The sequence below is a fragment of the Acomys russatus genome, chromosome 26, assembly GCF_903995435.1.
Source record: "Acomys russatus chromosome 26, mAcoRus1.1, whole genome shotgun sequence".
Classification (NCBI taxonomy): domain Eukaryota; kingdom Metazoa; phylum Chordata; class Mammalia; order Rodentia; family Muridae; genus Acomys; species Acomys russatus.
In genome coordinates this window covers 7693938-7766026 of record NC_067162.1, presented here as the reverse complement: position 1 = coordinate 7766026, position 72089 = coordinate 7693938, and the positions used below count along the sequence as shown (strand labels likewise).

The following is a 72089-nucleotide window of genomic DNA, read 5'->3' as shown; positions in this document are numbered from 1 at the left end:
AAAACTAGCCTGTAACAGCTACTCGGGGTCCTTCGCCTCCCGAGTGCTGAGGGACCCTGACACATCAACAATTGGGACCTTTTACGTGTCAGTAATAAATTTTACCTATACCTCTCAGCTGGTGTGACTTGAGTGGTCTCTTGCGGCGACCCCCTTCCCGAATTGGACCCCCAAGGTCTAACATTTTGGGCCAGGGTCCAACAGGGAGAGATGCTCCCTTTTCACTAAATGAACAATCTCACATAGAGAAGGGATTGGGGTGCTGTGCTGCTATTCCTCCACCTTTATTAAGGAATTCCAGGACATCGCTCGATCTTCTACTCTTCATTTTCCATGATGTCCTTATGAGCCTTACAAACAATCTTCTCCCCGAGGAGGAGCGCAGGCGAGTCTGGGATCAGACTGTGGCACATGCAGATGAAATCCATCCAACTGACTCTGCCCACCCCATAGTGACTGAGGCAGTCCCCAGCAGGGACCCTGGGTGGAATTACAACACCCCAGGGGATATTCAAGCAAGGGATCAAGTTATAACTTGTCTCCTGGTCGGACTTCATAAGGCTGCCATTAAAGTGCTAAGTTATGACAAAATCAGAGAGGTCATGCAGGACGAGGATGAGAACCCACCACAGTTCCTAGAGCGCCTTACAAAGGCCCTCTCACAATACACCAATCCGGATTCTGAGATGCCAGACAGAAACCAACTATTTGTGACTTACTTCTCTCAGAGATTCCCTGATATTAGAGCCAAACTTAAGATGACTGAAGAAAGGACCCCTGACTCCACAGGCAGAAGCCTTAACTGTGGCCTCTAAACTATACCACGATAGAGATGAAAATGCCCCAAAGCAAAAATACCTGATGCTATCTAACCCTTCTCAGGCTCAGGAACTGCCCAGGCTCCCAGGTCTTTCAAAACCTGAGAACCTCTAGGCCTCTGTTTTAAGTGTGGTCAGGAAGGACACTGGACCAGAGCCTGTCCAAGGCCTCACAAGCCATTCTGACCATGTCCAAGGTGCTATTAAGAGAGGCACCGGAGCCAGACATGGTGATGCATGCCTTTAATCCCAGCACTTGGGAAGCAGAGACAGGCACTGTGAGTTCAAGGCCAGCTTGGTCTACAAAGCAAGTCCAGGACAGCCAGGGCTACGCAGAGAAACCCTATCTCAAAAAAGGGGGGAGGGGGACATTGGGCTAATGACTGTCCTCATGGCCCTTGAGGTGTGAGGGCATCAGCACCAATGGCCCACCCAGCTGATCTCCTAGATCTGGCCATGAACAACTGGCAGGGCCCTGGCTCCCTTGGCCCAACCAACACTATCTCTGACGTTACTGGACCAGGACAGCCCATCTCCTTCCTTTTCGACACCAAGGCCACTTTTTCTGTCCTAATGGAGTTTTGGGGGTCTGTTTCTCCTTCTTGTTCTCCTATTGTCAGAGTAGGGAGACAGCATTATCAACCTCTTGTCACCCCATCACTTAGTTGCATTTCCAGAAGTGTTCCTGTCACTCACCCCTTCCTAGTGCTGCCAACCTGTCCCATCCCGTTATTGGGAAAGGAGCTTTTAGCCAAAATGGAGGCCTCTATTTCCTTTGCTCCCCACATCTGCTTGATTCCAGCGTTGCCAACCATTCCTCTCCTCCAAACCACACAACCTGATTTCAAGTATGCTTTTCACAGTCTCTTGTCACATGCAGGAGTATGGGCTACTACCAGCTAAAGGGGGATCCGTAACCCATTCAGAACAGATTATGGCCCTGATAGAAGCCTCTTATCTTCCCACAGCCATAGGAACTGGACACTGCCGATCACACCAAGCAACAATTCCATTATCGCTAAAGGAAATAACGGAGCTGACGATGCAGCTAGAGCTGCGGTTCTCAGAAGCTTAGGTGCCTGTCAAACACCACAAGACACTCTCATTGTACGTCACATATCCACATGCCCAGACACTGAACAAATTTTCTCTTATTTGCATTATATCTTTCAACTAGCCAGGATTTGTCTCACTTTATTAAAATGTATCTACAGCCCACCTCTAACAATATATCCTTCTTAAAAAACTGTGACTGTTTCTTGTAGAATTTGCCAAACTTCTAATCTTACGTCTTGTATAGGAGTCTTCTTTTTCCCACTCATCAAGCCAGGGGATCCTTCCTGGGGTCAGATTGGCAACTCATCTTCACCCAAGTGCCCACAGTTAGACATTTCAAATACCTCTTGGTCCAGGTAGACACATTCTCAGGATGGGCAGAGGCACTGCCCACCACTAATAAAAGATCACAGACAGTCTCTGATCTCCTCCTGAGAGAAATCATGCCGTCTTGTAGTTCCAGCTTCCCTTCAATCAAATAATGGCCCTGAATTAACCTCTCAAATTTCTCAGACTTGAGCCACAGCCCTTAAGAGCCCATGGCATTACCATATCCCTTATCATCTCCAGTCCTCAGGCAAGGTCAAATGAACCAACCACACTCTGATTAAGCTTTCCCAAGAATGTCATACAGATTGGGTAAATCTACTGTTAGCTCTCCAGCGATTAAGAGCCCTCCCAAAGGAACCCCTCTTAGTCTCCCCTTCTGAGCTCATATATGGCTGAGCAATTCTGCCTCCCGGCCTCACATCTCCACCATCACCTCTCCCTGATCACCTTCTTAACCCCCTAGTATGCTCCCTTCACACTCTCCTTTGGAACTTTACCCACCACCATTTGCCTCCTTCACACTGATCCTCTTCCCTTTTCAACCAATAGCAGGGGTTAGTCCTCCTTTCTCCTGCAGGTCAAACTCCCCCTCCTCCTTCTCCTAAATGGACAGGCCCCTTCAGGGCCATCCTTCCTACCCCAACTGCAGCCAAGCTTGATGGCTTCCCCCACTGGATTCACCTCTTTCCTCTCCAACCCTTTATACCATTACCCCAGAGTAATCCTCCTCTTACATTGCAACCCCAACAGGACTTTGCCCTCTTAAGTTTCAGAAGACACAAAGGTCAGCCAGCCTGCCTCCAGTCTCAGAAGAACGAGGCCTCATGCATCTGCTGAGACTCAAGCCCGGCCTCATTGGGTCATGCTGTAGCCCTTCTTATACTTCCTCTTGCTCACACCCATAGTAATGAAATATATTATAGAGATTTGAGGTCCAGGAAGCCTATACTCCGCAGTTCAACCAGACCACTCTGTGGTGGGGTCTGGAGACTGCTCACTAACAGGTAGCAAAAAGTAGATGCTTATCCCTATAACCCCTAAATCCATTTCTAGAACACCTGTCCCCTATTCTTGCTTTCTCTATAATCAAACTAAAACTTACTGTTGACATTGGCCAGAGACTTATGGAGACTGCATTATTGGTCCTGTAGGAGACATAGTGCATACTCAAAAGAAGTTCGACCTTTTATACAGAATTGGGAATCTTTTACATCCTAATTAAGGACCCATGGCACCCCAGATGGGAGACAGGAGTCATTGGTAAACTTGACCTACAGTATTTACTACAGTCACCCATCAGGCACAATAAAAACACAGAACACATTCCACTCTCTCAACCCCTAGGTATAGATGGATATGGTAGAAGAAGTGATCCAAAGCTCAAGGCCCTCACATCTGTTTTTTATAATATTGATCCCTCTTCCCTGTGCTATGGTCTCTTGTTTCAGACCTTAACCTCTGCCCATAAACTGTTAAATGATGCTCTGCCTAACTGCTTTGAGGAATGTGTGTCCTTCCTGGGTCAAATTTACAAACACCCTTCGTGGCCTTACCCATTGTATTACTAGACTCTTTCACTTTGACGCTTGTAAAATCCACAAGGCCAAATATCTCTACCACCTCTTATCTCCCCATTTCTTTGGTATCAAGCTGCCTCAATTCTTCAGGAACACACTTTGTGGGCACCATAGAGTCTGAAGACTGTAATAATACCCTAACCATTAGTACTACCACTGATCCCTTGTGTCCATATATTTACAATGCCTCAATTATCTGCAGCATTCACGTATACCATTTGCCTACCTGTTGGATGGTCTAGAACTTGTGTCCTGGTGTTCCTTTTTCCAAAACGAGGGGTGGTACCTGGCAAAGAACCACTGCGAATTCCCATCACCACGTTTATAGCAGCAAGGCATAATAAATGAGCAATTCAAGTCATACTGTTTCTAGCAGTCCTGGGCATGACTGCTGGTGACACCCCACAGAACAGCAGGACTGACCACTTCAGTAACTATTTACCATAAGCTATGCTCTCAGTTTATCCAGAATCTCCAGCAGGTAGATCAAATCATCCTTACCCTCCAAGGCCAGATAGACTCTCTGGATCCAGCAGTATTACAATATCGGCGAGGATTAGATTTACTAGCAGCAGAGGGAGGTGGCCTTTGTCTCTTTCTTGGGGAGGAAGGTTACTTTTATGTTAATCAGTCAGGAATAGTAAAGGATAAGATCCGGCAACTTCAGACAGATCTCTAAAACCATAAAAAGTAAATACAAGCCCCTGGCCAATGGATCGTTGACAGTCCAGCATGGCATCTGATATTTTCTTTCTTGAACCCACTACTCCTCATTTTCTTAATCCTACTAATTGTACCCTGCCTTGTACACTTCTTATCCAAATTTTTGCAACAACAAATTCGAAGGATCTCTAATCAGACTTTTCATCAGTTGCTATTACATAATTACTGTCCCCCTAAACTACGGAGCCAGAAGCCTATAACACCGAATTATAGCCTGACCATATTTCACCCAAGGCCCTCAAGGCCCAAGGTCAGCAGGAAGCAGCCTAGTGATAATGACACCCCCCTTCAAAGCCCCCTTCAAGCCCTTGATTTTTATTAAACCAAAAAGGGGGAATGTGGGGATTTCACAAGATCAAAGGCCAGACAGAGGTACAGCCACATCAAAGACTGCTGCGGCTGCCACCTCCCCCAGATTGGGGCCACCCAGATCAAGGCCTCCGTCATGGAGATAGACGCACATACACACTGCAAACAACAACATTTTGTTTAGTCTAAGAAACGAATGTCCCTGGTTGAAGCCTCAGAGGTTAAGAGCACTGGCTGCTCTTCCAGAGGATTCAGGGTGATTCCCAGCACCTACATAGCCACTCACAGCTGTCAGTAACTCTAGTTCCAGAGTTTTTTATATGCTCACACTGACATACATTCAGGCAAAACAGCAATGTACATAAAATAAGTAAATCAGGGGGAAAGGGTACTAACACATTGCACAGTATATTTATTGTTACAAAGGTTAGCAAGGTCTGTTACCAAAACTGTTTGGCAGAGATGCCCCTTCCCATGGGTGACAAGAAGGTATATGGACCAGCAGAGACATGCGGATAGTCAGACTTCACACTACATCAACAGGGTTCTCTGACCGAAGCACAATTCTGCACCCAGTGCGAGAGAAGTTCCCACATCAGCAGGGCTTCCATCTCAAGCTTCTGAAATTTCCCAGCATTCCAAATGAAGCCGATCACCTGATCTGATGAGACTATGGGATCCACTAGACACTGAAGAAGTAACAAAAAGTTACCTCAGAAATACAGAGGGAAACATTTTGAAAAGAGGTGAAAGGTATACAATGTGTGTCAGTGTTTTGGTCTTCCTGATCAGGTAGGAAAGTATCCAGGAAACAACTCGGAGGCCTGGGAAGGTATCCCAGCTCTGAGGTGGGGTAGTGTCCCAAGGTAAGGGTATCCGAGCCATGGCACCAAATGTCGTTGTTTGGTTTGCCTTTCTGGTATTCAAGTGGAAGGGTATGCTGGGACTCAGAATCCCAGGAACAACACAGTTTTAATAAAAATTCTGAAAAAGGTGAAAAATGAAAATTTTAGGTGGATATTTATATCTCACAATTTAAATATCTTGCTCAGCTTCTTCACATACTTACCCTAATTATGTATATACTCTGTACATATAAGGGTATAATTTAAGTCCTAGTATAATAACTTAATTATAGAATGACACCAGTGACAAACTGTAAAAAGCACACATTATACAGCAAACTACGATAGACTTCCCACAACTTTGTCTTTCTAATATGAAAATAATTTATCAGACAGAATTACTGGCTTACAGAAGTGATTTTCCTAAAGTTATATGAGACAATGGAACAACTGCACCATATTTGTTCATTAGCCTCTAATATTTTTATTCACATAATTATGAGGTATAACTTGCTTACTAAGTGTATCCTGCCTTAAAAATAAAAATATAACCAATGCAAGAAATGTGACTTTAGTATCAAGGAGAAAGATAATGCAAAAGATTATTTTCAATACACATTCAGAGAAAAAGTATCAAAGAGTAAAAAGATAAAAATGAATGTATTAGCATAGAAACAAGTTTTCACTAGAAATTATCATTTATTGTGTTCGAAAGTGACTAAGAAGTTTGACTTGCTTGTTTGTTTTACTTTTGGTGATCCTGTATAGAAACCCCAATAATCACTACTTTGCTCAAACTTCATGTCCAGATGCAATTTTTTTTAAAAAATCAAACAAAATGTTTACCTTATTCAGACAGGAGAGCTTTAATAGGATCTGCCTATAAAGTGTGTATGTGTTACAATAAAGAAAATTTACAATGGTAAAATCTTCTTGGAAAATACTTCTTTGAAAATAGATACATGAGCACATACCCAGAAGGACTTTTTTGTTAGAACAAAGATCAATATTTTAAATAGTCTTTGAGTGCTAAGTGCTAGGAGATCTGTGCTGGGTGCTGGACAATGGGCAGGAGAGTTGACTCTTACCTATAAGGAGCTTGCACCCTAGCACAAAATACAGACAGGCGGAACTACAGAAATCTAACTGTGGTAAATGCTAGGAATATAGGACTTTATGAGGATATCTCATAGAATAATTGGCTATTGCATAAGTTTGATAAAGTGTCCCTGATGATGGGTGAGATGGTTAATTAGAGTTGTCAGCTTGGATGGATTAAGAAATCTGAAGGAGGGCTGGGCAGGCTGGGGCATGCTTTCAATCCCAGTGCTTGGAGGCAGAGGCAGGCAGACATATGTGAGTTCTAAGTATCTGTGAGGCATTTCTAAAGACAACTAGCCGGCGGAGGCTAATGAAGGGAGTGTAGGTCAGTATGCACAGGAAGGTGGCCTGTGTCATCTAGGCCCCACACTCTCCCTTTCCCCAGCTCTAGTGGCGTACACCTTCCTGCGCTCCTTTCCCTAGTTCCTGTCATTCTGTCACTTCCATGATATTCTGACCAAACACAAAGGGCCAAGTGACCACAATCTGAAGCCTCAAACTGAGCGATAACAAATCGTTCCTCCTTTGAGGTTATTTACATCAGATAGTCTGTCCCAATGACAGAAAGGCTAAAACGTGGAGCCATCTGAGCTGACACCCTGAAGGATGAGTTAACAAGGCCAGAGGAAAGGAACCAGGACAGAGCAGATCTCGGCTGAGTTACAAAGAAAGCGAGTGCTTACTGCTCCCACACAGAGAAGGGCTCGTCGGACTAGCCAGAGAGTTACTGCAGCAGAAGCCATTACTTTACTTGATTTAAAAGGCGCTTTTTAAGTTGGCATGGATTGTAATGAGATTCACTGTGACAGTTTCATACATGGATGTCACTACACTTTATTGCAATGTACTCTTTCCCTCATTATTTTTGCTTGTCCCTTGGCCACTCCACCCATTTCTGGTCCTCCATAAAGTAGTCTTGTTTTCATGTCACATTCACTCCATCATACTTTTTTTTTTTTTTGGTGATTCAACTCCTTTATCATTTATTCTTTTGGAAAACATCAAATTTGAGCAAAGCTACCTTGCTCACAATAGTTCCACATTCTTTGTTTTGCTTTTTACAGGCTATATCCATCATACTTTTTTCAGTCTGTTTCTACTCTCTCTCACTCTCTCTCTCTCTCTCTCTCTCTCTCTCTCTCTCTCTCTCTCTCTCCCTCTCTCTCTCTCTCTCTCTCTCTCACACACACACACACACACACACACACATACACACAGAGAGAGAGAAAGAAGAAGAAGAAGAAGAAGAAAAGAAAAGAAGAAGAAGAAGAAGAAGAAGGGAGGGAGGGAGGTGGGTGGGAGGAGAGGGAGAGAAAGGTGGCGGGGGAGGGACCAGGCAGACAGGCAGAGAGGTTTAAACCTAGTGTTTGTCTTTCTGAGACTATCTCACATCACTTAACACAATTATTACCAGACCTATCCACTTCCCTGCTAATGTCACGATTTCATTTTTCTTGATGGCTGGACAAAATTTCATTAGAAATATGTAGTGTATCTTCATTTTCCATTCACCAGCTGATGGGCATCGAGGCTAGTTCTGTTTCCTAGCTGTTATGAATAAGGCAGCAATACATGTGGGTGTGAAATATGTAGGATATTGACTTAGGATCTTTTAAGTACATACCCAGAAATGGCATGGCTGGATCATATGGGGGCTTTTGTTATTAGAATTTCAGTTTTCTGCAAAATCCAAATATTGTCATAGTGGCCACACATAAGCAATCCACATGGGTCCCCCTTTACCCCACATTTTCACCAGCATGTTTTCATTGTTTTCTTGATGACAGCCATTTGACTGGTGTGTGATGAAATCTGAAAAAATTTCATTGATGGCTAAGGATGTTGAACACTTTTAAAAACTATTTATTGACCATTTGTATTTCTTCTTTTGAAAACTGTCCATTCCACTCACTAGCTCATTCATTCATTCATTGATTTTTTAAAATTTTATATCTCTTTACATATTCTTACTGAGCTAGCCACTGTTGGCAAATATCTCCCCTCACTCTGTAGACTCTCTGTACTCTGGTGACTGTTTCCTTCACTGTATAGAAACTTCATTTCAGCTCTTGTGATTATTTCCTGAGTTAGGGTCCTTTCTAGAAAACCCTTACCTATGTTTATACCTTGAAGTGTCTTACTGATGTTTGTATCTAGCACTTTGTTTCAGGTCTTATAATCACTGAGCAATTTTGACTTGACTTTTTGTACAGGGTGAGAGATATGGGTCTAGTTTCACTTTCTACACATGGAAATCCAGTTTCCCAGCACTATTTGATAAAGACGCTGTCTGACCTCTAATATGTCAACACATTCGAAAAACAGAAATGCTTCTGTCAGAAACAAGATGGTTATATGGGCTTGTTTCTGGGCCTTCTGTTCTGTTTATATCTTTGCTTATGTACGGATCCCCTAAAATCTCTATTACTATAGCTCTGTGATGTAAGGTGAGATCAGATACTGTAATGCCTGCAGCCTTGATCTCTCTGCTTAAGATTGCTCTGGCTATATGGAGTCTTTCAACCTTAAATATAAATTTAAAGATTTTTTTTTCTTGCTGTGAAAAACAGCATTGACATCTTGATAGAGACAATCATTTTCACATTGCTCTGCTAGTCGATGAGCATGGGAGGCCTTTCCATCTTCTATTGCTCAGCTTCTTTTTTGTTGTTTGTTTTCGAGACAGGGTTTCTCTGTGTGGCCTTGGCTGTTCTGGACTCACTTTGTAGACCAGGCTGGCCTCAAACTCACAGGTATCAGCCTGCCTCTGCCTCCTGAGGGCTGGGATTAAAGGAGTGCTCCACCCAGCTTGTCCATCTTCCTAAAGTGGGATTTCTAAGCCCATACAGAGTCATTAAAGTAAGGGGGGAGTCAATGAAAATTCTGCCATGAGTAAAAGGTTTCTGAAAATATGACCAAAAATAAATTGAAAGCCAAATGCTTAGTAAAGACAGGTGTTTCTAGAGTGTCTGCCTATGTTACATGACAGAATTTCACTGTAGTCTTGTTTCTAAATTAGAGGATGGTACATACTTCACACATGAAGTAGCACATACACAGTGCCAATGGACACTGCCTGAAACAACTTCAAAACTATTTTATGGCATCAGGTTTTTACTGTGCATACAAAATTCTTTGCTCTTATATGAACAATGATTTAATTATAGAAAATTGACATTTTTAAGTTTTGCTCTCACTCATGAGCATGTAAGCAACAAATCATATCTTTAGATTGAAGTTAGAATGTTTTATTATTTTTGTATGTGTACATGTATATGGGCATATGTGTGATGTCATTTCTTAGGTGAGACAGGATAGTGAGTTCAAAGAAGCCTGGGTTATACAATGAAACCCATTCTCAAAATAGAAAAAAGGGAGGAGGTAGAGGAGGAGGAGGAAGTGGCTTTCTCCTTTCACACCTGTTAATTTTAGTTACCTCAAAAAGCCAAAGTCCAGCCTCAAGTCCTTTGGACTCTTGATTTTCTCTTCAAAGAAGCATCATTTAGCGTAAGCTACGTGAGTCCCACACTCCCCTCTTGTGGTGTCGTTTCTGCAACACTCCCTCTCAACAGCATTCCTTTAGATTTTTGCTCCTGATTTACGAATATAGCCTCAGACCTTATTTTTGCCACAGCTCTCAGCTGACTTCAGTACCCACACAGAATATTATGTAATATTCTGCCACACAGTGCCCGAACATCATCCAAAGATTTTAGCCCGTGCCCTCCCACTTTTCCTCCACAATTAGTCAGTCCATCGTGTATGCATAGTCATGTTTACATTTGCCTCTTAGCCGGGCGTGGTGGCGCACGCCTTTAACCCCAGCCCTCGGGAGGCAGAGGCAGGTGGATCACTGTGAGTTCGAGGCCAGCCTGGTCTACAAAGTGAGTCCAGGATGGCCAAGGCTACACACAGAAACCCTGTCTCGAAAAACAAAACAAAAAATATTATCTGAAGAAAAGCTCCAGCACCACTGTTTCTAAACATTCAGGAGGCTGCACTACTGCCGTTGTTGGGAAAACAGCACGTGGTGCAACAGAATCACCTAATCATAAGCTCTGGCTACTTACAGCCAGATGTGAGTGGGAGGTCATTTGTCTCTTTTTATTTTGAAGTAGATTACAAATATGGAGATCCTGTGAACCCTTGTTATACATCTTACATACATATAGCACAATTTAAAAACCTGGAAATTAACATTGCTGTGCTATGTATGTATGTATGTATAGTTACATACCCCTTTGTCAAGGTGTAGAACCAGCTCATCACAGAGACGCAGTCTACTCCTTTATAGACATACCCACCCTACTCTGCCATCCTAAACCCTAGCAATCACCAGGCTTTGCTCTCTAAAAATTCTTTTTGACAACACTATATAAAGGGACTTAGTGTATGGCCTGGGAGATTTTAATTTGGCATTAACGCCAAGGGTCAAGTGGGTGTGCCTATCAAGCCTGTTGTTTTTTCTTGTTGGTAGTCTATGTTTTGAATGAACCAGTGTATTTACCCAGCTTAACCATACCACTGATTACCATCACCGTTGACTATTACCCATAAATCTACTGTAAACATCTGTGTGTATTTGTCTTTATTTTAATATAAGTTCTCATTTCTCTGAAATAAATACCTTGGTGTTCAACTGCATGGACATATGGGAACTACACATTTAATTTTGAAGGATTTTTAAAATTACCCATATATGTTTGTGTGGGAGTGGAGGTGGGTATGTGCAAGTGTGCACTGAGGCCACAGGCACTGGGTCTCTTTAGAGCTGGAATTAGAGGCTGCTGTGAGGCAGCCTATGTGGGCACTTCAATCCAAATGCTGGCAGGAGGCACTCTTAACTGCCGAGCCATCGCTCCAGCCAACGTGTTTAATCTTAAGAAGCTGCCCAATAAGATGGCTGTGGGGAAACATGGCTGTAATTCTAGTACTTCAGAGGCTGAGGCAGAAAGATTACAGGTTGAGGCAAACCCACGTTACAGAACAAGACCCTATTTAAAAATGAAAAAGAAACTGCCAAATAATTTTTTCAGAGGAGTTAAACCATTTTGTATTAACACCAATAATGTATATCTATTTTCTCTGCATACTGACCAAAACTGTCACCCATAAAAGGATCTTTTATTCTCTTGTTTCAGCTGTTGACTTGGAGACTTACTACCCGCTTCTGCTAACCAAGGCCTACTCTTGGAAGCTTCAAGCCCCCATACAATCTAACCTAGGCCTAGAATGTTCTCAGCCTCAGAGACTTAATGCTGAATAAGCTCACCTTTACTTCTTTCTGAGCTCTGGACTGCCTGGTTCAACTCAGCTGTTCTGGCTCAAACTCCTCTCCCAGCTGACTTATTTAATCTGGCTTCTCTCTCAGCCCGGAATTGTTCTGCTTGGCCTCAAACTAACTCAGCCATCTGCCCTAATCTGGCTCCTCCTCATTTTCTGGCTTGTTCTGTCTTCACCTGAGTTCTCTCTCTGCACCCCATCTCTCTATTACTGTCCCATAAAACTGCCTCCTTTCCTCTCTAGGCTCATGAGAGTTGGGCATGTCCTATTCTGTCAAATCATCTCTGATTTGTCACCTTTTCTGCCACTCAATTAAACATCACTTTCAAACATGGGTGCTTCCTTCTACAAACTAACTTTACCTTCATTTGGGATTAAAGGCATGTGCCACCATGCCTAGACCTAAGCTTTTCTTTACCTGATATTTGCTCTATACCAGGCTGGCCTTGAACTCAGATCTGTTTGCCTCTGTCTCCTGGATTAAAGGCATGTTTGTATCCAGCAGGATCACACAGACCTAGAAGATCTTTGGATGTGCTCTCTTGTCAGAAGTCATGTCCTGAATTAACATTCCTCTACAGTCACCAACTTTAAAGTCCACTGTTTCAACAAGCGTATTGTGGCACCGAAATGTTTTTAATTTGCATTGCCTTTGTGGCTAGTGATAATGAATATCTTTTCCTGTGCTTATTTGCCATCTGTATGCTCTTTGCAGCTAAATGTGTTTCATGTATTTTTCTGTTTTAGCTGGATTGCTTCTTAATACATATATTTTTTTTATTTGCGGTTTCATGTACACTGGGTGGATCTATATAAAAGAAAATAACACCAAGCTCCTGATGTCCCTGCAGCTGTGTACCAAATGTTGATATAACAGGCACACACCACTGTTTCCAGTTTACCAAGTGAGGCACAGGGCCTAACACCTGCCAGGCAAGCAAGCACTCTACCAGCTGATCTCCAGCCAGACTTTAAAGTTCAGTGGAAAATACTTTCACATCACCGTACAGTCACTACTGCTGCTCATTTCCAGAGCCGTTCATCGTCCCTAGCAGATACTGTACACTCTCTAAATGTCAGTCTCCCTCCCCCACCTTTGGAGAAACCTCCGCTCTACTCTCTGTATTAACTTCACTATTCTAGTTATTTTACAAAGATGGAACCATATAGTATTCATTGTTTTCTGAGTAGCTTCTTCCATTTGGGCTAGTATGTTCAGGGTTCATCCATGTAACAAAGCTCATTCTTTTAAGGTTGAACAGTGTTCCCAAATTTTATGAATGTATCACAGTTTACTTAACCACTCACCTGTTCGTGAGTAGATTGTTTCCACCTTTAGGCCATTTTTAATAATGATGCTATAAACATTGATATGGTTAGTTAATGCTTTTTATTCTTTGATGTATATGCCTAGAAGTGGAATTACTCTATGCTTAAACTCTTAATGAAATGGAGCATACAGACAAAGGCAGGTGAGCCTGGCATTTGAGAGGTGGGAGGCAGGAGGAATCAGTAAGTTAAGGTAGTACTTAAGCCTTCCTGGGGGGCAGCCTGGACAAAAGCAACAACAAATGCACAGTCCTGGCTGTAGTAGACGCTTTGGTTTCTTTTTAAACACAGTTATGTTACATAAATATGTTTTTGTTCTCATCCCAAGTGTGGGGTTTTAGTTTGACCTTTTAGCTTGTCTACACCTGTTAACTGTCTTGTGAGGGGCGTGGCCTTTGCCAGCTGGTAAGGCCTTCCTCCAGCAGCTTGGAGAGGGGCATGGTCAAGATAGGGCTCTGGGGATACAAATAAGAGCACAGAGAGAGTGTGGCGTGGCGTGGCATGCAGTGTTGGTGTGTAGCTGTTTGACGTGACCAGAGACAGATGGTGTGGTGGTTTGGAGGAGACAGTCGGAGAGAAACGCTTGGGGGAGGGGGCCGCAGCAGCTTGGAGGAGACTGCTGGCTGTGTCTGCTGTTGACAGAGATGAGTGTAGTCCAAAAGAACCCAATTGACCCTAAACAGATGAGAGAAAGGGCCCCTTCACCCCCCTTAACCTTCTCTCTCCTATGTAAGGTTGGGAGGTTGGAAGGGAAGTTGAGGCCTAAACACCCCAAATAAAGTAGAGTTTCAAAGAAAAAGTACTAGATCTGACACTTCTAGAAACTTCACTTTCTTTGCTGTATTTGTTTTCGAATTTAGCAGGAACGCAAACCTGGGGTGGGGCTGAAAGCAATTCCTGTGTCTAGATCTGACCACTTTACTCTTTCATTCTTCCATCTCTTCTTACAGATCAATGAAGTCTCCAGTCCCTGTTCACCCAGCTCCTATCTCCTCTCAACTGCTATTTTTAATACTATGAAAATGTGTATGTTAAATATATTGATGCGATTGTTTGTGGCAAGAAAAAAAAAAAAAAAAAAAAAAAGGAACGTTCCAGTAAATGGAAACAACTTACCCTTTGCCCTCTACTGGACATTTATAAAGGTTTATAGTGATAACTAGCACTGTGTCATTTCACAGCGATGGTAAACAAGATTGAAGGAAACTACAATTAGACTACCTTTTCCAAACTAAAAGCCTATGAGTAAAGTTTTCGGGGTTTTTTGTTTTTTGTTTTTTGGTTTGGTTTGGTTTTTTCAGTACCAGGGGGTCAAATCCAGGACCTTGTCAGGTACTTTTACCGCTGGGTCACATACCCAGGCCTAGAGTTTAAATTCTTTTTGAATCTTTGAGACTTAACTTGAAAGGGCACATGCATGAGGACCCCATCTGTCCTTCCTTGCTGTAAAATATCTTTAATGTAAGTTTTATTGTAGCGTCAAGTTTTTCTGTCGTCAAAACCCTGTTTTTATACAAGCACACACACATACTTTAATTCTCAACTTTACACTCCAGCCTACTTGAGGCACAGCCTATAGACACTGTGTGCACTGGATACAAATGCTCACTAGCTATGGTTTTTACCACAATCTTGTCTGCAATCGTCGCTAAATATATGTGCAATCGCTTCATAGGAAAAACTCAGCTATTCAAGGCACTGGAGCATGTCTTGACCCAACAAGGTCTTTTAAAAGATTTCTCCCCCAAAAGCTTGGTTTTCCATATACTTTTCTCATTTCCTCATCTAGTGCTCTTCTCCAGTTCCCAAACCTTTCTCAGACACAAGATTTCAAATACACAGCACTTTCTCGAATTTCCATAAGGAACGTGACCCCAGACTGTGACAGGGTCAAAGGTTCCTCCTGTTTGTCTCAGCTCGAACCTTCTTCGGTTGACGCTGAAAAGTCCTATAACCAACACTGTTCTAGAAACTCCAACTCGGGGAAATGCCCCAGCTAAGGGCACTTTTTTTTTTTAACTTCTGTTAAGCTGCTCGCCTACTTTACTTCCCCCCGCCACCTGCAAACAAGGATGTAGTTTGTCTGCGTTCTCTGCCTTTAAAAGCTCCCCAGTAAAAATGCAATAGGGCTGCACTGTGAAAAGTGCTTCTCGCCGGCGGTTTAATACAGATTCTCAGTTCGGCCATACCGAGTGGGCTTCGAGACTCTAACCAGCAGCACTGACGGAATCCAAGTTAGGCGACAAGAACCTCCGAGTAGCGACGGTTTCCCACTAGGTTCCCTGAGCAAGCTGCTCAGAGAACTCCGCCTATGACGTGCCACTCGCCAGTGACGCTGGACTGGCCCGGTCTCGGCGCCTGCGCGACAAGGAAGGGGGCGCGGCCGGGAGGGGAGGGGAGGAGCCAGCTGGAGAGGAGGGAAGGGAGGGGCAATCAGGAAGTGGGTCGAATGTAGGAGAAAGGACCGGAAGTAGGCGGGGCGAGCTCCGGCCTATCGGCCATACCCCCAAAGCTTCATTTCCTGCTTGCCGGCATTTCTGCTTCCGGATCAAGGGTGTTCGCCGCCTCCAGCTCCTCTCCCCGACCGATCGCGGTACACAGTGACAGCGCCTCCTGACTCAACCCGGGACAGCTTTGGGTTTTTTGTATTTTTTGGTTTTTTTTGCCCAACCGCAGGAGCCTGGACCCCATCACCGCCCCGGAACGCGAAGGCGCTCCTTACCTTCCGGCTCATCCTGGAGACCTGGAAGGTTCTTGCACCCGGACGCTGACAGGGGCCGCGGGCCCATCGAGGCAGCCGTGTGCCGGCCTCCGGCCCCTTAGGCGATCCGCAGGGACCTGCTGCCTTTCGGCACCCCAAAATCGCCGGCTCCCATCCCAGCTCGGATGGGCCTTCCCACTCAATAAATGTGGCTGCTGAGGCGGCGGTGGCGGTGGCCGGACCTGCTGCTGCTTGGCTCCAAGTTCACCCCCGCCGCGGCGCTTTGCTACCCTCCCGGGGCTGCCGCCGCCGCCGCCACTGCCACTTCCTTATCCCCCGGGCCTGGCCTTGCAGCGTGGCGACGATGGACAAGATTCTGGAGGGTCTGGTGAGTTCCTCACACCCGCTGCCCCTCAAGCGGATGATTGTGCGGAAGGTGGTGGAATCCGCGGAGCACTGGCTCGACGAGGCGCAGTGCGAGGCCATGTTTGACCTGACGACCCGCCTCATCCTGGAGGGCCAGGACCATTTCCAGCGTCAAGTGGGCCATCAGGTGCTGGAGGCCTACGCGCGGTACCACCGACCGGAGTTCGAATCCTTCTTCAACAAGACTTTCGTCTTGGGCCTCCTTCAACAGGGCTACCACTCGCTAGACAGGAAGGACGTAGCCATCCTGGACTACATCCACAACGGCCTGAAGCTGATCATGAGCTGCCCGTCGGTGCTGGACCTCTTCAGCCTGCTACAGGTGGAGGTGCTGCGAGTGGTTTGTGAGAGGCCGGAGCCGCAGCTCTGTGCCCGGCTCAGCGACCTTCTGACGGATTTCGTGCAGTGCGTCCCCAAAGGGAAACTGTCCATTACCTTCTGTCAACAGCTGGTGCGAACGATAGGTCATTTCCAGTGCGTGTCCACCCAGGAGAAAGAGCTGCGGGAGTATGTCTCCCAGGTAACAAAAGTGAGTAACTTGCTGCAGAGTATATGGAAGGCTGAGCCCTCCACGCTGCTACCGTCTCTGCAAGAAGTTTTTGCAAGCATCTCTTCCACAGGTAAGGGTCATCATTTCAGGAGAATGTGTCTTAGAAATTCAGCACTTGTTTCTCATAAACACACTACGTTTTCTGCCCTAAAAACATTCCCTTTCTGGGGGGGGAGGGGGCACTGGAAGGTCAGCAAGTATATTTTATTAGATCCTCCAGTAAGAGACATTCTTGATGTGGGGGGGGGATCTAAATCCAAAATTTACTTCACTTCTGTACCTTGTTCAGAATGGTATGTTGTAGCCAAAATGTTGAGGGTGCCTGAGTCCAAAGACCTTTGTCTTAGTCACTGAACAAGTCACTTAATTACGCGGCCTCAGCTCCAGTTCTGGAATGCTTATAGGCTGACAGCCACTGTGAAAAGCATCTAGTCATTACTGACTAATAATCATATATGATGCTGGCCACATTATTATTACTGTGTATAGCCTATCACCTGTTGCAGTTTTTTGTTTTCCTGTGTGTGTGTGTGTGTGTGTGTGTGTGTGTGTATGTGTGTGTGTTTTAAATTCATGGGTTGTGCACAGTCTATTAAAAGATTCTCCCAGATCAGTTTTTTGTTCGTTCGTTTGTTTGTTTAAGTGTCAGCATTTTCACTCCACACAGTGTATGTGACGAGAGATCCAGGCAGCATGAAGACAAGAGAGCATGACAGCTTAGGTAGATGCTTGTCTTTATCACGAACCACACCCTCAGAAACCAGGGAAAGGTCAAAGCATTGCGCTTGGATGACCTCTCACCTAAGACTTGTGTCTGTTCTTGAAGGCGCTTTAGAATCTGAGGGTTGTGAGTCAGTCAGCTCACAGCCAGGGTTCCAGGTGAACTGTGAAACTGTCCTTTTTTTTTTACCTTACCCAGAAATGAGGCTTGAGTTCTAAAAACTCACCTAGTCTAATGCATTTAACATACCCCAGGCACAGTCTTCCTTCCCCTTTTTGTAGTGTTTCCTGTAGCTTCTCAGAGCTGTTAGATACATTTTCCAAGTACATTTTTTCACTGTGGTAGAGAAGAAAAGCCAGACCCCTTCACCCTAATTTCTACTCTCAAGTTTTTTCAGGTCTCACAGTTGTGTAAGGACTACTATAATTTTTTTTGTAATTATTTTAGAGCCTCTGACATGGAAATTAGAATGATACTTGACTGGTTCTTCCCCCACCTCACCCCCATGGCTGCTTCAAACAGCGTTATTATCTAAACCCAAAGCTGCAATGTTAACAATGCAGTAGCTGTTGACTGAATAGTTTTTTAATTCAGTGCTGTGGCTGTTGCTGTTTACTCTTGGCCTCTCATTTGTGTGATCTACCCATGGTGTGTCTAACACTGCAACGTGTTATATGTAGCACCTTTGTTACAAGTGTGTGGGTTTGGGTTTTTTTGGGGTTTTTTTTTCCCCCTTTGACTCCATGCTTTATTTGTCTGTCTTTTTCACTAAAACCTAGATGCATCCTTTGAGCCGTCGGTCGCCTTGGCAAGCCTTGTGCAGCATATTCCTCTGCAGATGATCACAGTTCTCATCAGGAGCCTGACCACTGACCCAAACGTCAGAGATGCAAGCATGACCCACGCGCTCTGCAGGTACTTGGCTGCTTCTCTACCAGCGGATGCACTGGCTCTTTGAAGAGTGGAAGATTCAGAGTAGTAATTAGAGTGACTTGCCTTTTTATAGTCTCCTCTGCTGTTGTTGGGTTGGATTGTTTTTCTAGAGTTGACTCCTGACTATTTCCTGTCACCTACTTCCGTGTGGGATGGTGCTTGTTACTGTTGTTTGATTCTGAGTTTGGGCTTTCTCGTAGCCAGGTAGGCTTGTATTTTCTCTCAACCATACTTAGTGGGGGATAGCTTTGCCCTTGCTTCTTTGGATTTATTTCTTTTACTTTATGTGTGTGCTTTGTCTTCACGTATGTATTTGTGCCACGTGCATACTTGGTGTCAGCTCCTGCAACTGGAGTTACAGAAGCTTGTGATCCACCGGGTGGGTGCTGGGAATCAAACCTGGGACTTCTGCAAGAGCAACAAGTGCTCTTAACCACTGAGCCATGTCTCCAGCCCCTACCTTTGCCTCTTTGGAGTTTGTTTTCTCTCGCTTATTCTCAACTACATGAATTTGGCCAGATACAGAATTCTGGTTTGACAGCTTTTTTTTTTTTTTTTTTTTTTTTTTTTAAATTTTGAAAATAATAGCTCATTCTTACTGAGCATCTACTGTTATTGGGAGCTGTTATCAGTCTGATTGTCAGGTGTTCTCATACCTTGTTTTTGTTTTTGTCCTAAGTGATCTGTAGTTACTCTCCCATGTCCGGATGTGAATCAGTTTGCCCTTGGCAGCACTTTTATCCTTGTACTCAGGTGTTCATCAGAAGGGACTTACTGAGCACTTAATCAGAGTGGCAGGCAGCATTCAGAATACCCCCAGCAAATTGATGAAAATAGCTGCTTTCATGAGCTTTCTTTATAGTCAGACCTACAGTAATGTGATAGCACTTCACTGAGTTCAGCATTTATCCTGATTTGTAAAATGTTAAAATGTATATAAATGAGTGCGCTAGTTAAACAGGCCTGGCATTCTTGCCATACTGCCACATAATGAAATGGATTTTGGTTTGGATTTAGATTTTTTTTTTTTTTTTTAGAATATACAATGAATGATTTAGTATATTAAATGGTATTTATTGAAAAAGGTAGACTAGAAGAGGGGTAAGCTATAAATAGGTAGTTTGCAATTTTCAGTAAGATGTCTAAGGAAGGGTCCATGAGGTGACCATGGCACTAAAGTAAAGAGGAAGCAGCGCAGTGGGTACTATGTTAGGAGAATTATAGCAGCACAAACAGTGTCTGACTTAGGTTGGCTCAGTTTATGATTTCTCGGCTTTCTGATGGTACCAGAAACAAGCAGTCAGTAGAAGGCATGCTTTGAGCTTTGAGTGCTCTTTTCCTGGGCTACCATATAAAGTGTGATACTTCCTTGAAGTGCTAGGTAGGCACAGCCACAGCTCCGAGTCTGTCACACAAGCAGGGTAAGAGCCTGCTATCCTGCAGCAGATTGTGTTGCTAACTCAGGGTGTTTGGTAGGCTGTTGTATTGAAGGCTTTACTCCTTGTGCTATTTTCAATTTACAGTAAGTTTCCACCACTGTCATTAGTCAGGAACCTACCTTGTCCTAACACCCTGTTTGTTTTTCTCTGTGAAGGTGCTCATCCACAGTGCTTGTTTCCGCTGTTGAGTTTCTGTAGTTCAGTGGCAATATTGTTTTCTAAATGAGTTTGAACTTTCTCTTCTTTCTTAGTTGCTTAATTTCTGTTTCTTAAGTTTTTCTGTCTTGTGTACTTAGCCTGTTTAAGCAGGAGATTACAGTGGCTTCTGTGTCTCTATTACAGTCCCATGACCTGGAGTACTCTATGGCAGTCTCTTAGGAAGTGCCATGTGCGTTAACACCGCTCTCTATGACGCAGACTCATTCTGGCTGCTTCTTTGTGCCTAGTTAATGGAGCCAATTAATCTGTAACTGCCCTACCAATATCTAGATACAAATCTAGAAACAAGTGTAACGCCATCCTTTTTCTTACTCACTGATTATATCTAAGTCCTTTAAATTCTGTCTTTACTTCTTAAGAGTGCCATTTTTCTGTCTCTACCATTTGTGGAAATCAAACCTGTATTTATACAATAGTCTGCTAGTTAGTCAGATGTAAATATATCCCAAGAACGTGGAACAGGCCGGGGATCAGTGAGATGAGGGGCTGGGCTGGATAAGCAGCTTCTTAGAGAGAAAGATGGGCCTCGCCTCCAGGTGGCTGTTTATACAGAGAAACCTGATTCGGCTGTTTATACAGAGAAACCTGATTCGGCTCTTCCTTCATCAAAATTTTCAGAAGAAGCCACAAATCAAATTATCTGTGAAAATTTTCCTACCTATAGAACATTGAGCCAAATAAGACTGAGAGCTAGATGGAGTCCTCAAGCTGCCTTATAAAAATGGAAGTTGGTTTTATAGTCCTTACTTTATGAATATTGCCTGGTTTTTTGTTTTTTTTTTTCCTTTTGAGTTTTTGGTTGATTGCTGGTTAGTGTTTGGAGACAGGGTCTCTCTATGTAGCCTTGGCTGCCCTGGACTAGCTCTATGGACCAGGCTGACCTCAGACTCACAGAGATCCATCTGCCTCTGCCTCCCGAGTGCTGGGATTAAAGGCGTGCACCACCACTGCTGTGCCATCTGACAATTTCAATGCTACCATTTTAAAGCTGCGTTTTTTTGTTGTTGTTTTTGTTTGTTTGTTTGTTTGTTTGAGCTCTAAGGATAAATGTCTTCCTTATAAACACTGGAATCCAAGGTGTTTGATAAGAACAGCTGTCCCTGGACAAGGGAAGGCTGAAATGCACAAAGGACTGACTACCAGAGCTAAAGTCAAGTATAGCCCAGAGCTGCGTAACACAGTAACACTGCACAATGACTACTGGCAGGTGACAGACTTCCTCACCTTTCCTTCCAGTTTGAGGGCAGAGAGCATATCTGACCATAACATTCTCAGTACCTAATTCCTTACTAGCTAGAGAGTACACAATCAATATTTGTCTCATGAACAGCCTCTGCTTTAGTCTGTTTAGGCTGCTGTTGGAAGAAAAGGGAAAAAAAAAAAAAAACCATTAGCTTGGGGAATTTAACAGTCCTTGCAAGTCTGAGCTCAAGACACCATGGAACCTTCCACGTGTTCTTGTGAGGTGGAAGGTGCAGGGACACTCACCTTTAGTACTAATTAGACTACTAGTCCAGTCACAAGGAGCCCTGTCATGGCTTGGTACCTCCCAGAGGCCTTACTTCCCAATTCAGGATTGGATTTCAGCACATGAGAATAAGGAAGATGCACACAGTCAGACCATTGCTCTTTCTAATCTCTGGGGTAAGGTGGAATGGAACTATTATAAAATGAGAAGCTTGAAGAGGAGGCCCCAGGAAAAGGCAAATTAACAGTAATAAAGAGTCATTGCCAAGTGGACGTTTCTCCTCCTTCCGTGCGGCCCTCACTTCACACTGAGAGGAAGGCTCTGGCCTTGAGTGTTAATGTGCTCTGGCAGGGCAGCTGTCCACTAGGCAGAGAGTCCACAGAGCCGGAGGGAAGTGCTCACACTACCTCATTTTCATGTGCATATTTCCATTTAACCAAACACAAGTTGTTGGGTGTTTTTAGCTTACTGGTTTTAATTTTTAATTTAATAATATCTCAGATCTTTTATTTAAGGGGGAAGAAGGGAACCGATTGAGACTGTAGTCTAGCCCAGGCTGACTTAGAACTCACTCTATGGTCCAGGCTATCCTCAAACTTACGGCCGTCTTCCTGCCTTGGGCTCTTAAGTGCTAAGAGTGCAAGGGAGCCGCCATGCCCTGCTCATAACTTTCCTATTTACATTGTCTTGGGTAGGTTTGTACAGAGCCTTGTTGGTACCAACACCTCCACAATCCTCTGCATTGGCAGTACCACAGTGTCACGGGTGGCCGTTTCCATTCTTTGTAATTTTACTACGTCCTAAACAATGCTAGGGACATACATTTGGGGGTGAGCATTGCAATGCTGTGTGTGGACCAAACCGAAAGCCTTGCATACACTGGGCAAGCGCTCTACCACTGAGGTATGTTCTCCTGTAGGTTTTATTTTGCCTCTTTTTTTTTTTTTTCCTCTTGTAATTCTGGCCTTAAATCTATATCGATCTTCTTGCCTCTGCCTCCCAGGTGCAGGAATTAAAGGCATGTACCACTGCACTCAGCTTGCTTTTTCTCTTCCAGACATCATCTCATGTATCACAGGCTGCCTGCCCCCAACTTGCTGGAACCTGAGGATGATCTTTAGTTTCCCACCCTCCTCTCAAGTGCTGGCATTTATAGGCACATGCCACTGTATCTAATTTATGGAGTGCTGGTGGCCAAACGCACTTTGTGCATGGTAGACCAGCCAGCACTGCACTAGCTCAGCTCCGTACCCCCACCCCCAGCATGCACTTACTCCTCAGTGATGACATGTGTCTCTGTATGATGGCTACAGTTGTCCTGACTGGCAACCCTGCGCAGTTAGAAAATAGAAAATAGCCAGTAGCGGCTACCTCAGTGACCTGTAGCCCTCATTGTTGTAAGGAGCCAGAAAATTAAGAAAACGTATGGACGGCACCCAGATAACCGGCAGTTGGTGTATACTTGGAATCCTCACTTTAGACTTTTACGAGCATTTAAATCTTAAAAGCAAAAACAAAACAAGCAAACAAAAGACACGGTTGTCCATTCCTATAAGCCCAACACGGGGGGGGGGGGGGGGGGGGGGGCTGAGACAGAAGGATTGCCGCAAGTTTAAGGCTAGCCTGGGTAACAGAGTGAGACCCTGTCTTAAAAGCCAAAAGAAAAATAAAGACTGATAAAGATGAAACTCCCGTCTTAAGGTAGATGGTTATGTAGTCGTGGTAGCATTCTTTCCGTCACACGTTTATGTGCTCAGTGTTTGTAGTTGACATTTTGTGCAATCAAAGTGTTTATTGCTGGGCTGAAGAGATGGCTCGTTGGAGTAAATGCACTTGCTGCACAAGTCTGACAACCTAAGTTCATTTCTCAGAACCCACACTTTAGCCTCCCTGTGTGGGTTAAGGCACACATGCGTACACACACACATACACACACACACATACACTTTCTCGTGGATAATAATAAATAAGCTTTAGAAAGATGCTAAGTGCTCCCTGTGTTACTGTTTGTAGCGGCTTGCATTCATGATGGGTATTTCCAGTCTTACTAGTTCATTTCATCTTCAGAACAGCCCTGTAAATAAGTGTGCCTCTAACCTAGAGGTAAAAGGAAGTAAGAAAGAGAAGACAAGGGATTTAGATTCTCCCAACTAATATATTGTAAGGCGAGATTTTTAAACCAGTTACTCTGACTTCAGAAACCTGAGAATTTTTCCTCACTCTTTTATTAATATCTGACCATCTAACTAGGTTTCTTCATCAGGGTACAGAAGCACAGCCTGGCTGCTCTCCATAGGCTTTTGCTGGTCTTCAGTGTGTCCTGTATATCAGCTGTAGAAGAGGCTCCATCAGAACCCAGAGCACTTTGTCATTTTCCCATTGAACTGCCTAGATATTTAAGAAAGGAAATATACAGTGATGGAAAATCAGGTCATTAGAATATTTGCACATTGGTGTTTTTTTTAATTTTATTTTATTAATTTATTCTTATTACATCTCAATGGTTATCCCATTCCTTGTATCCTCCCATTCCTCCCTCCCTCCCATTTTCCCCTTACTCCCCTCCCCTATGACTGAGGGGGACCTCCTCCCCCTGTATATGCTCATAGGGTATCAAGTCTCTTGGTAGCCTGCTATCCTTCCTCTGAGTGCCACCAGGTCTCCGCATCCAGGGGATGTGGTCAAATATGAGGCACCAGATCGCTGTGAGTTCGAGGCCAGCCTGGTCTACAAAGTGAGTCCAGGACAGCCAAGGCTACACAGAGAAACCCTCTCTCGAAAAACCAAAAAAAAAAAAAGAAAGAAAGTCATACCCCACTCTCCACTCAACTATGGAGAATGTCCTGTCCATTGGATAGATCTGGGTAGGGGTTTGAAGTTTACGGCCTATATTGTCCTTGGCTGGAGCCATAGTTTGAGTGGGACCCCTGGGCCCAAATCTGCCTATCATAATGTTCTTCTTGTAGGTTTCTGGACCCTCTGGATCCTTCTACTTTGCTATTCTCCCATGCTTCTTTCATCTAGAGTCCCAGCACATTGGTGTTTTTTATGATTGGAAGTTTTCTTCTATGGTAGGTTTTGAAAAAGATGGAGACCCCTGCTCCAGGATTCAGAATGTAGTGTCTTTTAACAGTGTGTTTCACGTCACATTGCTTACACTGCTTATCAACAAATCTTGGTTGATGCTCGTACATCTCAGTTCAGATGTCTGATTTTAACTCCTTAAAACAATTACTGTTGAACAAGATCTTGATAGCCCTATATCAAGCATCCATTTGAAATTTGGCATTTATGAGACATGCTAATTTATCATAAAGTCTTGTGGGAATATTACTAAAGAGATGACTCAGAGGTTAAGAGCACTGACTGGTTTTCCAAAGATCCTGAGTTCAATTCCCAGAAACTACATGGTGGCTCACCAGCATGTGATCTGATGCCCTCTTCTGGCCTGAAGGTGTGCATGCACGCAGAGCACTGAAAACATAATAATAAATAAATAAATCTTAAAAAGAAGAAGCTGTCAGCTTACATGACCAGAAAATGCGCGAAGGCGGGTCATAGTTACACTCACTTCTGCCCTATTACTTTTTACTAGAAGCTTAGTAAAAACTGACTCACAGAGTAACCGGTTACTTACTGTAACTCTTGCTACTTCTAATTATGTTGAAAATATTTTTAGTCCTGATAATTGTGTTTTCCTTCGCTTTCCAGAATGATTGACTGGCTGTCTTGGCCGTTGGCTCAGCATGTGGATACGTGGGTAATTGCTCTCCTGAAAGGCCTGGCAGCTGTCCAGAAGTTTACCATTTTGATAGATGTTACTTTGCTGAAAATAGAACTGGTAAGTAGAGGCAGAGCACCCCGTTAGGGTGTGCAGGATGCTCACCGTGCTTCTAGTGTGGCTTCTGTCTTAGCTCGGTTTTAGGGAGCGAAAGCCAGTGCAGCATGGAGACAGGCCATTGAAACCAGCTCGCAGTTCTCAAACCCTGTGAAGACAGTCCACCCGCGAGCTCCTTTGCTGTCTTCAGTTTTGTTGTTCTTTGTCGTTGTTGATGGTGGTTATAATGGCACACACACACACACACAGCAGTGTGCTCTGCTCCCATGAGCTCCTAAATCCAAACGCTCAAGCCTCTAGCACTGCTCTGCCTAACTGCCTTGGAGACCCCGCTTCCTGTGTTGCTAATGCTAAACCCAGCACACAAGTGGTCACCACATTTTTTGTTTGGAGTTTTGGTTTTTCCACAATGCTGTAGGATCAAGCCCAGGGTTAGGCAAGTTTGTCCCTGCTCCACATCTTCAGACAGATCACTCCCTCATTAAAACACTGTCATTTCTTAATTCCCAGGACATTATGCTGTCTTGACTCTTGTCTTTTACTGACATATGGGTCTCTGCTCTAGTTTCCTTTGGTCCACTTTCTTCTCAATCCATGCTTACTGCAGCATGTGCTCTATACCATGAGGTAATCATAAACGTTCTGTGGCTTTATATACGGTGTCCAACTTAATGACTAACAGGGTTATGTCTTAGTTCTTTGTTTGCCCTTGAGTTCCGTGTCCATTTATCGTTCTATTGCTGTGAAGAGATACTGTGACTGTGCTGGCTTAAATAGGTATGACCCTGTAGACTGTGTGTTGGAATGCTTGGCCTATGGGGAGTGGCACTGTTAAGAGATGTGGCCTTGTTGAAGTGTGTCACTGTGGGGGCAGGCTTTGAGGTCTTCTATGCTCAAGCTACATCCAGACAAGGTCCCATGCTGAACAGTATGTAGAGCCCTCGGCTCCTCCAGCACCGTGTCTGCCTGCACGCTGCCAAGCTTCCCGCCATGCTGGTAATGGACTAAAGCTCTGCAACTGTAAGCCAGCCCCAGTTAAATGATTCCTTTACAAGACTGTTGTGGTCATGGTGTCTCTTGACAGCAATAAAACCCTAAGACAGTAACCAAAAACAAACTCTTAGAAAAGAGAGCATTTAATTGGGGCTTGTTCACAGTTTCCCAGGGTTAGCCCATGATCATCATGGCAGGAAGCAGGCAGGCATGGCTCTGGAGCAATAGCTGAGAGCTTTGCATCCTGATCCTCAGATTGGGGTGGCGGGGAGGGGATGGCCCTGGCCCCCCTCCAGGGACACACCTCCCAATCCTTCTAGTCCTCAAACATTTCCACTCTCTGGCGACTGAACATTCAAATGTGCCTATGAAGGCCATTCTTACTCAAACCGTCACACTTTTATTTCTTAATCTAAACTCAGATCTTCATCTTTTGCTTTGCTTTTCTTTTGGTGGGGGGATAGAGTGGTTGTGGGAGTGTTTTGGATTGTTTGTTTCCACAAAAAGGGTTTTTGGTTTTTGGTTGGTTTTTTCTTTTTTTTTTTTCCAGCAAAAGAAAGCTAAAATATATTACAAAGACACAGTTTCTAACTCAAGAAGTGAGTAGGCTATACTCAAAAAATGTTCAAGTCACACTATCTACACTTTCACTACTGATTTTTACTCCCATACCTGGTCCTCTGCCTCTTGACAAATAGCTGTCTCAAGTAGCTTCCACTGCCTTAGACCCTTGTCTCTTTTTACTGTCTCTCAACCACTGGCCTTTAAATTATACCCAGAATCCCTACCACTTTTAACCAGTTACATCACTTTACCTTGGTCCAAAGTTGTCGCCATCCTTTCTTGTTGCACTGATCTCAGCAGCTTCCTTGCTCCTGCCTTTGGTTCCTTATAAATGTTTCACAAGGGCTCCTTTCTGTCTTTTGTCGTCCCAGCTCCAAGTATTCTTGCCTTCGCCTCTCACTTGAGTGACACTGACCTTAGTTGTCTGGAGGACCTGGAGCCGCTGCAATACTGTCCGCCTGTTTATAAATGCTCTTGTCCTAACTGTGAAGCTGGTGTCCCTTCAGTTCACACTCAGATGCTACATTTTCCTCGGTCATTTTAACATTCTATAAAATGACAAGATTCCTTTGCCACCCAGTGTTTCCTGGCACTGTGTGCTACTTTGTATTTTTAGCATGTATTACTGTTTATTACTTTTTGTTGTCTTCTACATGTCCTCCAACCATAAACCACGTATGACCTATAGTGCCAAATAATAGTGGGTGCTCAGTAAATATCGATTGAGTTCACTGAGTGAATAGTGGGGGGGGGGAGGGAAGCTGGGGAATCGTTTAGACCATGAAGTTCTCTTTGATTTCAGTCCTGTGATTGTTTCCTTTTTCTTCTCTTAAAGCCTAATCATGTGTTATGACAGGGCTTTCAGAGAAGAAGGGGACGTTGACATAAAGAGCTGTCAACTGTGGGAAAGGGCTAATGCTTTTCCTGTCAACTCTGAGGATGGTGTCTTGTTGGCAGGTTTTTAACCGACTTTGGTTTCCCCTGGTGAGACCCGGTGCTCTTGCAGTTCTCTCTCACATGCTGCTTAGCTTTCAGCACTCTCCAGAGGCGTTCCATTCGGTGAGTACAGCGTAAGCTCTCAGTATGAGAGACAGTTGCTCTCCAAGTGTGCCGCATGTTGTATGCTTAATGAAAAGACTGTAGGTTAGCTTTGTATTATCTCATGTAACTTTATAATCTTAACAGATTAAATTTGTAAAATACCCTGGCAAAGAATATATTTTTCAAAAAATATATTTTCAGAAAGATTTGTACATCATCAAAACTGCCCCAGTCACAAGCACTACCAGCAGCTGTACAGGTTATTGCTATAGATGGAGCTGTCGCCACAGGTGCCTTTCCACACCAACATGCAGGTTCAAAGGAGCAGAAACTACAGGCAACAGCACTGGAAAGCACAAAAACAATGTAACTCCAGACATAGGGTTTTTCTCTCTGTCTCATCCCGCAACTCCATCTTAAACTATAGCCACAGTTTTGCCTACCACCCCTGGCCAATGGCTTGCGGCCTTCGGTTTGCTTGCACTGTCTACAGTGTGATTGCAATTACTACCGATGAGAAATGACAAGTGTTATTTGGGAACCTGTCATCTCAGGAAATTTTGACTTAGTATTTGCATTCTCCAACATCTCCTTATTTCTCAGAGCATTAGAAACTCTACAGCAGCACCCAAGACCTTAGGGACACTCGGGCACCAGGACGAGGCAGGGGACCCTGACAAGGTGCAGAATTAGTTCCTCTTGCTTGTGCTCAGCTAGCAAAGTAGCGCCTGCACTGTGGCCTCCCATGGGCTGCTCAGGGGCTCTTCCTTTGGGGGAAATCCACAGACTCTGTTTCAAGGAAACCTTGGCCAAAAGTCACTTCATTTGATACTTCTTTCACAATTTGTTAGAATTTGTATTGCTTTTTCTCTCTGTCTTTCTAAAAAGGAGAATTGAAATAACATGCTTGACTTTGAAATTTTAGCTATTGGAGTAAAGTAGTTTTAACTCATCTCTTTTAGAAATATCTAGGTTTGAAAGTGGAAATTTTTTATATGACTTAGTAAAACATGAAAACCAAGACCTAGTACTGCGTAAGTATCCTGCAAAGCTCACGTAAAAGAGCTTGGAGGTCCAGTAACAAAGCATGTGGTGGTTAATTAACAGTGACTCCAAGTAACTCAGTAGAGGGGTTTATGTAGGATAGGTCAGTCTGAACAGTAGCCTGGGATGGTCCTCTAAGATGCTGGCATCTCTAGGTTGTATCCTCAGGGTGAGGGAGAGAAAGCAGACACGGCAACAAAAGACCAATCCCATTAGAACCTGGCAGCAGGCGTTGTCCACACTGTCTGCAGACACATGGAACTGAGGAAGTCTGAGCTCAGAGCCCAGCACAAAATCATAAGCCTAAGGGGATTGGTAGGGTCCAGGCGAGGTGCGAGAGGGCTTGTGTGACTCAGCACTTAAGAGCTCAGCTGCTCTTGCGGTGGACCTACTTTAATTCCCAGCGCACATAGGACTCACAAGTGACAATTTCAGTTCCAGGGAATCTGGTGCTCTCTTCTGGTCTCTGTGGCCACCAGACCAGGGATATATGGGCATACTTTCAGGCAAAACACTCAAATTCATAAAATTAAAATTTTAAAGAGAGAGAGGGTGGCAAATAAGAAAAATCAGAATGTTTATGTATGCTCTTGAAATGTCCAAGGACAAATTTAATTAAGAAAAGTTAAAAATTTAAATCATAAATGTAAAACATTATGAGCTTTTTGTGCCTCCTCCCCCCCAAGCCCCCAGTTCTGAAACACAAACCTAGTAGGTGACAATGTGGCATTGCACACAGCTGCTAAAGTGTGGCCACATCAGAAACTGTAGTAAAATTGAAGCTAAAGAAGGTGACGTAAAATCTACCGTGCACTTAATGCATTTGACACTAACTTAACCCAGACACTGCAGGGCAGAAACCACTGTTGGCTGAATGATCTGACTGGGGGCAGCAGTGGCAAGAAAGGGAGTGGACCGGACCAGTTCCAGCTGTCTTTAGTACTGTTTGATGAGACAACCCTGATAGAGCTGTGACTAGTTTATCAGGACATGGGGCTGCAAAGACGCTATGCATAGGGACCCTGAGACACCTGCAGTTTCACAAGTGTATGTATATAGTGTCAGAATATGATTAGTAATTAGCTGAAAGAATATTCTATCTTGATAACAACCATTTCTATAAAATAGAATATTTCATTTTGATTATATGTGAAGTCTTTGATTGTATAAGAGTTGGCTTTTAGACTGATTTTAAATAAAAGGGCATTATTGTACTATTTACCAATATTAAATGTTTTCAAGATTTTTATTAGTAATGAACATTTAAAATTTTCAATTTAAAAAAAAATTTTTTTTTCAATTTACTTTTATTTCCAGTTTCTTAAAAATAGTAGATGTTGTCAGGTGGTAGCACACTCCTTTAATCCCAGCACTCAGGGAGGCAGAGCTAGGTTTGAGGTCACCCTGGTATACAGAGTGAGTTCAAGGACAGCCAGGGCTATACAAAGAGACTGTGTCAAAACAAAAACAAAATAAAACAAAAAAGTAGATGTTTTTGATTGGCTTTATTTTTAGAGTAGCTGTTTTGTTAATAAGGGTTTTATCTAAGCTATCATTCCTGTATCACACAATATAATCCTGTTACCTGAGTGTAATTTTATTTACATATTTATTTCAGAGACTTCCTTGAAGTACACATTGCTATGCAAAATGTGTATATATTTTTGAATTGAAATTTTTAAACTAACACTAGATGGAGCTCTTTCCCTAGTTCCAGTTTGGGGGTTTTCATTGCGTTGTTTTTGTGGGAGTTTTAGCATTGTTCTGTTGCTGGTGGAACTCACTGATAGGGCACTTGCCTGTCATTCACAAAGGTAAAGCTTGAGCCATAGGACTCAAAAACAATTTTTTAAAAACAAATGTCTGTTCAGTAGAATACCCATACCTTATTTCAGCTGAAAGTGTTTTTGAGTGCAACAATTACTGAAACTCCTGTATTACATTTAGTTTGTATTTTAGATGGATTGTGTGCACACCATGGCATCCATACAGAGGTCAAAAGACAATTTATGGAAGTTGGTTCTTTTTTTATACCACATGGGTTCTGAGATTCAAATTAACATCCCTCAGGCTTGGTAACATCTTACTGGCCCTATTTTTAAAAAGTATTTTATTTACTTATTTTTGTGTGTGTGTGTGTGTGTGTGTGTGTGTGTGTGTGTAAGTTGGAGGACAACTGACAGTGAGTTCACTCCTTCCACCTATAGGTGGCAAGGCTTGAACTGAGTTGTTGGGCTGGATGACAGGCTCCTTACTGCTGAGCTGGAGAAGCCTGTTAGATGCAATTCCAGAGGCTGCAGAGATGGTTCAGCAGTTCAGAGTGCTTTCCAGGGAACCAGATTCAGGGCTCTGCGCTCACAGCTGTGTGGCTCACTACCACCTGTAACTCCAGCTCCCTCTTCCTTCCTCTGTGGGCACCCCCATACACTCAGACAGATACATATATATACACAAATAAAAAGTAAAATTTTAATGCAGTTACAATTCTGTGACTTTACAAATTAGGTTTACCTTACTCGTAGAACAGTGTGTGACTTCTTTAAGAAAAAGCATGGCTAGACGTGTAGAAAAGTGTGTGTTTATAATAATTGCATGTTGTCTATTGGCGGGGGATGTGCTGTCAATATTGTGTGAATTAAGAGTGCATTGTCTGTTTTCTCTTCAGATTGTCCCTCATGTAGTTAATTTGGTTCACTCTTTCAAAAGTGATGGCCTGCCTTCTAGCACAGCCTTCTTAGTGCAGGTAACAGAGCTGGTTCACTGTATGATGTACCACTATTCCGGATTCCCAGATCTCTATGACCCTATTCTGGAGGCAATAAAGGTATGAAGGCTTTCTGCACACAATGCAATGGACTAGTCTGGTAAAATGTATTGTTTTACAGTAATGAGCTATTTCTAAGATGGTGGTTTCATTAATGCCAGGGCATGATCTCCTATGTGCTATCACCATTCTAAATCAGTAGCCACATTTCTTAGTTCTGTAGTGCCCTTGAATAAAAGGTGTCACTTTAAACTTATAAGAGCTGTTAAAGAGAGCCGGGCGTGGTGGCGCACGCCTTTAATCCCAGCACTCGGGAGGCAGAGGCAGGCGGATCGCTGTGAGTTCGAAGCCAGCCTGATCTACAAAGTGAGTCCAGGACAGCCAAGGGTACACAGAGAAACCCTGTCTCGAAAAACCAAAAAAAAAAAAAAGAGCTGTTAAAGAAATTGGCTAGGGAAAGTGTGCTACATAAAATGCATATAGACATCAGTTTTGCATCTCAGTATCAGAAATGTTGAACAATTAAAATCCATCTTGAAACCAAGGAAATACCTGACTGTGCAAAAACAAAACAAGACAAACACAGCTTAAAATGGCATTCAAAGCCAGTTGTGGTGGCACACACCTACAATCCCAGCACTCTGGGAGGCAGAGGCAGGGCAGATCTCTGTGAATTTGAGGCCTACAAAGTTAATCTAGTACAGCCAAGGCTACACAGAAACGCTGTTTCCCACCCCCCCCCCCCAGCACACCCACAAATGCTATTTCAAAGTGACAGTTTTCTGTGGTGTAAATATTAGATGGTAATCTTGGTGTCTTAGTTGGGGTTGCTATTGCTGTGAAGAGAGACCATGACCACAGTGACTCTTGAAATGAAAATATTTAATTGGGGCTGGCTTATAGTTCAGAGGTTTAGTTCATTATTTCATGGTGGAAAATGTAGCAGCATGCAAGAAGACATGGTTGCTGGAGAAGGAGCTGAGAGTTATATGTCTGGGTCGGCAGGCAGCAGGAAGGGAACTGGTGTGAGCATCTGAGACCTCAGAGCCCACGGCCCCTTAGTGACACACCTCATTCAACAAGGCCACGCCTCCTCATAGTGCCACTCCCTGGGGGTCTATGGGGGCCATTTTCTTTCAAACCACCACACTTGGTCTAGACAAGCCAATCGTTTTAAGCATAAATGACCTTTCTAGTATTGCTTATTGTCCATTGCTCTGCTCGGGCATGAAGTCATTTACACTTAAATTTTTATTTCATTATTTCCTGCTTTAGGAAGTGAGAGGACTGTGTGTAATAGTAATTTTCTAGATGGCAAACCATGAGATTGAGTTTTCCTTTTCACAGTCAGGTCATTCTGCAAAGCTTACCTTTCATCCCTACTGTTGGCCACCATTTCTAGGGCTGGTACTAGGTGAACCAGAGTCAACTTCTGTTTTCATCATAGGATTTGAATACAAGTAATGCACATGTAACTTGAATTCCTTGTTCTGTCGACTTTTAAAGTGTTATACGGCAAGCATGTTATCTCATGTGTGATTTTGTCTAATAAACAAATAAATAGAAGAAACTTTTTTTGTGTGTGTGAGACAAGGTTTCTCTTTGTAGCCTTGGCTATCCTGGACTTACTTTGTAGACCAGGCTAGCCTCGAACTCACAGAGATCCACCTGCCTCTGCCACCCAAGTGCTGGGATTAAAGAGGTGTGCCACCACGCCCAGCCAATAAATAAATAAATAAATAAATGAATAAATAAAGCCCTTTAAGATGCTCAGAGGCATTTATTTCCTGAGTCTATTAACTTTCTGAATGCGCTGATGAAGTTAGTGGCACGAAGCCTGGTACAGGAGGGAGGACTCTCTAAGCTCACTGGCTGAGGGCCTCTACTCCATCACTATTAGCAAGTCCTGGTAGCAAGAGCAGCTCTCCGCTACAAATCCTGAGCCGAGCAAGAGGCAGAGAAAGGTGAATATCAGCACTCAGCTGGCTTCTTCCTTTTCCCTTTCTGTTACTAGTCCTTGGCCCCAACCTGTAGGATGGCTGAGCCCATATTCAGGGTAAGCTACCCCTCAGTCTATCCTCTCTAGAGATCCCTCACGCACATGCCCGAAAGTGTGCCCAATGAATGCCTTCCTTGTTTCCAGTTCAGGAAAGTTGGCAATTGGAATTAACTGTCACCCTGTAGTATAATTGACTCTTTTGAAAGGGCTGACTGAATGCTGTCTGTAATATACAAAAGGAGTGAGAACAAAGAAATACTGTTTTTAAATTATCTGTATTATAGTATGCCGAGCTAGCAATCAATTAAGACACTTGTTATATTTTAAAATAGCTGTAGTTATCCTGGGGCAGGGCAGACATTAATCCTCTAAACGACTTCCCGTAGTGGGGCATGGGATCCCTGCCTCAGTCCCATGCCATCTGATTCCAATAACTTCTATCAAGCTACCTCCCATCCATCATCCCAAATACTTGCTAATGCTCTTCATCTGGGCCAAATTCTCCATCCATGCCAGCCATGTGCTTCTCCTCCATCTAACCCATGGCGACCTTCCTCTCCTCCTCATCTCCTCACGGCGGTGGTGTTTTTCTTCTTCCCCAGGATCCCCGCCTTCCCTTCTCTCTCTCTCTCTCTCTCTCTCTCTCTCTCTCTCTCTCTCTCTCTCTCTCTCTCTCTCCCTCTCTCCCTCGCTCCCTCCCTCCCTCCCTCCCTCCCCCCTCTTAGCCACACCTATCTCGTCTGCCCTGCCCAGGTGGGATGGCTTTTTATTAATTAGCATCAAAATACATCAGACCATCCTCCAACAAAGAAAGCTTAAATGTCTGTGAGGAAGAACCTCAGTATGTTGTTAGTGTGTGTGATTTTCTAAAAAGTTGTTTTACTCTAAAAATGTTTTTTCTTTATGATCTAGGATTTTCCTAAGCCCAGTGAAGAGAAGATAAAGCTGACTCTCAATCAAAGTGCCTGGACTTCTCAATCCAATGCTTTGGCATCTTGCTTGTCTAGACTTTCTGGAAAATCTGAAACTGGGAAAACTGGTCTTATTAACCTGGGAAACACATGTTACATGAACAGTGTTTTGCAAGCATTGTTTATGGCGACAGAGTAAGTTTCAGTGTGGACTTTGTGGTTTAACTAGACATGAGTACGTGCTGAGGAGCTGGAAGAGGGGAGACTCGCCCTCCTTCCACGCCCGCAACAGCAGCCGTCTGCCCTTCAGTTGCCTCGGTGCGTAGGACTGCTGAAATGCCAGCATGTAAATCTGCCCAGTTAGACTGTGTGTTCCATGTACAGAGCCACTGTTTTGTTCTAAGTCAGTATGGCTTGATATTTTGTAATGTAACCGAGGTACTGACTGAGCCCACTCTAAAGTGTTCGCGTGCCGTACAGCACTTCTGCATTTTGCCGTTTCTTTGCATCTACTGCTGTGCTGTATTTTTTTTACTCATATGTCCTTGGAAGAGTCACTTCTAGTTTTCTCGAGTCTAGGTACTTGGTGTTGGTCATCTCAGCAGCTCCTGTTTTGCTTTTAGGAAACTTACGCTTTGCTTCCATGCCGCCATGTTGGTTCCTGGAGGCACAGCTGCTAGAGTGCATACCTGGCGTGCGTGAAGCCCGTGCGTCCCTAGACCTCACATCCAGCTTGCTGGTGCACACCTGTAATCCCAGCACTTGGGGCGGAGGCAGGAAGAGCAACACTTCATGGTGATCCTTGTCTCCATGAAGGCTCTCCTGGACTACATGAGGCTTTGTCTCTCTCTCTCTCTCTCTCTCTCTCTCTCTCTCTCTCTCTCTCTCTCTCTCTCTCTCTCTCTCTCTCTCTCACACATACACACACACACACACACACACACACACACACACACACACACATTGTTCTTGAAGACACAAAATTTAAAAAAAAAAAATTCTTTTAGTGCCATTAAAATTGAGCTGACCCAAAGATGGAAGCTGTTCTAAGAACCCAGGTTTTGGGGGTTCCATTCAGTTTTGTTGTTGGTTCATTTGTATTTGACAACTTTTGTTGTTCTTTTAAAATAAAGGTGTTTTCTGAGACACAAGTGGTGTTAGATATGAGTCCATATCTCACCACCAGAGGTCGCCTTGCCAGCCATGTCTTGATGGAAAGTAGGAACCCAAAGCAATTGTAGTGGCCAGCACAGGAGCAGAAACAGGAAGATCTCTTAGGGGATATGTGACTTCTTTTTCATGGTTAAAAAATATATATATTATAAAAAAACATGCATACATCCTCAAATGCATCACAGATCTTTTTTGTACAGTTATCTAATACAAAAACAGTTGCATATAATTAATATGTGTACATACACATCTGGAAGGAATCCTGTTGGAACTTTTTTGTCAGTCATTTGCTTTTAGCGCTTAAGTGACAGCAATGTGGGTCTGTTACTCTAAGTGCCTAGGACATGGTTTAATCTTTTTTCTTTAAATGTATTTGTTAGTGTTGGGTAGGGACATACATGCATGGCATGGCGCAAGGGTAGAAGCTGGAAGAAAACGCTGTGGAGTCAGGTCTCTCCGTCCTCCTTTGCGTGGGTTCCAGGCTTAGAGCTCAGAGCATTAGCTAGTGTGTCCCAGGAGCCGTCTGCCAGCCTGACGTTTCCTGCCCTGTACGTTGGTGAGCATCGTGTTGTTTTGCTCATGGTTAACATTTCTCCGACCATGTACAGGTGGGACTTTCCCTTACACATGGGAGATGGGTGGCAGGAGCTCCCTGGAGCACTCCACTTCAGCTAGCCTGACTGGCCAGCAGGCTCCCAGAGTCCACTTGTCTGCCCCATAGCATTAGGGTGCAGGAGAGGCACCTTGCCCAGCTTTCACATGAGTGCTGGAGACGTGAACTTAAGTCCTCACCTTACCCATGGCCATCTCTCTGGCCCACAGTGACCCAGTGTACCAATATACAATTGCACCTGTGACCCTATACCTCTTGGCAGCACTTGATTTAACCAGTCTTAAATTGTGTACAGTTTGGCTAATATCTTATTTTCTTAATTTAAAAAGCGTAGGGTCTTGCCCAGACTGCCCTCAAACTCATGATCCTCCTGCCACAGCCTCTGAGTGTGAGGGCCCACAGATGCACACCCTGAGTGTGAGGGCCCACAGATGCATACCCTGAGTGTGAGGGCCCACAGATGCATACCCTGAGTGTGAGGACCCACACATGGATACCCCGAGTGTGAGGGCCCACAGATGGACACCCCGAGTGTGAGGGCCCACAGATGGACACCCTGAGTGTGAGGGCCCACAGATGCACACCCCGAGTGTGAGGGCCCACAGATGCACACCCCGAGTGTGAGGGCCCACAGATGCACACCCCGAGTGTGAGGGCCCACAGATGCATACCCTGAGTGTGAGGACCCACACATGGATACCCCGAGTGTGAGGGCCCACAGATGGACACCCCGAGTGTGAGGGCCCACAGATGGACACCCTGAGTGTGAGGGCCCACAGATGCACACCCTGAATGTGAGGGCCCACAGATGCACACCCCGAGTGTGAGGGCCCACAGATGCACACCCCGAGTGTGAGGGCCCACAGATGCACACCCCGAGTGTGAGGGCCCACAGATGCACACCCCGAGTGTGAGGGCCCACAGATGCACACCCCGAGTGTGAGGGCCCACAGATGCACACCCCGAGTATGATGGCCCACAGATGCACACCCCGAGTGTGAGGGCCCACAGATGCACACCCTGAGTGTGAGGGCCCACAGATGGACACCCTGAGTGTGAGGGCCCACAGATGGACACCCTGAGTGTGAGGGCCCACAGATGCACACCCTGCACGCAGGCAGTCGCTGTGTTTTTGTCTGAGCATTGCTGACCACTGTAGAATTTTCCCCTTTACTCAGCAGAATGAAGTACATGAGCTATGATTTTTTTGTGTGTCTTTCTTTGGGCGTTTTGTTTTTCATGTCTATTTATATACACTTTGTATAATAATCTTGTGGTACTTACTTTCTCCCAGTTATGTAATTCAAATGTATAGTGTTTCATTTATATAGTTTTGTTTTATGTAATCACATCTTTAATTTTGTTGTTGTTTTTGTTTCCGTTTTGTTTTTTCAAGACAGGGTCTGTCTGTGTAGCCTTGGCTGTCCTGGACTCACTTTGTAAACCAGGCTGACCTCAAACTCACAGCGATCCGCCTGCCTCTGCCTCCCGAGTGCTGGGATTAAAGGTGTGCACCACCACCACCCGGCCACATCCTTAATTTTTGTATCGTCTAGATTTTAGATTCATCCAAAACAAAAAAAATTTTTTTTTTTAGTTTTAAGTGTTTCTCCCACCCCCCACCCCCCCACCCCAGTACTACTTTTCAAGGGGATAGTTTGTCCCTGTTTTTTTTTTCCCCCTTCCTTCCTTTCTTTCTTTCTTTTTATTTGAGCAAATTCATATTTTGCCCCCCCTCACCCCGCTCCCTCCCTCCCCTCCAGTGTTGGCTCGTAACTCAATCTAAATCCTAGACTGGCCTCACACTCAAATTTTGCCTCTGCTTCCTGAGTGCTGGATTACAGTATATGCCACCAGACCTGGCTTACAGCGCACTCCTTTTATTTTTAAGACTTATTTTTCATTTGAGAGAGAGAGAGAAGTGAATTCAGATGCCTGTGGAGGCTGTAGGACCCCTTAGAGCTAGAGTTACCATGGCTGTGAGCTGCCTGACATAGGTGCCGGGATGGTCCAAGAGCAGTGACGTCTGTAACAGCTGAGCCTTCTCCCTGTGCCTTCTTTTCGATTTTATCTATGTTGATGGTTTCCCTGCTTGTCTGTCTGTGCCCCCACTTTGGGGCCTGGTGCTGTGGAGGCCACAAGACGGCATCAGAGCCCCTGGAACTCAGATGGTTGTTAGTGACATGTGGGTGCCGCGAGGTCAACCCAGGTCCTTTGGAAGAGAAACTGATGCTCTTAACCCTGAGCCACCTCTGCAGCCATGCTCCTATTCTTTTTAAATCACCCTGACTTATGTTGTGTTTTGATTATTCTGAAATAATTTAAAATTTTATTTTATAGGTTAAAGTTAATACTTTAGCCAATTTACATGTGCTAACCCAGAAAACAGAAATAAGACAGCTTGTAGACCAGGCTATGTAGCAAGAGCCCATCCATTTTTTGTCATCCTGCCCTTTTACGATACAGGCGTCCTAGTAACTTTGTTAGGACAATAGCTATCCTGTGAGTCAGGTAATATGGAGGCTAATCAATTCTTAAATTAGTTTCCTTTCAGCTTTTTAAAAATAAGTGCATGTGCATGTATATAACGTGATATTTTGTTGTTTTTCAGTTTCAGAAGACAAGTATTATCTTTAAATCTAAATGGATGTAATTCATTAATGAAAAAATTGCAACATCTTTTTGCTTTTTTGGCGCACACACAAGTGAGTATGTGTGTAATGTGTACATATTACCTGCATGGTCATGTTCTTTAAACTACATGTTGTCCTAATGAGTCTTTGGCGGGTGGGGAGGATTTTGTTTTGGTTTGTCTGCTTGTTTTAGTTGGTTGGTTTTTCGAAACAGGGTTTCTCCTTGTAGCCCTGGCTGTCCTGCAACTCACAGCAATCCTCCTGCCTCTGCCTCCTAAGTGCTGGGATTAAAGATGTGCTCCACCACCGCTCGACTTTTCTCTATTTTCTTTTATGTACCTTTTTATTGCAGTTATCTTAAGCTCTAGAACTTGAAACTTTGCGGTGTCCTTTTATACTCACAAATTAATTGAGGGCAGGCAACTTGCAGTGGCTAAAGGTCATGTAGTGGATTCATTGAACAGACACATTGAGAGGTTCTGTGTGTAGTCTGTGTTGAGAATCAAGTGAGGATCCTGCTTCCAAGGAACTTGTAGCTAAGGCTTGGGCATGCATAGCATTTGTATGTGTTACTCATAGAACATAAATCTGTTTTTCTGGTTCGCTCTAACTGCATTGTCTCACAGTGTGACCTATCGTCAGGAAAGGGCGGCTGTGAGAGCTGAAATCAGTGTCTGAAATGGAAAGACTAAAAGCACGGATGTGATGCCAGTGATGGCTTTAGCCTGATGATACAGTCAGAGAGCTGCTGCTCGCCTGGAGAAACATGTCAGCAGATTGACATATCAGGACCCAGGGAAGTGAACACTGCCTCTTAGCCAGCTGTGATGGCACATTTCTGTCACATTTCTGGGGACAAAAGCAGTATGAGACCATAACCAAAACCAAAACCCTCTCTCTCCCCTCTCCTATTGTCCTCTACTGATTTACAGATTATTAGCCTATATCTACTTTATACATAAACATGTATGTGCCTCTGTGCAGATATGTATACATTACTTACTATATCAGAGCTAGTAGAAAAGAACATCTTAGGAGCGTTCCATGCTTTTAAGAAAAGAAGAGCCGGGCGATGGTGGTACACGCCTGTAATCCCAGCCCTTGAGGAGGCAGAGGCAGTGGATCTCTGTGAGTTTGAGGCCAGCCTGGTCTACCAAGCAAATCCAGGACAGCCAAGGCTACACAGACAAACCCCAACAAAAAGAAAAGAAATTGCTGGGCAAGATAACACATGCCTTTAATGCCATCACTCAAGAAGCAGAGGCAGGTAGATCTCTTGAATTCAAAGCCAGCTTGGTTTGCACAGTGTATTACAGGACAGCCAAGGCTATGTAGTGAGACCCTGCATCAAATAAAAAACAAAACAAAATGCAGGGATTGGGGTGTGGATTACCAAGAAAGCCTGACTACAGTTCTGTCACTATCGAGCCCTTGTTGGGTAGCGCAACAGCATGGTTACTTTAGGTAGGTGGATTTCCTCACATCGTTGAAAGACTTTTTCTCTTATTAGTAAAGCTAATACTTGGTTACCAAGCATTAACATTTTTCTAGCCTTCTTGCAAAGTCTTTTCTTTCTTCATCCTAAAAAGCAGTGTTTACTGATAGAAACATGTTTCCAGTCAGCTGAGAGAAAATGAGCTTCTCCTGAGCTTGGACCACTAGGATGCTGACCCTTCTCCCCTCACAGTTCAGTAGAGCAGCCCTAGCCTTTACCTGACTGCTGCGTATGCCACAGATACGTAAAATATTGAGAGAATCCAGGTTTTTCAGATCATAATCAGGTCTTATATATCTGTGCAGTGCTTGTGAAAATGCCTGGGCTTTGAGCCTGGGTGACCCTACAGTCCATTATCAACTGCCGTCATGCTTCTGAAAGAAAGACAGACAGAGAGGAAGGAAGGGAAAGAAAGAACAAAAGAAGGAAGGTAGAAAAAGATAGAAAGGAAAGGAAGCAAGCAGAGAGCAATAGAGAGAGAGAGTGAAATGTTATCAGGGTCTCAGCCAGCATGCTTTCATTCCGTACATGTATGACTTAGGCCAGACAGAAATTGTCAGCAAAGTAGATGTGCATGGCTCCTGTTGCTCTGGCGCTACGCAACACAACACACACACACACACACACACACACACACACACACACACACACACACAGAGTTCTCATTCGTTAACATCATTCTCACACTGGGCTTTTCAGCAAATTCAGGGACTCAAGCACATGAGTGTCACAGAGGGATAAATACCAGGCACAGTAAGTATGTCAAGAATTAGGGACATCTGGGTCCTGCTGTGATCACACCTGCTGTCCACTTGCTTGTTTGATCTGAGCAGCTCCCATGGCTGGTCTGGCTGTCAGTTCTATGCAGAATTCATTGGTTGGTCGTGTTAAGGTGTCTCTGCCTCTGAGTTGCACCTGTGCCTGGCACATTGGGTGGAAATGGAGTGCAGGATAATCTTTAAGTATCTTTAGCAGGTTCTGTTACTGTACAAGTCACTTTCTTGCATTTTCCTTTCTGCTGTCAAGAGGGAAGCGTACGCGCCTCGGATATTCTTTGAGGCTTCCAGACCTCCGTGGTTTACTCCCAGGTCACAGCAAGACTGCTCTGAGTACCTCAGGTTTCTGCTGGACAGGTACAAAGTATTTTAAACTTCATTTGAACTGTGTATTATTCTCCTAGTACTTCAGTACTTCCCCTTAGTAGTGATTTTTTTTAGCTTTAAAACACATTTTCAAGGTTGATTTTTAAAACAGCCTGTATTACTGTGAGCTGTGGGCACCCTGTGTTACTTGTTGTTGTTTGGTTTTTCTTTTGGATGCTTTCACTTCAGAGTACCTGTTATCAAAGTATAGTAGCAGGGTTCCTAAGGAGCCACCAAAACCTCAGAAATCAGTTGAGTTCCCTTTTAACTCCATATCTTTGGGAGCTCAGGTTTTCTTCACAGATTTCATCTTTAAAAAGCAACAGGTATCAATAAAGAAGAGTATAGCAGAGATAACAGTGTCCAGCGTCTTCTATGAAGCCATAGTATAAAGCAATGGCACTCATTTAAAAATGCTATAAACTAATCTGTGACAAAAAATATCAGTAGTGTTGGTGTATTTGTTTCTTTTCTATTGCTTGATAAAATAACCATGGCCAAAATCAACATAGAGGAGAAAATTTTATTTTACTATGTTATTTATACACTCACAGTTCCAGAGAGCATATAGTTTGTCATGGCAGAGAAGACAGTACAGCAGGAGTTTAAGACCAGCCTGGCAGTTGGGAAGCAGAGAGAGAACAAAACATGGGGCCAGGCTGTAAAACCTTCAAAGCCTGCCCTCAGCACTGTACTCCAGTGAGGCTGGACATCCCATGACCTTCCAGAACAGCGCCACCAGCTAGGGACTCTGGTTCAATAATGCTCATTCGGGTTTTGTTTTAAATAACTATTAAGGGGCCCTTAGACCAAAATCTTTAAAGGCCAGTTTGTAATTCTAAGGGCTTGGTATGTCATAGTGTCTTTTTTTTTTTTTTTTTTTTTTTTTTTTAACCACTTAATTATTAATAAAACCTATTCTAGCTCCATATTTCTCCTCTGTTCCCTTCTGAATAACTAATAAGGTTAGTCACCCAGAACAGCCTTCCTTTTTTCAGCTAGTCTTGGTTTCTTGGTGCTAGGCTACTGAGATGCCAAGCCCGTGGAAATACATGCGAGACAGTCCAGCAGGCTGTGAGTGACTGCGGTGAGATGGCTGTATAGAGTGGACATAGTGTTCTAAGGCTTTCCTAGACTCTGCCTCTTAATGCTTTTGGTTAAAGGAGGAAAAAATGACTTTAAGCTTTTTACTTGATTAAATTAATATGTTTATATAAGCCACCAAGATCTCAAAATATAAATAACATTAACCTTTGCTATGTGCTGACGTACCCTCTTGCAGACTCCATGAAGAAGAAAAGATCCTGCGAGTTGAGGCCTCACACAAGCCTCCTGAAGGTCTGGGCTGCTCTGGGACTTCTTTACAAGATGTGACCGGTAAGGTAGCCGTGCCAACAACAGCGTCTCCCAGCACAGGGGACGTGGGTGAGAAGACTCTGATAGAGAAGATGTTTGGAGGGAAACTCCGGACTCACGTCTGCTGCCTGAACTGCAGGAGTACCTCACAGAAAGTGGAGGCCTTCACTGACCTTTCCCTAGCCTTTTGCCCTTCCCCTTCTGTGGAAGACTTGTCTTTCCAAGATCCAGCTTCGTTACCCGGTGCACACGATGATGGGCTAATGCAAACCAGTGTTGCTGACCCAGAAGAAGAAGAGCCAGTCGTTTATAACCCAGCAACAGCTGCCTTTGTCTGTGACTCAGTTGTCAACCCGAGACTCTTGGGCAGTCCTGTTGAGTTTCACTGTGCAGAAAACACTTCTGTCCCCGGTGAATCGGCAGAGCTTCTCATCAGTAAAGATGTACCTCAGAACCCAGGAGGAGAGAGCACGCCTTCGGTAGCTGACTTACTAAACTATTTCTTGGCTCCAGAGATCCTTACTGGTGACAACCAGTATTACTGTGAAAACTGTGCCTCTCTGCAGAACGCTGAGAAAACTATGCAAGTCACGGAGGAGCCTGAGTACCTCATCCTCACGCTCCTGAGGTTCTCGTATGACCAGAAATACCACGTGAGAAGAAAGATCCTAGACAATGTGTCGCTGCCGCTGGTGTTGGAGTTGCCAGTGAAAAGAACTGCTTCCTTCACTTCCTTGTCGGAAAGCTGGTCTGTAGACGTTGACTTCACCGACCTTAATGAGAACCTAGCTAAAAAATTAAAACCTTCTGGGGCTGAAGAAGCCCTCTGCCCCAAATTAGTGCCCTACCTGTTAAGCTCTGTGGTGGTGCACTCCGGTGTGTCCTCTGAAAGTGGGCATTACTATTCGTACGCCAGAAACATAGCGGGTACAGGGTCTTCACAGCAGATGTGCCCCCAGTCTGAAAGTCTGGCGGTAGCGCGCTCCCAGAGCTGCTTGCTGGGGGGGGAGAGCCCCAGCGCAGTCACTGAGCAGGACTCGGAAAACAAGGAAATGTCCCAAGAGTGGTTTTTATTTAATGACAGCAGAGTGACATTCACTTCATTTCAGTCAGTCCAGAAAATCACAAGTAGGTTTCCAAAAGACACAGCTTACGTGCTTTTGTACAAAAAACAGAGCAGCACTAATGGCTTACGCAGTGACAATCCAGCCAGTGGCGTCTGGGTCAGTGGCGATCCCCCACTACAGAAAGAGCTGATGGATGCTATAACAAAGGACAACAAACTGTACTTACAGGTGAGTTGCAATCACGAGTATGCTTTCTGGACAGGATAAACACGAGGAAGTTAACCCGACACTCTAGTTTTAAATGTGACACGTTAAGTCTGGATGTCTTTATTTCAACTCATCATAAATGTAGTGTGAAAGGTGCCAATTATCTGCAATATAGATGACTTGGTTTTTAACTACAAAACTGCCCCAGTTGTTCGTAGCTGCAAAAAATGTCACTTATTTAGAAAAGATTATCGAATCCTGCCATACAGAAACAGAAAGGTCAGTGGCATGTAAATGCCCTGCTTGCCCTGGCCCGGTTCCACCTGCAGAGAAAACAGCTGCTGTTTTCCCCCCATGTTTATCTGTTGTGGGGAGTGGTGGTGCGCGTGTGGAGGTCGAGGACAGCTCTGTAGAGTCAATTCTGTCCTCGACCTCTGTGTGGTTCTGCTGAACTCAGACCCTGCGTGTTTGGACAGCAAACACACAACCACATCACCAACCCACAACTTTTTTTTGTTTGTTTTGTTTTGTTTTGAGACAGGGTTTCTCTGTGTAGCCTTGCCTGTCCTGGACTCACTTTGTAGACCAGGCTGGCCTCGAACTCACAGAGATCCACCTGCCTCTGCCTCCCAAGTGCTGGGATTACAGGCATGTGCCACTGTGCCTGGCACCCCTCAATTAAATTTGATGTTAATCCCTGCAGGTTCTTTTTGTGAATATTTTAAGCAGAGTTTATTGACATTACGAGGAGTCAGATGAAGAGCTAAATGAATGTGTGAAGGGATGGAGAACACTTACCAAGTGAAAGCTGGGTAGTAAAAGGTTCATAGGAGAGGAATTTATCTGTATTTTTCCAAGAATATATACTTTTTTTTCAAGAAACTGTTTCCTTTAATGTTAATCAGAGTCTTTCTTCAAGTTGATTTTGTGTGAAATTCCCCAACTTTCCACGAAAAGAGCCAGCAGCAGCTAGGAATGGTAGTGAGTGCATGCTAGCGAGCCTAGCACAAAAGGACCGGAGGCAGGAGGATGGCTGGAGAGACCCTACCCCCAAAACACAAAACGGATCTGCAGTAACTTATAGATGAAATTACAGCAATAGTAATTGGCTAGTTCAAGTAAGTTCATGAGCTTAAATGATAACTTTCTTAAAGTTTTATGTATGAAAGTCACAGAACTCATAAAATACTAAAAGAGAAAAATGAGCCGTTAGTACTGATTTTTATGGAAAAATTTTCAAAGGCTTTCAAATGTACTGAATTATAAAGTGTACAAACGATGATTCATGATTGATTTTAAGAGGGTATGGCAATGTTCTAGAGTGTCAATAAAAATTAATTCACTTTACAAAGTAATTAGCATTTTAGAACTGGACTGATTACCATTAATGCTCATTCAGGTGGCTTTTAATATCCAGGTAAATGGAATAGGATGTATGCAGCCATCTCTCCCTGGCCTAGTTTCACTTAACATTATAAATCACCACAGTGTTTAGCGGTTGGAGTGGGGTGAAGAGCAGAGAGCTAAGTTGAAATAGGAAAGTGGATAGCATCAAACCGACACTACAAGGCGCAGGACAGCCTCCCTTCTGAGGTAAACAGACTATCAGGGTTCACCATGCTTATCAGACGGCTTCCACGACGGAGCTGGCAAGCAGGTGTTACAGCCACAGCCACTCCTACTTGGAGTGTAGTCTGGGTCTGCCTGTTCTGCCTTACCCACTCCCTCCCTCTGACCACATGGTATTTAACCATGAGCAGCCATTCTTTTCGTTGTTGATTTTGGGTGCAGTCTTACACCCTGCAGTGTGAATCTGCTTCTACTATTCACAGTTGCTCTTCGTAAAGCTGAACAATTCTTTAACTGTTTACATTTTTTTTGCATGAACATGTGTGTGTGCATGCATGTTGTTCACATGTGGAAGTGGAAAAAATAGTTCGGGGAAGTCAGTTCTACCGTGTGCCTTCCAGAGATGAGACTCATCAGGCCAGTTTACCTTCCCAGGAACAGGGTTCTAAAATAAGAGCGCCAGTGTTTGCAGCACCTGACCCATCACTGACACATAGATACCACTGATACCATTTGTTTTCGGTGTTCCTCATCTCTCTGAGTAACCTAAGGAAGCAGTGGGGAGCAATTCAGGCATTGGTAGTGGTTTCTCACACACTTCCAAACTAGATTATAGCTGTAAAGAATCCCATTCCATGTGCGTTAGCATGTTTTGCAGGAGTTTCACTGCCCTCTGTTGGAAAGTGTGGGCCACTCTAGAGTTCATGAGGAATCTGCCCTCTCTGCCTTGTTTGCTCTGAAGGTGCTTATGTACTTCAGTGGGGGTGAGCAAAGAGACATGTCAGCATTGGTTTTGTTTTGTTTTGTTTTGTTCTTTTGAGACAGGGTTTCTCTGTGTAGCCCTGGCTGTCCTAGAACTCTCTGTTGACCAGGATGGCCTCAGAGATGGCCTGCGGAGTGCTGGGATTAGAGACCTGTGCTTGATGTTAGTGTTTTTAAATAGTTGCAATGAAGGATGCTTGCTTGGTAAAGAAAGACTAAGAGGCATTAAGAAGATTTGTGGATGTGCCTTACTCAGCCATTGTTCTTAGCTTTTGAATTTCATAAACATTACTTTTAACTTTAGGAACAAGAGTTGAACGCTCGAGCCCGGGCTCTGCAAGCTGCCTCTGCTTCGTGTTCGTTTCGGCCCAATGGATTTGACGACAACGATCCACCGGGGAGCTGCGGGCCGACTGGGGGGGGCGGCGGAGGAGGGTTCAATACAGTTGGCAGACTCGTATTTTGATCCTGAGAGAATTGAAAATGCATCTGGTCACAAACACCCAATCCTATGGCTGTTAAAATGTCAGGCTGTAACCGATAGCATTATCTATCATTTATTTTTCTTTTCATTAGACCCGAATACTTTCAGAAAACACACTCAGTGGTTGTTTTTATTTTCTTGATAAAATGCATCATGGAAAAAAAAAATCTACCTCTTAAACTTCCATTGCATTTATGGTTGGACATGCTTGACCAAAAATGTTGAGAGGAAAAGAGTGTACCTGGTCCCTAATTAAGCTGCATTAAATTAGGTAGAGGGATCTAAGTGGTGTATTTTCGGTTTTACTGAACGAAAATAATTCACTTAGCATTCTTTATTAAAAAAGAAGCGACGCTAGAGACTCAATATATATGTTGTTTTGAGAAAAATGAAAGTCTTTGTTTCTGGTCTGAGTACCCCTTTTAAACTCAAGCCTTTGAGAATAGTAGAGGTGATCTGTCTCTATGGAGGCCGTGACTGTTGTGACCTCAGCTGCCAGTCTCGGGGCTTCTGGTCATGCTGGCTCAGCATCGCTCTTAGTTTCAAGAATAAGCGTCTTTTAGAGTGTTACCACACGCATGGTGCGTGAACTGCGGAAGATGCATGGCGCTGTAGGACAGCGTTTTTAACCTACCTTTGTAGTGTTTCCAGTTGTCACGGACGTTAAACTCCTGTGTGTCTCAGAGGAGCTGAGTCCTGTATGTGCCTTGCAGAGCTGTAATTCAAAAGAGGCTACCTTTGGCTACAGAACGTTTTCTAAAACAAAACGTTAGGAAGTAATTTTGTGCTAACAGTAAAATTATAATTTTTTAAAGGTATTAGATTTTTCAGAAGTAAAATCTGATGGTTCTAAACCAGTAAGTGTAATGGTAAATTTCTAACTCTTAGAAAAATTCAGAAGAAATGAAGCTAGTTTAAGTAAAAAAAGAAAATCTTCAACTGATTTGTTACTTAATCCTCAAAACATTAAACATTGATAACATTTTTAGAGTTGTATATTTGGGGTTTCTTCCTTTGTTTGAGACACATGCCTTACACAGTTTCTGCTTCATAAAATATTAAAATGCCACACCCCACCATCCCCACTGTCCTTTTTTGGTTTTCCTTTTTGGTCCTGAAGGTGCTAAGAGAGAAAAGGTGGGGGGAGAGAAAGTGTGTGTGTGTGTGTGTGTGTGTGTGTGTGTGCGTGCGCGCGCGCGCGCGCTTTGTTTTTTTTTGACTGGAAGCATGTCTGTCCTCCTGGGTCTTGATTATATAGCACTGAGGTCTTGTCCCAAATGTCCTCCTTCCTGGCAGCTTTAACACATCCATGAGCATCTATTGTTCTGAAGATCGGTCACATATTTACTTTGAAAACACTGTAAGGAAATCATGGTCTTTGGTGACTTAAGGTTTTTATCTTTTTCCCAAGCTTTTGTGGCAGTGACTAAAACCAAGTCCTCCTCTCCATCCTGCTGCTCCCAGCCCTGGCCTGACTCCAGTCACCAGGAAGACTGAGAGCAGGCTAGTCCAGAGCCAGGACGCCTTACCGATGAGGGAAGGCTGCTCCCAGTGAGTGAGCAGGGCTATGGGCTTCCTCCAGTCCTGATGGTGCTTGCCTGGGTCCCACTGGGTCCCATTAGCCACAAACTGGATTGTGTCAGTCTTAGCATCTGCCAAAACTGATAATTCATAATTCATTCAACACTTGGATTAAAATTTGTGCTTCTAGAATATCCACAAAGGCAGTAAGCCCCCAGTTTTCCCTGTGACTATCAAATATTTCCAAGGTTTTATGTGTGTCAAATAATGTGTATTGAATGCAGATGAGAAAGTATAAATTCTAGTAATACTGGGACTATTCAAATTTTAGTTGGCTAGCCAATACCAAAGTTGAGGGCTTTCTTTTAAGATCAGAAATGTAGCATATTAATGGCTTGCTAGATTTGATGTGTTTGAAAAGTGAGAGAGAGCCCCATTGAGAAACCCAGCCAGCTGAATGTAATATGGGGTGCCCCAGACTGCTGTGCCCTCAAGTCTGTTACTGCTGCCTTATTTACACACTGACAAGGGCTCCCCTGTGTCCTCATGCTCCCTGTAAATAAATGCTGACGTCTCATGAAGGCTGACCAGAGGACCATTGTTATTTCTGTTCAGGACCGTCAGCTCAGATGGAACTGCTTAAGAGAACATGTGTTAGGCTTTACTGCAAACCAAAATCTAAAGCTACACAGGTAAGTCTGTGCCTTGGAAAGATGTCTCTTCATGCACTGCAAAAAGTTGAATATTTTTCCCAAAGGAAAAAACATATGCAAGGAGGGGGGAAATACATATATATATATCTTGTAAGCCCATTTAATATACCTTCTACTGAGTGTCTAAAAGTCTGAGTCCTGACATTTATGTAGCCAGTTGGAGGAATGATCCTGACTTCAAGCATCAATTTCCACTTGAATAGCCAGAACTCTATGCCTTAAGATGCCATTACAGTCCTTTGGTGGAGACAAAGACTCTCTTAGTGTGTCTTAGAGGTTCAGAAATTCTTCTGACGTTTCAAGCAGTTCATCTTATCACATGTAGGGAAAAAATTTCTTAGTCTTAAATCTGTACTTTTGAGTATCACTGAGAAGTCCATGTGAATGAGAAGTCGCCTGCCACCAAGCTTGAGGACGTGACTCCAACCTTCAGGGTCCACACGGGGGAAAGAAACAACTCCACACACATGCACAGGAGAAATAAAAATATATGGTTTTCCTTGCTCATTTAACTGTGCTCTTATGATGGTGGTGTTGTCTACAAAATGCTTCTTTTCACATACTGCCCCTTTAATGTTACCCTTCTAGGAAGATTTGATGCTTCTTCTGTGCCCAGCACACTGTGGGGGGGGGGTGATATAGCTTGTCCCATTACTGGAAGTCACCCTTTTGGCATTTCCTTTGTTCAAGGCATGTACATTACATAGTATAGTTTATATATACTGTAGAGTACTTTTTAAGGGAGTGTTTCAAAGAAAATGATACTGTATGTTTGTACATAGCATCTTTTCTCAAGAATGCTATACTTGGGCTGGAGAGATAGCCCAGAGTTTGAGAGCACTAACTGTGCTTCCAAAGGACCTTAGTTCAATTCCCAGCAACCACAAGGTGCCTCATAACCATCTGTAATGAGATCTGGTGCCCTCTTCTGGCTCTCAGGTGTACATGCAGGCAGAACACTGTATACATAATAAATCTTTTTGGGAAAAAAAAAATAAAAAGCTATACTCTAGGACTAGGGTTGTAGTTCATCTGGCTGAGTGCTTGCCTAGCATGCACAATCCCTAGGTTTTATTCCAAGCATCACCCATAAAGCCAGTCATCGCAGCCCACGTCTTTAATCTCAGTGCTTTGGAGGTGGAGGCAAGAGGATCAGAAAATTTCAAGGTCATCCTCCGCTACATAGCTCAGGGCCAGCCTGGGACAAATGAGACCATCTTTTAAAAAAAAAAAAAAAAAAAAAAAAAGTTCTGCTTTAGGTATTTCACTATAGTGTTTTTGTTTCTACTGAGTTTGGATTTCTGAAACAATTCCTGAGGTGGAAACAGTTATCTATGTTTTATTTGTGTTTACTGTTTTGTCTGTGTTAACTCAGATGGCATCCATAACTGAGGTCTTAAGTGCAGTGACAAGGAAGTCGGGATTAGAAGACACACTAAATGAAAGAAAACAGTAAGCTGTTCACAGACTGAGCAAATGAGCCCAACTGCCTACTGCTTCACTGTTGGGCTCGCTTCCTTTGGCTAAGTTAATTTTTGTACAGAGTCCTTTTTTAGAAATGAATGAACCTTAAAATGAGCAGAAAGGTTTTTTTTCCAAAAAGATTCAAAGTAAACAGTGCTTTAAAAAAAAAAAAATAGCTTTTTAAACTGCAGCTTTCCCAGGCAGAGAAATTCCTACAGTAGTTTTCAAAGACAAGACATGGAACCAGCATTTCTATAAAGTCAACAATCGGAGTTTCAGGCATTCAGAAGTCATTATGTAAAACCTTTAGCCCCAATGTTATGTAACCAGTGTGGGTTTAACATTAAAAATAGAGTCTAAGAAGTCAGCCAAATGTATTGCCAGCTCTTGTCAGTGTCTGTTATAGCCTGCAGTTGTTTTTCTCTCAATAGATATATTTTGCCTTGTGTGCTACACACCAGCATAAAAATACACACCTCTCTGCATTGATTTGGGGTTATGAAAATGCTAGCTTTCACTCACTAGATCAGCAGGTTTTTCTTAATGATGGTGGGTTTTGGTTTTTGTTGTGTTTGCACATTTGCACTCGTGTTAAAGTCACTTGGAAGCTAGGTGTAAAGTCACATGTTTAATCCCAGCAGTCAGGAGACAAAGGCAGGTGAATCTCTGAGTTCAAGGCCAGCCTCATCTAGAGTGAGTTCCAGGGCTGCACAGAGAGACCCTGTCTCAAAAATAAATAAAACCACACATCACTTGGAAAGCTTTTTAGGAATAATCCTTGTTCATGGCTCAGCCCAGACTAGGTTATGTGGGCACTGGACATCTGTGTTTGAGGAATATATATGTGTGTGTGTGTGTGTGTGTATAGTGACAGATATTTTTGTTTTTTAATTCATGCTAGCCGGGTGGTGGCCTTGTGCCCACAAACGTCAGATTGAAGATTTTACCCTAGTCTTCAAAACTATCATCAATACTCTTAGAAGGAGATACAATAACAAGTTAAATAGAACTTTCCCAAACCACATATTCGTAAAGGCTCACAGTAAGTTTGATGGAGTATTTCTAGTCTGCCTAGATGTGGGACCCAGGACCCAGGAGGGGGTGAGGGAGGCAGAGTCACAAACCCAGGAAGCAGACTCCGGAGACCTGCACCTAGGTGCAGATCTACTTTTATTGCACAGCAGCAAGCATTTTTTTATATAGCCTTTGGACCACTGGTGAATCAACGTAAACTCTGAGGTAGCCAGCCCTCCCTCTGTCAGGATGGGGAGGCCTGGCAGCACCTACAGAATTCCGTGAAGACCAGAAACAGCCACAGCTGTGTTCCGGGCCCATTCTGAGGTTCTGCTCGTTTGTCACTTGGCATGTCAGTGGACATGGGCACACATACTATAGAACAATATGGAAGCCTTTCTTATTGTCCACTGCTCTACCTGCGGGGCATATCACCAATATGTGGCCCTTGTGTACATGAGACTTGGTGCAGCACACCATCGTCCCTTCTCTCTCTCTCTCTCTCTCTCTCTCTCTCTCTCTCTCTCTCTCTCTCTCTCTCTCTCTCTCTCTCTCTCTGTCTCCCTCCCTCCCTCCCTCCCTCCTCCCTCCCTCCCTCCCTCCCTGCTTTCAGTGACTATTTCCTGGTCAAGTAGGAGAAGCTTTAACAGTAGAGGGGAATTGGCCCTAAAGGATTTTTTTTTTTTCATGTCCCCTGGAGGGGGAGACCTGGTGGCACTCAGAGGAAAGACAGCAGGTTGCCAAGAAGAGACTTGATCCCCTATGAGCATATACAGGGGGAGGTAATTCCCCTCAGGAACAGTCATAGGGGAGGGGAATAATGGGAAAATGGGAGGGAGGGAAGAATGGGAGGATACAAGGGATGGGATAAACATTGAGATGTAACAAGAATAAATTAATAAAAAAATTTTTTAAAAGATTTATTTATTATGTATACAATGCTCTGCCTGCATTAGGCCTGCAGGCCAGAAGAGGGCACTAGAACTCATTATAAACGGTTGTGAGCCACCATGTGGTTGCTGGGATTTGAACTCAGGACCTTTGGAAGAACAGACAGTGCTCTTAACTGCTGAGCCGTCTCTCCAGCCTCACTAAAGGATCTTTTATACTCAGAAACAGGTCAAAGTAAACCTTGAAAGTGTCAGATACTTAATTCATTTTGTGAGCAATAGAACAAAGGTCAACATTTTCAGGAATAAACATTTAGGAAAGTAAATGAATAATGACCAAAATTACCATTCAAAGCCAGGAAGACATCTTCTCACAGGTGAAAATCTATTAATGGAAAAGAAGAGAATTTGTAGATGAGAAGCTTAAATGTAAAGAAAAAGACGAAAGGAAAGGTACAAGAGTTAACTGCGGCTAGAGACTATGAAATGTACTAAGGGCACTGCCATCTTGTGACTTAGAAACAGTAATAGAGAAAGTCGTGGAGCACTTATAAAAAACACACATACACCCAAGTTCAGCAAACTATCTGGCCTTCGGACCAGGGCTTTCCTGTCACCTTTTCACGAAGCTAGACTGAAAAAAAAAAAACCACTAGTCCCTGTTGATTTGCTCACTGTCTTTGTTTCTGTGCTATTATGGCAGCTTTGAGTGCTTGTGGCAAATTGTCAATAGCATAGTTATCAGAGTATAGAAAACTGACTCAATAAAGACTAGGAACTGTCAGAGCGCACAAGCTAGACGACAGCAAAATGACCTCCAAAAAAACATGGAAAGAAAAACTCCCAGGGAATGTATCCTGGGAAACTTTCAAAGTGGAAATGAAGTAATTTTTAGAAGTATTAGTTATTGTTTTTATTGATGACAAACACTGAACAAGCAATATAAACAAAGATGGACTTGCTTTGACACAGTCTGACAAGGCAGGCCATTGTGGATGGGAAGGCATGGTTGTGCAGATGGCTCTGGCCTCTAGAGGCAGATGCTTGAGGCTTCTTGCTCAACTCTGGGAAAGAAAGACAGAGCAGCAAGTGGGAGCAGCCTGTAGACTTTTAGCCTTGTCCCTAGCCAGTGGCCCATTTTCATCTAGGACCTGCCCTTTAAAGGTGCCACTATTTCCCAAAAGAGCACCACCACCTGGGGACTGACCGAGTCCTGTAACAGGACTTCTGACTAGTTTATTGGGTTCTTTTTCCTACTGCCCTTCTCTACCCCAATGCCTTACAACGCCCCAACACAGGGGAGGAAGGATAGAGGGCAGAGTGGACATCTATCTCCTTAGACTACTTCTTGCTGATTAGGTGCGTCAAGCTCCTTGGGGCAAGCTTCATCTTTGGCAGGAGATTTCCAATCACCAGTACAGAAAGAGCAGCAGGACAACAAGAGCTACTGTGCCTCTCGGGCCTCTGGCATTTATCAAGAGTCCCCTGACTTCCAAACACAAACTACTCTCAGCCGGCAAAATCATGCCCCTGCTACAGCACAAGACAAATCATAGTTAGCTACTGTGGTCGGTCTGAGGCAGCCCCATATCCCATAGCTGGGATTAAAACAAAAGTATACACAACATTTTTATGTTTTTAAAGAAACCAGGAATTCTCACTACAAAGTCCCAAATACATGAGACCCTTACCCAAGCCAAGGATAGCAGCATTACACACACACACACACACACACACAGAGAGAGAGAGAGAGAGAGAGAGAGAACTTTCCTCAGATATTTGTTCTGTGTGAAGGTCTTCAGGCCAATGGTGGAAAATGCTACCAGGAAGAAATTTACACCCACACAAAAAGTGCTAGAAATGGATTTGTCACTGCACTTGGTTTACAGACTGTCCAGGAATGGAAGAGCCCTAGAAAACCCAAATCACTATCCATGAGCAACCATTGGGACGTCACCATATATCTGTTGTGTGTCAGACACACACCACACAGAAGTATCAACAGGAACCAAAGCAGGAGCTGGCAAACCACAACCCACCATTTGTGGTTTTAAAATCCAGCATATTTTACATGAAAATACTTGACACATTTAGAATGAGCTTACCATTAAGAGGAGGAGGGAGAGGAGGAGAGAAGAAGAAGGAGGAGGAGGAGGAGGAAGAAACAGAAGAAGAGAAAGAAAGAAACAAAGAAAAAAAGATAAAAGATAAAGCAGAAGCAGGCAGATCTCTGGGAGTTTGAGACCAAACTGGTCTACAAAGCCAGTTCAGGACAACCAAGAGAAACCCTGCTCAAAACAAAACAAAACAACAACAACAACAAAACAAAGTTAAGCTAATCTGTGGTATTGAGAGTGAGGTAGGAGACGTGGTCAGAGGAGACATCTTTGTACTGTGTGGCACTTGTATTTTATACCTGATGCTTCATTTACCGGATTGTGCACCTATTGGTACCTAGAATAGTGAGGTTTTAGAGTTGACAGTTCTTTTGAGACAAGCCTCTTTGAAGTTTTTTTTGTTTGTTTGTTTTTGGTTTTTTTTGTTTTTTTTTTTTTTTTTTTTTTTGGCTTTTCGAGACAGGGTCTCTCTGTGTAGCCTTGGCTATCCTGGACTCCCCTTGTAGACCAGGCTGGCCTCGAACTCACAGTGATCCGCCTGCCTCTGCCTCCCGAGTGCTGGGGCCTCTTTGAAGTTTAAGACCAAAGGAAAGGAAGAGGTTAAGGACTTGGGAGAGTGAGACAGAGGAATCATGAGTCTGAGCCCAGCCTGGATCACATAGCAAGGCCTTGTGGGGAGGGGAGGAGAGAGACAAAAACAATCAAACAAGCCAGGCATGGTGGCACACACCTTTAATCCCAGCACTCGGGAGGCAGAGGCAGGCGGATCGCTGTGAGTTCGAGGCCAGCCTGGTCTACAAAGTGTGTCCAGGATGGCCAAGGCTACACAGAGAAACCCTGTCTGGAAAAACCAAAACAAAAAAACAAAACAAAACAAAAAACCCAATCAAACAAAGAAACAAAAGACAAGAAAGAAAAAAGAAAAGAAAGGAAAGAAAGAAGGGAGTGAAGGAAAAAAGAAAAAAGGATTGAGAAAGGTCAGTTCTCAGTGAAAATAAAAATCAGTTTTGTTTGCCATCTCTAAGCTAAGTATCCATTTAAATGTAAATTAAATAAACTATCAGTCCCTTGGGTACAATTGATAGAATTTAAGAGGATGTGGTCTCCTGAGGCTCACGGTTACCCACCAAAAAGGACTCAGCTTGAGCTGGTGGTGGGAAATTAATCACCTTTTGTCACTCTGTATTTCTTTTACCATCTTGTCCATTATCAGGGCCCTCTTAAATAATTAAAGTGCATATGTATTCTCTAATTATGAAATAAATGAAAATGCTTAAGGACAGTATTCTGAGGAAATGGCAAGTTCAATTTACAGACTAGACCATACATGGGTTCCAAAAGAGAAACAGTATCGACAGCTTCCCCATAGCTAACACAACAGACCAGTAAACTTACTTTTAAATGCTGCTGCTGCTGCTGCTGCTGCTGCTGCTGTTGGCAGCTTATTTTCCATCTTCCCATGGCTATAATAAAGGAAGTAACTCATGACATGTGCTTGACCCCAAGAGAACATCATATCTTCCTTTTAAGTTTATTTTTATTTCTCATTTTTGGGTCATATTCTTTCCTCCACTCCCTACCAAGGATCCTAGTTTATTGAGATGAACGAGAACAGAGGTGAGTATTTTTCAGGATGTTGCCTTGTGGTTTAAATGGTCTCAATATCAACACAACAGAACATTCCAGGGCAGGGCTCTGCAGCCATCTCCTTTCTCTAGCACAATGTGTGCTTGGCTAAGGTCAGGACATGGCTACAAATCATGCTTGGGATGGATTTTTGACAACTTCTATTGCCAAAGAACTTTGCTTTCAGGTGTGAAAGACAAACTTGACCTCAATTTGGTAATTCCAGGAGCACTTTGTTCTCAAGCCATGCTCCAGAGTTAATGGGGAAAATATTAAAATCTAGACTCAGAACACGGAAAGCTAGCTTGTCACTGAAATTGATGGTGTGCCTCTGCAGGTCTCTGCTGAGTAGTTTCTGTCCCTGGATATTTTCTGCCCTCTTGGTTTATATAACAGCAGAAGCAATTTCATAAGCACATTAGCTAGTAGACAAAAGAGTGTTGCTTTCCTCACTATAGCTAAGATGGGCATGATAGTTTGCCACAAGTTCAGTAGCTGGGACCCACACAGCGGGAGGAGACAACTGACTCCTGAAAGCTGTCCTCTGACCCCCACGCTCGTATGCTAACATGCGTACAACACACACACACACACACACACACACACACACACACGCACACGCATCTTCACTTAAACTCCAAGCAAAGTCACAAGAAAATATTCTAAGCTAAACTTAGACTTTTGCTTCTGAACTTAATTGTCTGGATTGTTCTGCTTAGCCGTCATTGAGGAAGCTGGTTGTCAAGTAGGTCGACACTTGTCCTGAATATTGGTTTATTCTTCTTCCATTGGAATGTAATATTAAACCACCACACTTGAGCATTTACAAATATACAACAAGCTAACTGCATGACAAGCTAACTAGTGACAAAATAGTACATCGATTATGATCTGTCCAGTTCCCTTCCCAGGTCGACTACTTTGTCATGATGAGTGCTTTGAACAAGCCCTACATCTGTTTTCCAGGTAAGTCAGCATCAGTCAACACCTGGAGGACTGACTTTGAAAGCTGAGTAAGTATGGTGTTTTTATACAGAGGATCTCCACTGGGTATGGCTAACAATTTCTTTGCCTGGATAATGTTTTTCTCCTTTGGGCTCTTAGTAATAGCAGAAGTAATTTTACAACTAGATTAGGCAGTAGTTAGACAAAGGCATATTGCTTGTTTTCACCCATAGCTAAGAGGAACACAAAACTGATGGTGATGGTGATGCTGATAACACCATCACCTTTGGTAAGTTTGGTGATAATTTTCATGGCACACATTGGTCAATGACCTGCTCTCGCAGAAATTTGACTGCTTATAAGCAAGGAGTGGCATACTCACACCCTCTGCACCCATACAAGAGCTTTCCTCTTAACTCTCTTTTGCCCCCTCACTTGTCTTTAAGAGGCTTTAGTGGGTTCATTGGTCCTGTTCCGATGGTGGTTGGTTCTGGAGATGGGACTCAGAGCCTCCCACGTGCTAGGTAAGCATCCCACGACTCAACTACACCGCTGACCCTCCTTAAAATACCTTCACTCTAACAGATAGGTATCATTACCCGTTTTACACTCCATATAGACACTCCATAGAATAATAAAGCCGCCACCCCGGCAGACATTCATAGAGCTGATGGAGGAAACAAACTCCTAGTGGACAGTACAAACACACAGCGTCTGTTTACAAAAGCTTATTCTGTCTCCTGCCCCTTTCTTCAGATCAGATACATGAAGGATCTCTTTACAGAGACTTGGCTAGCGCCTCGGATGACGCCTTCCTGTGCTTTTCTGTGCTCGCCTTCTAAAAACAGCACTAAGAGTTGGGAGATTTTTTTTCCTTAACAATGATGTGTGAGTAAGGGTTTGCTCAGGTCACATGTGCCTAGAGATGGCTCTCCTACTGTGTGGAATTTTTAAAAACAAAAATCTGAGATAGTCTCCCAATATCTGACATAGACTCCATATGTGTTTAAAAGCAAAAACAACCACCTTAGACACTGCTGCTACAAGCCATAGGTGCAGAGTAGGAAACAGTAGGCATGACTGGATTGAGAGTTACCTAGAAAACTAATAAAGCATACTTCCGGTGTGTTTGTGAGGATGCTTCTAGAAATAATTGGCATACGATCAGTGAAGTGATGTGGACGACCCATTCTGTATATGGATGGGTAGTGTGGTCTTGGAACAGAAAAGCAGACCGGTGGTGTGTTTCTTAACTTCCCTGTCACTGTTACCAAGTAATCTGACAGCAGCAACGTAGCTGAGATGGAGATGGCTAACTCATGACTAGCCGTGCTAGTATACGTTATTATAGCATCCGTGGTCACGGCTTGCCTGGCAGATCAGTGTTGTGGCTTGCAGGGTCCACAGCTGGGTGAGGCTGATTGCGAATTTTCATCCCCAGGTCCCGTGTAGCGCCTCTGGCACCATGAAAACTGGACATCAAGGAGGAAGCTTCTAGCTCAAGCCCAGCTGGTTCTCTTTGTGCCCCGTATCTGGAGCATGTGATGTCTTTAGGAAAAGGGGCTGGTCATTTAACCCTAGCAGGTGGCCAAGAGCGACGTCAATAGCCTCCTTTGTTCTGGCAGCTTCCAAGAGCTTCCTGGCCACTGTTGGCTCCGGGATTTTCATTTTTCAAAACTCTATGACTTCTGAGAGTAGCATTGTCCATCTATGCAGGGTACCTCCATTCAGACTTCTCTTTAACTTAGATTTTTGTTAGCTTGTAAAGCACTGGGCTTCTACACTACTTCCTTAGACATCCTAGGGTGTCAGTTGACCCCCCCCCCATAGCCCCTCCCTTTCCCCATCCTCCCTCTTCCAATCCCTGTTTAGCTTTGCCAACCCTAGTGTTCCTCCTCCACTGGTGTGTCACTTGTTACACAACTTTTTAAATCTTTAAATTTTAATGAGTACATAAAAGCATGAACATTATACTTCTCATTTGGGGTCCTGGTATTATTTTGAAGCACATATACCTCCGAGTCCAAGTACCCACCTACTTCACGCCAGAATTATTTTGAAACAGTCTTAGGTGCCCCTTAGTCATTAAGTGTTTCTACTTCTGTTACTGCGAGGTTTGAATGAGATGTTCCCCATATTCTTTTTTTTTTTTTTTTTTTAAGATTCATTTATTATGTATACAATGTTCTGCCTGCATGTACACCTGCATGCCAGAAGAGGGCACCAGATCTCATTAGAGATGGTTGTGAGCCACCATGTGGTTGCTGGGAATTGAACTCAGGACCTCTGGAAGAACAGTTAGTACTCTTATCCTCTGAGCCATCTCTCCAGCCTTTATTCTTGCACATTTGGATATTTGGTTCCCAGTGAGTGGCTTTTGGGGGAGACTTACAAGGTGTGTCACTGGAGGCAGGACATGAGGTTCACAAAGGACTTGTGCCACTTAGAGTTTGCGCTCTCTCTCTCTCTCTCTCTCTCTCTCTCTCTCTCTCTCTCTCTCTCTCTCTCTCTCCTTTCTGTTTGAGGTTCAAGATCTGAGCTCTCAATGAGCAACAGTGCAGAACTGTATTGAGTGGTCACAGCATTAGGAAGGCTGCGAGCCACTGCCCAGGTTCAAGTCAAATTAACTGTTATTCCCTGTACTGTTCTGCTTCTAATTAGTTACAGAATGAGGTTAGTTTGCCTTTTTCTAAATTTAGAGTTTTGCCTTGGGGGGGGGGGGGAGTTGTTGGTGTTGAGACAGGCAGGATCTCACTCTGTAGCCTGGATAGTCTAAAAGTCACCATATAGTTCAGGCTGGCCTTGAGCATATAGAGATCCACCTGCCTTCGCCTTCCCGGTGCTGGGATTAAAAATGTGTACCGACACACTCAGCCTAAATTTTTTTAAGTTTTAAATTTGCATAAAAATAGCAAATGTCAGTAAGAACCTTTGCTTGGCTGTCAACAGGAATATGCTCACACAGTAGTGAGGTAGAGCAGTGGGGAGATTGTCTAAACACTTAAAAACAACCAGCATATGGCCATCAATCCTATAACTGGGCATATATCAAAAAGGAACAAAGCCAGTTTGCTAAGGAGATAATTAAAACCCATAGTCCCTGTAGCGCTAATCACCGCAGTAAAGAAACGAAGAGGCTGGAGAGCTGGCCCAGAAGTTAAAGGCACTGTCGTTCTTGTCAAGGACCCAGGTTCAGTTTCTAACACTCACACAACCATTGGCTGCTCCAGTTTTGCTGGAGGGTGGTCTGATGTGTTTTGCCGCTAACTACAGCTTGCTGTCTCTGTGACCCACCTTTTAACCAATAAAAGGCCATCACCTGGGCAGGGCAACTGAGATAGGTGTGGCTAAGGTTCCCAGGCTTGCGGAGACAGAGAGAATCTTGAGAAGAAGAGGAGAGACCGGAAGGGAGGAGAGAAGGACGCCATCATGGCTTAGGTGGAGGAGAAGCACATGACTGGCGTGGATGGAGACTTGGCCCAGATGAAGAACATTAGCAAGTATTTGGGATTCTGGATGGGAGGTAACTTGATAGAAGTTATTAGAAGCAGATGGCATGGCATTGGGGCAGGCGTATATGGGAAATAGTTTAGAGGATTGATATTTGCTGTGCCCCAGGTTAACTAAGGCTGTTTTAAAACATAACATGTATCTGTCTTGATTGATTGCTAGCAGGTTATAAAATACTGCCGTAATAATAATAGGTATAGGCCAAATAATAAACAATTATTAGGTCTTACTGGTAAATTAACTACATGTTTCATGGGATCCTACACCCTCTTTGAGCCTTTGCAAGTCCCTGCATCCATCTATGCACATAAATTCACATAAGCACACACACATATACATACAAATATTAATTATAGTCTACTGCATTTCATTTCATTACATAAAATATGTTAATTTTTATTTTATTTATTTATTTTGTTTTTCAAGACAGGGTTTCCCTGTGTAGCCTTGGCTGTCCTGGACTCGCTTTGTAGACCAGGCTGGCCTTGAACTCAAGGCAATCCACCTGCCTCTGCCTCCTGAGTGCTGGGATTAAAGGCCTGTGCCACCACCGCCCAGCCACATTAATTTTTTAAAAATGGAAACATAGAGGTTATCTGCTGGCTGAGACTGAATAAGGAAAACATGATCCAGGAAGATACAGTTGGATCTCTTGTGAGTTCGAGGCCATCCTGGTCTGCAAAGTGATTCCAGAACCGTCAGGGCTACAAAAAAGGAAGAAGAAGATGGAGGAGGAAGAGGAAGAGGAAAGGAAGGAAGGAAACATGATCTACGTATAGGATGGAATATTATTCAGCTATAAAAAAATAACAAAATAGCAAAATTCTATCACTGAAGACAATATAGAATCGGGGCTCACTACTTAAATGTAATAAGCCTGCCCAGAAAGGTAAGTACTGCCGATTTCAAGTACAGGTAGAAATTTAAAAGCTGATTTGCTCCCAACTAATATCTCTACAACACAGCTCCTACATGTAAAGCTCAGGGCTCGTTTTCAGAAGAGGGAGTAGAAAAACTGTAAACGCTGGAGGAGCAGGAAGTTTGCTGTGAGCGTGTGTCTCCTGGACAGAGAAGCCACTTCCGTGTCCGCTCACAAACACGGTGAACTGACCAAGGACCACACCAATAGACATGCTAATGGGGAAGCAGGACCAATCTATCATTGGTTATCCAAAGCCACATGGTCAGCACATACAAGTAGCATTGATACACACAGAGCAGGTTGTATTTATGTATTTAGGAACACACACACACACACACACACACACACACACAAGCATGCATTAAAAAGAGGCCATGGATTTGAAAGAGGGCAAGTGGGGGCCATAAGAGGAGTGGAGGGGAGAAAGGGAAGGAGAAATGAAATTATAGTCTCAAAAGTATACATACATGAAAAGGAGGAGTTAATTTATATATAAATAAAAAGTACACTGGTATTACTGGATGTTGTGGAAAGGAGGAATGAGAGCAGGGCGAAGGGCGCTCTGTGAGGAGGGTGTGACCTTAGACACCCTGGACAACATTGCACAGTATAGCGGCCACGGGTAACAAGCAAGGAGAGAGGGAGCCGCTAAAAGCTTATACCATAAAGAAAAGTTTGCAGATGACACAAAGACCTGCCACAACTGTACACAAACTACAGACAGGTGAAAACATTACATAGTACTCCAATTCATATATATATAATCTTACGGTTTTGTTTCAACTAAAAATTAAATTTTAAAAAAGTTGTATAGAGTTATACATCCATGTGGTCTTAACGTCAAAACCTGCAAAGCAAAGCCTGTTTAAAGAAAGCCAACTTTTACTCCTCTCCCCACACTGTTCCCTCTTTGTTTAGGTCCATCCTTTGCTGTCTGCAGTTTTAGGTGTGGAAGCTTTGGGAAGGATGGTGAGGAATGCTGAAGTCTGAGGTTTGCTTCTCTAGGTAAAGCCAATTAAAATGTGGCATCGAGAGGGCTGAAGGTGTGTGTGGCTCAGGGTGTAGAGTGCACGCCCGGCATGCATGAAGCCCAGGCTTCCATCCCAGCATAACCTGAGAGCAGTGGTGCACACCTGTAATCCTAGCACCAGAAATAGAGGCAGGAGGGTCAGACGTTCAGAGTTATCCTCAGCTACAAAGTGAATTTCAGTCCAACCTGGCCTACATGAGACCCTTGTCTCAAAAAGAAAAAAGGAAAAAAGAAAGAAATGAAAGTGTTGAGCACATTGCCTTGGGTCTTGTATCTATGTTTTGAGTAATTTTAAGTGTTTGATGATTTGTCAAGGTACAGGATTGTTTGTTGTTGTTGTTGTTTTGTTTTTCTTTTCTTTTTTTAAGATTTATTTATTTATTATGTATACAGTGCTCTGTCTGCATGTACACCTGTACACCAGAAGAGGGCACCAGATCTCATTATTGATAGTCGTGAGCCACCATGTGGTTGCTGGGAATTGAATTCAGGGTCTCTGGGTGAGCAGCCAGTGCTCTTAACCGCTGAGCCATCTCTCCAGCCCCCCCCCCCGCCCCGTTTTTTTGTTTGTTTTTCGAGGCAGGGTTTCCCTGTGTAGCCTTGGCTGTCCTGGACTTGCACTGTAGACCAGGCTGGCCTCGAACTCGCAGGGATCCACCTGCCTCAGGATTCCATTTTTATGCAATGTCTTGAGTTAGGTTTCATAGAAGCGGAACCTGAGATAAGGATTCTTTTCACTTGAAGCAAAATTATTTGTGAAGTCATTCCCAGAAGAGGGGAAGAGAGGAGGGGAGGGGAGGAGAAAAGAGGGAAAGGGGGGAGGGGAGAAGTTAGGATTGGAGGGGAAGAGAGGGAAGGGGAGGACAGGAGAGGCAGGAAAAGCTAAACAGGGACGTGATCACCAGACCACAGTCGCTAGAGCCTGGCCGCCCTGGCAATTGAGCTGCACTGGACGCAAGCTCATTTGAGGCAAAGGGTCCATTGTTCCTCATTGAGTGGGTCTGCACAGGTGCGCACAGAAAACACCGCAGCATCTGGATTCGGGAAACCGTTACAGCGGGCCACAGCGAGATGCCAGGTGTTATAGCTGACCCAGGAAGGCCGCCAACGCATCCACTGTTTTTCTAACTGAATCCTGACAATAAAAAAGTAACAGAGGGCAACTCTCCCCCGAGCAGGAGCCTATACCTATGTGTGGGTTTGCCTCAAGATGTTCCCTGGGCCACTTCACAGAAATCTGGGGACTTAAAGAAGTGGAAAACAGGGTCAGTTGACAGCCTGAACCCAGCCAAAGCACGCCTCTGCCCTTTCAGAAAGATGTTTGAAAAGGCATTAAAGCTAATTTAACTCTGCAAATGTATTTCAAAACGTTGCATGTTGACTGTGGAAGGGAAATTGAGCTAGGGGGGCCAGTTTGAAGTATTATGTGAAATTGCAGTAACTGCCCATTAACTTAAAAAAAATATTTACTTGCCCCCACCTCGACTGCCCTACCTTTCCCAGTAGAACTGGGATATACAGGCCAGGGCTGCTTCCTGCCTTCCTGCCTCCTACCACTGCAGCCTGGAACATCTCCATCCATGCCTTTCAACAATTAAAGCATTTACAGTCTTCCTCTATTTAGGTAAATACAGCATATGGATAACACATAGTTTGGGTGAAAATGGAAATTGACTATAAAGTGATGATATGTGTATTTAGCCCTGGTTCTCAACTTTCCTGATGCGACCCTTTAATACAGTTCCTCGTGTTGTGGTGACCCCCGCCCCCAACCTAAAATTATTTCATTGCTACTGCTATGAATCGTAATGAAAATCTCTGATATGCAGAGTTTCTCATATGTAACCTCTGGGTGGGTCATGACCCACGGGTTGAGAACGACTGGTGTAGAGGGCTGGAGGTGTCAACCATGATCTTCCTGTAATTTTCAACTGTGCTTCAGCTCGCAAAAGGGTAGGGGAGTGAAGGGTGGCTCCCACCACCCTCCTGGGTTCCCTGGCTGAGCTACAAATTAAATCCATATAAAACCATATTTACAAGAGAAAAATAAACAAAGCAAAAGGCTCAGTAAGGGTCAGATTAAAGCGTCCACAGCTTGGCACTGCTGGGAGGGGACAATGGAGACCATTTCTCTGAGGCTGGGGTTCAAGGCAGTTGGTCGGTTGGTTGGTTGGTCGCGCTGTGCAGATAAAGCCCGTCAAGCTGGGGAGTTGTCTAGCGTGGCCCCCAAAAGAAGAGGAGACAGTCCATCGAGCACCGTCTCGGCCTCCTTTCTGGTACCCTAGCTGAGGGGCTTTGAGATGACTTTCAGAGAGGGTCAGTCTGCAGCCAGGAGGGAGGAGCTCAGAGAAAGCAGCTGCCTGAGTCCCACCTGGTGTTCTCAGTTCAAAGAAACCCACGAAGGACAATACGTGCATTAAACATCAAACCCAGATCCAGCCAATGGACAGGAAATTCTCCACAGTTGAGTGGAGAGTGGGGACTGACTTTCACACGAACTCTGGTGCCCCTTTTCTGACCACGTCCCCTGGATGAGGAGGCCTAGTGGCACTCAGAGGAAGGATAGCAGGCTTAATACCCTATGAGCATATACAGGGGCAGGAAGTCCCCCTCAGTCACAGTCATAGGGGAGGGGAGTAGGGGGAAAGTGGGAGGGAGGGAGGAATGGGAGGATACAAGGGATGGGATAACTAGTGAGATGTAATTTGAATGAATTAATAAAAAAAAATAAAAATAAAAAAAGAAAGAACAACAACAAAAAACAAACAAAAGAAACCCAAAAACTGAAACACAGTTTCTAAGATGGTATCCCCTCAACTCCTTCAAACACTTTACAGTTGTTGTTGTCATCATTATTAGTGTGGTGATTTGAATAAGAATGGCCACCATAGGCTCATATATTTGAATAAGAGGCTTGGTCATTAAGGAGTGGTGCTGAGAGAAGGAGGGAGGGAGAGAGAGAGAGAGAGAGAGAGAGAGAGAGAGAGAGAGAGATTACAAGGTGTGGCCTTGTTGGCCGAAGGGTGTCACTGAAAGTAGGCTTTCAAAAGCCCAATCCAAGACCAGTGGCTCTCTCTGCTGCCTGTGGATCCAGATGTAAAAATCTCAGTTTCGGGGCTGGAGACATGGCTCAGTAGGTAAAGAGACTGTCTGCTCTCCCAGAGGTCCTAAATTCAATTCCCGGCAACCACATGGTGGCTCACAACCATCTACACCCTCTAATGCCCTCTTCTGGTGTGCAGGTGTACATGCAGATAGAGCACTCATATACATGAAATAAGTAAAATCCTTTTAAAAGTCTCAATTTCTCCAGCCCCATGTCTGCTTGTATGCCATCATGGCCCCTGCCATGAAGATAGTAAACTTCTGACACTGTAAACAAACCCAAATTAAATGTTTTCCTTCGTAAGAGTTTCCATGGTCATGGCATCTTCTTACAGCAATAGAACACTGAATAAGGCTAATTACTATTATTATTATTTATTATTATTGTTGTTGTTGTTGTTATTATTATGCTTTTTCAAGGCAGGATTTCCTTATGGAGTTCTGGTTGTCCTGGAACTCCCTATGCAGATGAAGCTGGCCTCAAACTCACAGAGATCCCCCTGCCTTTGCCTCCCAAGTGCCGGGATTCAAGGTATACACCACTATACCCAGCTTCCTTCAACACTTTACATTGACTGAAATTAGGTCTTGACACCCTCCTTTTCCCGTTGATTTAAGACAACTCATTATTTAATAGGAAACTCCTGGTAATTTGTTCCCTTGTATTTTTAAAAATCATTTTTCCCCCTTTGAGACAAGGTTTCTTGTAGCCCATGCCGACCTCCAAGTACGTATGTGTTGCAGAAAATAAAAATGGTTATCACTTCTTATTATAAAAGCCTATAAATATGACGACAGTTTTATTTAACCCCCTATCAAAAAAGACACAGACACCTGTTGTATTTAAGTAAGCCTCGTGTCACCTGGGGCTGGGAAGATATTACCCCCTAAGCTACCTCGCTACCTCTCAGCCTCCATCCCATGCCACCTGCTTTAATCATTCCTATCTGGGCTTCTTCCCCTCCCATATCCCCGTAAGCACTTGCGCATGCTTTCCATCTGGGCCGCTCCTCTCCACGCCGTTGTCGGAGTTCACGCCTCTGGGACCGCGTGGTTCTTTACGTACCCTGAGGCGGCTCTCCTTGCACATCTCTGCCACAACTGACTGTGAAAACATTGATTTGGGTGTGAGTTTGTGCGTGTATATCCAAAGGGAGCCAGTTTGTCACAGGGACATTTAGTATCCAAGTCCACTGTCTTTCTATCTGTAATATCAAAAATACATAATCAACCTAGGTGTCCATCAGGTACATAAAGAAAATACGCCATACATACACAATGGAATGTTCTTCAAAAACACACACACACACAAATGTTAAACTTTTGAAGTTTGGGGAGAGAGTATCTAGGCATAGTGGCATATGCTTGTAATCCTGACACTTGGGAGGAGGCGGCAAGCGAGTAAGGATTTCAAAGCCAACCATGGCTCAATAGCGAGTTGAGAGGCCAACTTGGGCTACGTGAGAGCCTGCCTCAAAAAACAAAACTATTTGAGGTAATCTGCTGCGATCATTGGACAAATGCATGGAATTATTTCACAGTGCTCCATGAAGTTATACAATGCAAATATTAGGAGGCAGTAACGTGGCTCAGTGGGAAACAGCATGGGAGGCAGTAACGTGGCTCAGTGGGTAACAGCATGGGAGGCAGCAACGTGGCTCAGTGGGTAACAGCATGGGAGGCAGCAACGTGGCTCAGTGGGTAACAGCATGGGAGGCAGCAACGTGGCTCAGTGGGTAACGGCATGGGAGGCAGCAACGTGGCTCAGTGGGTAACGGCATGGGAGGCAGCAACGTGGCTCAGTGGGTAACAGCATGGGAGGCAGCAACGTGGCTCAGTGGGTAACAGCATGGGAGGCAGCAACGTGGCTCAGTGGGAAACAGCATGGGAGGCAGCAACGTGGCTCAGTGGGTAACAGCATGGGAGGCAGCAACGTGGCTCAGTGGGTAACAGCATGGGAGGCAGCAACGTGGCTCAGTGGGTAACAGCATGGGAGGCAGCAACGTGGCTCAGTGGGTAACAGCATGGGAGGCAGCAACGTGGCTCAGTGGGAAACAGCACTGGCCACATGGGTCTGATGATCTGGCTTTAATCTTCAGAACTCACATGAGAGAAAGAACCAATTCCCACAAGTTGTTTTCTGATTTCCATATGGATTCTGTGTCACACACACACACTTATACACACACATGTAAAAGAAATACCTAAAAGTTAATAATAAAAAATTTTAAATGAACCATGCATGGTGGCACACACCTTTAACCCCAGCACTCAGGGAGGCAGAGGCAGGTGGATCACTGTGAGTTTGAGGCCAGCCTGGTCTATAAAGTGAGTCCAGGACAGCCAGAGCAACACGGAGAAACCCTGTCTCGAAAAACCAAAAGAGAATTTAAAAATTAAATTTAAAATTTTTTAAATATTTTAGAGGGCTAAGAATAAGAGTGCTTGCCATGTAAGCATGAAGTTCTGAGTTCAAATCCCCCAGCATCAAAGTAAGAAGCCTGTTGTTACCTCACATGTGCCTGTAGCCCCAACACTCAAAAGAGTACGGACTCTTTAGGCCTCTATGAGCATGTGTGGATGTGTGTACCAAAACACACATGTGCACATACATGTAAAAGTGTTTTTAAAGATAATGATATGGTTTTAAATGGCTGATCAGTAATATAGATGTATATCTTTTGTGTTAAAACTAAGAGGCTGGAGAGAAGGCTCAACTGTTAAGAAATCCTAGCAGTGTTCAGTTCCCAGCCCCCATGTGGAGAGCCGCACAACTGCCTGTAATTCCTGCTCCAGGGAATCAAGCTCCCTCTTCTGAATTCCATGGGTACACACACACACACACAGAGAGAGAGAGAGAAAAGAGAGAGAGAGAGAGAAGAAAAAACTAAAACAAATCTTGTTTTGTTTTGTTTTTTAAAGAAATTTAAGTTAAAACAAAATATAATAAATTCCTTAACTGGTGAAAATTAAATTTAAAAGGCCTCCTGACAACATTGCTTACAGTGTGTTTGTGTGTTCATAGCTAAATGTTGATGGTTGTTATTAACTGTATTTAATTTGGGGCAATTCTGTGCACTTTCGCAATGGATTGTAAATGTAATCACACACTCTGGCCCCATCCCCGTCTTAAGATCCCCTTGTCTTTCTAGCCTCCCTCCTACTTACTTTCATATTACTTTAACTCCGGTGGCCTCAGCTACCACGTGCTACATTCTTGGTTTTCTCCGGACGTTCTCCATCCTTCATACATTTGTTTCTTCCTCTTCATACTGCAGCCAGCAACACTCCCACAGTTAAATACATTCAGCTAACCTTACTGTTTTCTATTCCCGTTTGGACACAGCGAATGAAACCCCAAAGCATACATTTCCCGTCTTTGAGGGGAGAGTTATGCTGTACCCGTGAAGCCGGTCGCTCCGGGTTACTTCCTAGCTGCCGCTTCTTTTGAATAAAGCCGATGCTGTTTCCGGAATTTCCATTCTGCTTCTGGCCCAGATCAGCAGCAGTTCCCACCACCACGCCTGCTCCCAGCCCTGCCGACCTAAGCACCGCTTAACCAGAAGGCAGGAAATAGAGCCGGAGCAGCTGTCTCGGGAGCCTCGGACTCCTCAGCCAGCGCCAGCCATGGTCCCTGGTTTTCTTCTGGTCATTCTTGGGCCCAGGTAACAGTGACTGATTCAACCTCCTTCCCTCACACTCCTACCTGGCATTTATTTAAGTGAACATTTCTCCCTGCCAGTTACAAAGGTGTCCAAAGGGGATACTTGGCGAGATGTTTCTGTCATTTAGTCATAACTACGTTGCTCACTGCTTTGGAATATTCATCTCTATTTAGAGTAACTATAACACTGTACTTTGCAGAGGAAATGTAGCAAAATTAGTCACGAGCCGTGAGTCAATCCAAGCCAGAAATCACTGAGAGGTGTAGCGCAGGGAAAGATGAGCCGAGCGCAGGCATCTGCATGGAGATGTGCCTGAGCAGCGTATACGGTAAGAAGTCGTCCCGCTCCTGTGTGTCTACACAGCAGCAAAAAGCATGTTATAAACGACAGGCAAGAAGGAAGCCAACAGGTGGCCTTAGAGACGTTGCCCATCCCCGAAGAACTCTTGCCAAGCCCTGGAGCGACACTGTGCTGAACGGTCGCAAGCGTAGAGAAAGTTGGGATTTCCACACAGGAAGAAGCTGTCTACATGCTTCTGTGACATCGGGCAGTGAGGAAAACAAAGGGGTCAGCGCTATATTAGGCATCCCAGGAAGATGGTGAGGTTCAAAGACCGGACCCTGGACTCTTGCTCCTTCCTGGTGTGGAAAAACAACTTCCTTCCCCTCTTCCCATTCCGTTCTTTCCCCCCTTTCCTTTCCTTTTGCTCCCCCCTCCCCTGCCACCTCTTTTCAGTCCTCCAGCCTGCCACCCCACCCCCACCATGCCTCTGCCCCCTCGTTCTAATTTTTTTTTTTTAACATGGTCTAGCTATGGAGCCCAGGCTGGCCTCAAACTTGAGATCTAGGATTGCCACTACACACCACCACAGTTTAGAAAGTTGGGTTTTCTTTGGGAAATGAAACCAAGCAGCTTACTTTAAGAGCAATTACCCTAGTGGAGGAAGACTGGGACATGAAGACAAGTTGGTTGTCAGTGGGGTGGGACCACTCACCAGGATCTTTCCACAGTAGTTGGGACAGCTCACCGTCTCATCAGCAGTGTATATAAAGATTTTCTTTTGTCAAAAAAAAAATATTTTAACAAGTAAGTAGTTTATCCCTACTGTGTGCACGCCAGTGTTAACAGCTAAGAGGCAAAGAGATAGGAGAGCTTGGAGGTGAAAAGCGAGTCACAGGGGTGAGATAAAATCAGGGGGGCAGCAGAGGCCAGGGGAGTCTGGGAAAGTCGGAGAAGAGCAATGGATGATGGTATGGCTTCTGAGGTCCAGCAGAGTACAGGAGACGTAAATGGTTTTTACGCATCTCGTTGGTCAGCCAAGCTCCTTTTGTAGGCTGTTACTCTCTTTCTAAAGTTCTCCCGTGCACGACTCTCAGAAACACACTTAGAACAGGGCACTAGTCACTTGTCTCGTTGCTGTGACGAAACGCCTGACCAAAGCAGCTGAAGGAAGACGGAAGGATTATTTTGGCTCACAGTCTGTCACAACGGAAAAGGCCTGGGAGCAGGTTACCAGGCAACTGGCTGGTCACGTTGAATCAGCCCTCAGGAGATGTGGAGAGGGTGGTGTCTGCACTCAGTTTGCTCTCTCCCTTGTATTCAGACAGATTGGTACCACCCATGCCCGTGGTGTATCGCACAGCTAAATATTCCTCGAAGCATCCTATAGACATGCCCCAAGATATGTTTCCATGGTGATTCTAATCTTGTCAAGTGGACCATGAGTATTACCCATCACAAGTTCAATAGACTGTCCTGATGGTTACGTGGTTGCCCCAGAATGGACAAAACTGGCAAGCACTTTACCCGTTGGCTTCTTGCTTTCTTGAGACAGGGTTTCTCTGTGTAGCCTTGGCTGTTCTAGACTCACTTTGTAGACCAGGCTGGCCTTGAACTCACAGTGATCCAGCTGTCTCTGCCTCCCTGAGTGCTGAGACTAAAGGCGTGCATCACCATGCCTAGCTACCCATGGACTTCTTAAAGTTGTGTATGTATGTATGTATGTATGGATGGATGGATGGATGGATGGATATATAGATATATTTGTCTTTGTATGTTGTGAGATATGTGTTCCTGTGTGCAAA

The 72089-nt window shown here is 44.1% G+C and overlaps 1 protein-coding gene across 1 annotated transcript; it reads left to right on the top strand.

Annotated features, from left to right (window-relative positions):
- Window positions 1-16062: 16062 nt before the first annotated feature.
- On the top strand, window positions 16063-47831 carry Usp38 (ubiquitin specific peptidase 38). The gene is made up of 10 exons (XM_051169109.1): window positions 16063-17118; window positions 18549-18684; window positions 25540-25669; window positions 28181-28282; window positions 31974-32132; window positions 34984-35177; window positions 39380-39473; window positions 41923-42029; window positions 43321-44689; window positions 47304-47831. The coding sequence occupies exons 1-10, from the start codon at window positions 16437-16439 to the stop codon at window positions 47463-47465; spliced, it is 3135 nt and encodes a 1044-aa protein (XP_051025066.1). The 5' UTR covers window positions 16063-16436; the 3' UTR covers window positions 47466-47831.
- The last annotated feature ends 24258 nt before the right edge of the window (window positions 47832-72089 follow it).

Bases quoted from the DNA above. Each gene is read 5' to 3' on its own strand.
- Usp38 (XM_051169109.1), top strand. From the start codon at position 16,437: ATGGACAAGATTCTGGAGGGTCTGGTGAGTTCCTCACACCCGCTGCCC. The intron at 35,178-39,379 runs GTAAGTTTCAGT...GTTGTTTTTCAG, and splicing joins GCATTGTTTATGGCGACAGA to TTTCAGAAGACAAGTATTAT. The intron at 44,690-47,303 runs GTGAGTTGCAAT...TTTTAACTTTAG, and splicing joins ACAACAAACTGTACTTACAG to GAACAAGAGTTGAACGCTCG.